The 65,758-nt window shown below is 40.6% G+C and overlaps 2 protein-coding genes across 2 annotated transcripts; both read left to right on the forward strand.

The window, feature by feature from the left end:
- Positions 1 to 14,169: 14,169 nt before the first annotated feature.
- IFNGR1 (interferon gamma receptor 1) lies at positions 14,170 to 33,693 on the forward strand. Its single transcript, XM_007452044.1, is given in 7 exon segments — positions 14,170 to 14,254; positions 23,781 to 23,901; positions 24,809 to 24,972; positions 26,159 to 26,331; positions 28,263 to 28,452; positions 31,157 to 31,284; positions 33,139 to 33,693. Coding segments are annotated over 7 exon segments (1,416 nt in total).
- Positions 33,694 to 44,885: 11,192 nt separating this feature from the next.
- IL22RA2 (interleukin 22 receptor subunit alpha 2) lies at positions 44,886 to 58,330 on the forward strand. The gene is made up of 5 exons (XM_007452048.1): positions 44,886 to 44,946; positions 48,484 to 48,619; positions 50,979 to 51,157; positions 57,028 to 57,194; positions 58,181 to 58,330. Exons 1-5 carry the CDS (start codon positions 44,886 to 44,888, stop codon positions 58,328 to 58,330), a joined length of 693 nt encoding a protein of 230 aa, XP_007452110.1.
- Positions 58,331 to 65,758: the final 7,428 nt, after the last annotated feature.

Consider the following 65,758-nt stretch of genomic DNA (forward strand, 5'->3'; position numbering starts at 1 on the left):
AACTACAATGTTGGGAAAAAAAATTAATTTTTAACAAAAAGTTGTTAGAATTAGTTATGTCTGTGGCAAGTAAGAAATGTAATAGTAAGACTGTTCATGAAAAGAGGGAAGGGAAAAGAAAAACTTGGAGGCTATTTTTCTCCTCTCTCTGATTACTTGTTTTTAAACCTCAACAGTAACCAAGCAAAAGAGGCTGAGACCAACATGGTGACCACAGGTATGTAAAGAAAATGGCAGAAATGAAGGACATCATTTTCTAGCTTGGGAGATGTTCATGCGAGCCACCTATGTGATTTGAAATTCTCTAATAGATACATTAAATAAGCATAAAAAAGTATAAAGAGACAGAGGAAATTAATTTTGATAATATATTTTATTTAACCCAATATATTCAAAATTTATGATTGCTCAACATATCATCAAAATTAAAAGAATATTAATGATATGTCCCACTTTTTTTTTTTTTTGTACGAAGTCTCCCAATCCGGTAAGCATTTTGTACATCTCTATTTGGACAAGCCACATTAAAAGTGCTCAGCGGCCACAGTAGCTTGTGGCAAGTTTAGGCTCTTCAAACATCTTTAGATGTGTTACTCTTTGTCATTTCCTAACCTCCAAACCACACTGGGTTTACAGATTTTTAAATCCAAATCTTCACCTTTTAAAAATACATTGTAGGGCTTCCCTGGTGGCGCAGTGCTTGAGAGTCCGCCTGCCGATGCAGGGGACGCGGGTTCGTGCCCCGTTTCGGGAGGATCCCACGTGCCGCGGAGCGGCTGGGCCCGTGAGCCATGGCCGCTGAGCCTGCGCGTCCGGAGCCTGTGCTCTGCAAATGGGAGAGGCCACAACAGTGAGAGGCCCGCATAACGCAAGAAAAAAAAAAAAAATGATAACATAAATTATGTGACTCTCATAGTGATCTTTGACCAAAAGCAATAAAATCTCACCTGTGTTGAGAACAAGACAACTTGAAGCTTTATTCCCAAAGGATAGGGTACAATCCTGGTTTCTTAGTATGTAGAAGAGTGGTGAATATATAAGCACTGTGGTTTCGGGAGGCCCGGAAAAGGCAAAAAAAAAAAAAAAAAAAAAAAAAAATACATTGTATGCACAGTGCTTTTTTTTTTTTGCTGTTGTTCCAAAATCTTCCATGTAAAATAGAAGTGTTCGTTCACGTAAATCTGGACTAAAGCAATGTGTACAGTGAGTGATCTAGTTAAAAACTACAGTTGTGGGGCTCAACCAAGTCCCCAGCTCCTCTTCACTGCTGACACAGTAACACACACATTTTCAACCACAGAGTTGAAAAAAAATCTTTTGAAGTGATTATGAAGTAATGATTAGAATTTAACACCTTCGAAAAAGGAACCGCCTCGCTATAGCTATGTAACCTTCTAGGCTCTAATTTTTTTTGACAGAGAAAATGACAACAATTTTTACCACCAAAAATGGTTATTTCTCTATTTTCATTTGTTTTTTACTTAAAAAAACAAAAAATAACTTAAATGTAATACAGTCATCATTACAATAATCATTTTATAATGAAACTATTACATTGCTGAAAATCTTAAGGATTGGGGGTTTTACCTGCATCCTCACCCAGTCAGAAATTCGGCCCGGGTCCTGCAAGTCAAGATCAGGATACTATTCACCTCCTTAATTTTGCCTCCATCTCAGATTCCCAATTTTCCTGAGGTACCATGCCCAGCACGTATGTGAAAACTGTAGTGGACACCAATTGTCTTCTTCCTGAAGCAGATTCTACTAATTTGCCTTTTTCTGGATGTTTTGCTTCTCACATATAGTCAGGTCCAAGTTCAACTGTGTAGCTAGGAAGTTAGGCCTTTTCTGACTCTCCCAGGGCTGCTTCTGGGAATTTGGTTTTATGCCAGTCCCTACCCTCTTCCTTAGCCAGCTTGGAGACAAAGACCCCCCAAACTGCAATAGCAACACCCAGTTCTGTCCATATCACAAACCAATACCTGCGTGAGTAGGAAAAACCTATGAGCCAGTTAATTGTATTATCCTGAGAAAGTGCTCAGAGTTTAACTTTACATTTAGTATCTATGGTTAATTTTATGTGTCAGCTTGGTTGCGTCACAGTGCTGAGAAAGTTGGTCAAACATTATTCTGGATGTTTCTGGGAGAGGGTTTTTGGATGAGATTTACATTTCAGTTGATGGACCTTGAGAAGGCAAATTGCCCTGCATAATTGAGGAGGGCCTAGAATGTACGGCTGGGGCAACTCAACCCAAAACCCATGACTGCTACGTAGCAGGGGAGGGCTGGAAGAGGTGCTGCAAGGACAACCACAGCGTTCAGAGCAGATCCCCACACTCTCCCTGACTTGGTCAGAAAGGCTATCAGCATAGTCTATAAGTAACCAACTAAACGTGTGAAACACTAAGCGTGATTGCATAAGCCAAGCGAGATGTATTTTAAGGAATTAGCTCATATTATTATGGAGGCTGGCAAATCTAAAATCTGCAGGGTGGGCTGGCAGGCTGGAGACCCAGGAGCCGATGTTGCAGTTCAAGTCTGAAGGCTGTTGCTGGCAGAATTCCAGTGGGATTCTGGAATTCAGTGGGAGTTCAGTCACTATTCTATTAAGATGTTCATCTCACTGAATGAGGCCCTCACTAATTGTCCGGACCGGTGGCCTATCATGGGTCCCCCTGCCAGCCTTCTCCTTCATGGTGATTTTCTCTCAGAGGCCTGCTTCTCACCTCTTCGGTCCTTCATATCAGGGTCTATGTTCCTGAGTCCCAGTTGCAGGCAGGGTTCAAGGTCATCTCAAGAGGTTCCCAGTCCCATTTAAATCAGAGGATACAGGGACTTCCCTGGTGGTCCAGTGGTTAAGAATCCGTCTTGCAATGCAGGGGACGCCAGTTCAATCCCTGGTCGGGGAACTAAGATCCCACATGCCGCGGGGCAACTACGCCCATGCGCCACAACTACAGATCCTGCAAGCTCTGGAGCCCACACGCCACAACTAGAGAGAAGCCCGACAACAGCAATGAAAGAATCCACGTGCCGCAGCTAAGACCTGACGCAGCCAATAAATAAATGAATGAATATAATATTGTGTTAGTTTCAGGTGTATAGCAAAGTGATTTAGTAAAACATACATATTAAAAAAAATATCAGGGCTTCCGTGGTGGCACAGTGGTTAAGAATCCACCTGCCAATGCAGTGGACACGAGTTCAAGCCCTGGTCCGGGAAGATCCCACATGCCGCGGAACAACTAAGCCCGTGGGCCACAACTACTGAGCCTGTGCTCTAGAGACCATGAGTTGCAACTACTGAGCCCATGCACCACAGCTGCTGAGCCTAGGGCCCATGCTCTGCAACAAGAGAAGCCACTGCAGTGAGAAGCCCATGCACTGCAACGAGGAGTAGCCCCCGCTCGCCACAACTAGGGCAAGCCTGCATGCAGCAATGAAGACCCAAGGTGGCCAAAAACAAATTAATTTAAAAAAAAAACAATCAGAGCGTATGGCCTAGCACCTGTTTAAGGCTCCTGAACATTTCATGACAGTCAGCAAATCCCCAATATTCCACGACCGTCCTCGGCTTGTTTGTTCCACGTGCTCTGAGGAGTTTTAGCAGGATTTCAACTGTTGACAGAAATAATAAACAAACCATAACAGGAACAGAAAAGAGTTTTATTTGAGCCAAACTGAGAACAATATAGCCTGGGAGACACAGATTCAAGAAGCACTTGAATTGTGTTCTGCTGGACCACAAAATGGGGGAGTCTTATAAAGGCAAAACCTGCAAAATTACATAAGTCGCTTGTCAAGAATTATCACTGGAGCTGGCAAGAAATAAGGGTGATTGTTATTGCAAGGATTGGTTGGGATCCGAACTGGTTGCATAGTTACCTTGAGACCATAAGGTTGCAGCTGGAAGATGCTAGCAGATATTGTTTTGAGAACGGCTGATGTTGTCATTGAGTTTGATACAGTTCAGAAAATTCAGGTTCTCAGTGATGCAGGAACATGCCTGAAACTATATTCACAATGGCCACCTTGCTGTATTTTAGATGCCTGGACCACGCTCCATTTTTTATTTTTAAATACATTCTTGTCTTTAATGGTTAATGCAGATGTATAATGCATGTTTGACAGGCCATAAGACAGGCTGCTCTAGTTAGCATAAAATTCAAGCCAAATCATGCATAAGCCAGAATGACTTCCACATACACTAGTAGGTGAAAATTTCTTCCATCACACCTAACACACTAGCCAAAGTCTCAGCTTCAGCCCCACTAAATAACCAAAGTTAATGTCAGAAATGTCCAAATGGAATGGGCTTGTATATAGAGTGTGCTGGGATTTGGGGACAGAGGAAAGATGATGAAACTGTGACCAGATGATGCTAAGAAAAGAGAAATACTAGCTATGATTTCTCAAGCACTTTCTCTGTGCCAGGCATTGCACTAACACCCTTACCCCTATTCACTGAATCCTCACATCTGCCCTACTGAGGTGAGTATCCACATCTCACAGACAAGAAAATTGAGGCACACAGAGGTATAATAACTTACTCAAATGTACAAAGTTATTAAATAATGGGGCTGGGATCTGAGCCCAGACAGTCTGGCTTCAGACACTCTTAATTAACTGCAGTATTCTCTGATAAAGGGACTACATACATGCACAATGAGGAAATGACATCTCTCTCTGGGACTCTGCTGGGGACACAATAAACAGTTTTACCTTCCGTAACTCCACTTTTCTTCTGTGTTTCCATCATAACCATTCCTCTTCTTCTGATGCAGTTTTTTTTTTAATTATGCTAATATCTTCACTTAGATCACAATTAAATTGTTCCTCCCTCTTTTGGCCTAAGAGATAAGTGTTAACTTCATTACATCTTGATTTTAATAAGCAAAAAGCTCCTTCATAGATAGAGAACAAACTGAAGGGTTGCCAGAGGTGGGAGGTGGACGTGGGTGAAATGAGTGAAGGGTGTCAAAAGGTACAAACTTCAAACTTCCAGTTATAAAATAAGTAAGTCATGAAGATGTAATGTACAGCATGGTGACTCTAGTTAATAGTACTGTATTGTAAAAAAAAAAAGTTACAAAGGGACTTTCCCTGTAGTCCAGTGGTTAAGACTCCACACTCCCAGTGCACGGGGTGCAGGTTCGATCCCTGGTGGGGGAACTAAGATTCCGTATCGCACCGTGCAGCCAAAAAAAATTAAATAATACTGTATTGTATATTTGCAAGCTGCTAAGAGAGTAGCTCTTAAAAGTTCTTATCACAAGAAAAAAATGTTGTAATTATGTGTGATGTTAGATGTTAACTAGACATTGTGGTGATCATTTCACAATGTATACAAATGTTGAATCATGTTTTACAACTGAAACTAATAAAATTATATGTCAATTGTACTTCAAAAAAACCCCAAACAAGTTCTTATGGCCTTCTACCTGACTGCCAGCGTTCTTAAATCTGACATGAATGACTAAGGAATGGAGCGTGGTAGAGGTGCAGAGTTTGTGGGTCTGTAGTTCAGGAGCTATAAAAGGCAAAAACAGGGGAAATGCAAGCAGATTTGGTACTTGTATCATCGAAATTTATGGCAGTGAGCATTTTTTTGGTCAAAGATAGTCATTTCTTAGTAGTCAATAGGAAAAAACGTACTGTTGAAATTTTCTATTTTATTTTGTCTGCCACTATTTGGTGGTTGCTAGGAGACCAAGGTAAGAGTAAAAACTGGTTTCAAGATTTAGTTCAAAGATTCCACCCTCTTGTAAAGAATTTCCTGATTATTCTCCACCACTTTGAATAGAACTGACCACTCCCTGCTGTGTTCTCCCTAGAGCTGACAGACTTCTATTACAAGACAAATAAAGCTGTGATACCATTTTTAGTTTACAACTCCCCCCCTCCTCTCCTATAAAATAAGTTCCTTTAGAAAAGGAATGATAGCTTATTCTTATCTGTATCACTGTGTTGGGGGATATTGAGCAAATAAGAATACAGCTAACATTTATCTACTTTCCTGTCAGGCCTGGGGCTAAGCAATGTTCAAAACTATCTCGTTGGGCTTCCCTGGCGGGGCAGTGGTTGACAGTCCGCCTGCCAATGCAGGGGACATGGGTTCATGCCCTGATCCGGGAGGATCCCACATGCTGCGGAGCGGCTGGGCCCGTGAGCCATGGCCGCTGAGCCTGCGCGTCCGGAGCCTATGCTCCACAATGGGAGAGGCCACAGCAGTGAGAGGCCCACGTACCGCAAAAAACAAAAAAACAAAAAACTATCTCATTTAACCTTCACAATGATCCTATGTGGTATACATTATTCTATCTCCACTTTACAGGTAATGAAACTGAGGCACAGAGAAGCTAAGTAACTTGACCAAGACCACATGGGTTATTCAATGGTGATGAACCCAGGCAGACCAGCTTTAGAGGCTTCATGCTTGACCATTGCACTGTACTGTCTCTCTCATAAAATGTCTGATGATGAACTGACTGAAGAAAAGACTGTCTTGCTCACTGCTAACCAGCAGCCTGGATTCTGTAACAAGATTAACACACTAACACATGATAAATTTCCATGTAGATAAAATTGTTCTCTACATACTTTGGAGGAATATCTTAGTCTGTTCAGGCTGCTGTAACAGAATACCATAGACTGGGTGGCTTATAAACAACAGAAATTTATTTCTCACAGTTTTGGAGGCTGGGAAGTCCAAGACCAAAGTGTCAGCAGAATTGGTGTGGGTCCTCTTCCTGGCTCATAGACTGTCATCTTCTGGGACAAGTGTGTTCTCTGGGGTTTCTCTTATAAGGGCACTAATGCCATTCATGGGGGCTCCACCTCATGACCTAATCACCCCCACATTAGGAGTTAGGATTTTTAACATATGAATTGTTGGGGTTGAGGGGGACACAGACATTCAGTCTATAGCAAGTAGTAAGAAATTATCTTCTTATTTTGGTTTGATTTCTAGTCCAAAATATCATATTATGAATTCTTCTTTCACACAAACTTAACGTATTTCAATTCTCTTTTTAGAGGTCTGGATGGTAGGTCATATACATTCTTTGATCAAAGTATTGATTGTGATAGCTTCGTGGAAAGCTTTCATTAAAGGTTAATTTAAATTAAAGAATGATATGAAGTAGAGGTCCCAAACTCAAATGCCTACAAGAACCCAGAAGGTAGCATAAATCAAGCAATGTGTGAAGTGAATGACACAGTGGGCCTGTGGTTCAACTGGGGAATGGTAGGCTGTAGAAAAAAATTCTATGTTTTATGTGTTTATGTTTCATGCTATGATTTTCTGAGCAAATTTTACTGACATTTGGGATCTGAGCTAAAAGAACAAGACTGGATGTGAATTTATGAGTGATTGCCTAATGAGAATTCCAGAGAGATTTACCTAGAGCTTTTTGCTTTCTTTAGAGTCAAAGAGCAATGAAAGCCCCTCACGCACCCACCCCACCTCATCCCACCTCATCCCCACCCCCGCAGGACCATGCAGACGTCTTCTGTGATGTAAAGCTGGAGCCTCTAGTCTTATCTTGTATGTGGATAAATTTATTCACATCCCAAAGGGTAAGAACCCAGGATCCGTCTCCTTTGTGTCCTCAAGGAGAATTTGTTCACTAGAGGGCGCAAAAGATTTCACTTTTTCTCTCAGAAAGGGATAGATATATAAATGTGTAGGCTGATTTTGGGGAGAGTGATTTGCTCACCTACAGGAGACACTGTTACAAGTAACATGACATCGTATGGCCCAGGGATAAGAATTGGGACAAAGGGGAGACGGGATGATTATTTGCTGTAAGTAAATAATAATCTGCTCTGGGGCTCCCCTGGTGGCACAGTGGTTGGGAGTCCGCCTGCTGATGTAGGGGACACGGGTTCGTGCCCCGGTCCAGGAAGATCCCACAAGCCGCAGAGCGGCTGGGCCCATGAGCCATGGCCGCTGAGCCTGCGCTCCGCCAATGGGAGAGGCCACAACAGTGAGGGGCCCGTGTACCGCAAAATAAATATATAAATAAATAAATAATAATAATCTGCTCTGCTCTAGAAATCCAGTATTGGTGTACAGGATAATATTAATAAATATAAATATCAAAAACTTAAAAGGAATCTATACTCTACCTAGAGCCAACGAAAATAAAATTATCTCCACTGACCAAACAAAACATGTCTACAGGCTGACTTTAGTCCATCAGCTGCTAGTTTGCAGTAACGAGTATTAGGTGTGCCCTGTCTTTTGGAAAGTGGGTTGTCATATAATTTTAAAGGTACCTAAAAGACCCCTCTTTCAGAGCAAAATACGTTACTCTCTTGGTTTTTGTCAAGACTTCCAATGTCACGGTTGTAAATTCACTGTTATGCTAGTTAGAAAGTTATAATGCTAAAATATATAGGAGTATTAACCCAAAAATGGCTTTCAAAATGCTGATATCTATAAATTAATCTGTTTATTCATCTTTACTCAGAGCCAGCTAAGAGCATCTGCATGCAGATTACAGAGCCTTTTATCTAAATGTTGATCAAAGATTAAGGTGGAGAGAAACCTTATGCTGCAGCTTTGTGACCCAGGGCAGTTCTAGGTATTCTCAAAGGAGGACTCCCGGTAGCTGAAAAGCAGCAAGCGGGTATTGGTGTGATGTGGGAAAGCATTCTGAGAGGAAAAAGCTCTGAAAGAGGAAGTGCGAAGCACTGAAGACAAATTGCATGTTTCTTTACATTGCTTCCTTCCTGCTCAGCAACAGTTTATCCAGCCCTGTGTTTTGTGTGATATTGAGAAATGTTTTCTAAAAGAACACGATAGCTGTCCGTTATGGAACTGACCACACGTGGCTGGAAATTACGTTAGGTGGGTTCTTTTAGTTGCAAGGGACAGAGACACTCTGATTACCTTCAGTGACAAGGAATTTTGGTGCAAATGTATGGGAAAGTCAAAAGAGGAAACAGTCACCATTGAAGCTGGTCCTTAGGGACCACACTGGGGGAGCACTCTTCAGGGTACACAGCAGTGCTATGAAGCCTCTGGCTGCTGCTGCAGCTCCAAGACTTGGGCCTCTTGTTCTCCCCTCAACAAGGGATCTTCTTTGCCTACTATTCTAGTGTTCTACTTTCTGTCCCTGAGTTTCTTGTTTCTTCTTTTTTCTTTCTTCCCTCCCCCTCCCTGCCCCCCTCAGCCAACCTTCCTTCCATTGAGGTTTACATCCCAGCTCTCTGAAAGAGAATTTGTTTAGGTTGGTCTGACATTGAGTGTGAAAAAATGTCAACTTAATTAACAGAAAACCAAACTGGCAATGGCTTGAATCAATAGGGCTTTATTTTTCCTCCTATGACAAGAGTCCAGAGGTAGGTGATTGCAGATATTGGTTCAGCTGCTCAATGCTAACATCAGTATCTCAGGTTTTCTATTTTTCTATTCTTCCATTTTTAGCTGTTGGTTTTTCATCCTTAATCGTGTTTCCTCATGGTTGCAAGATAGCAGCTGCAGATCCAGGCATCATGTGCCTACATTTAAGGCAGGAAGATTAGAGAAGGGTCAAAGCCAGCAAGCTCTCTTGTTGCATCTGTCTCTGTCTCTCTCTCTCTGTCTCTCTCTCTCTCTGTCTCTCTCTCTCTCTGTCTCTCTCTCTCTCTCTCTCTCTCTCTCTCTCACACACACACACACACACACACACACACACACACACGTGCTCACAGACTTCTGCTTACTTCCTGTTGACCAGAACTATGTCATATGACTATGCAGCTGCCATGAAGCTTGGGAAAGTGACTACTGAGCTTTTATAGACTCTATAGTGGGAAGGAAGCAAGGAGAAAGGTTATTAGCAGTCAGTCAATGAACAATGCCTGCCACAGTCATAATCTAGCATGTGGCATTGATCTTAGGCAGTGCTCCAAAACAAGCCATCTACTAGAAGACTCTGCAGTCTATGGATAACTGCCTTTGAGTCAGGGGTTTGATCTGATATGATCAGACATCAGCATGAGAGCTCTCCTCAAAAGGGGGCTGTGTGGAGGGCAAGAACAGATAGTACTCGGTTTGGTACCAGTATGATATCCAAACATGGCTGAATTCTCATCAGTGATTCAATTATAGCTTGATCGACCATAAGTTTAACTATACCTGTTACATTCCCACAAGCTTGCTTTGTCCATTCATACATTTATTCAATAAATATTAATGGAATTATAGGCACTTACCCTGGTGCAGGGGATATGGCAGTGAAGAAAATAAGGAGCTTACTTTCTAGTGGAAGAGAGACAGAATGTATGCTCCAATAATCCTGTTCTGCTCTTTGTAATAACCACCACAATTTCAGTGCTTATGTGTTTGTGGATACATAATGGCTAAAACATAGTTAAGTAAGGGGCAGTGTGGAGGCAAGGGTAGAGTGTGAGAAGGTAGGGGAGTATCGGCTTTACTTTATAGAACAATCAGAATTCAGAACTAAATGCTTTAGCCACAGGGGCTTCCCTGGTGGAGCAGTGGTTAAGAACCCGCCTGCCAGTGCAGGGGACACAGGTTCGAGCCCTGGCCCCGGAAGATCCCACATGCTGCGAAGCAACTAAGCCCATGCGCCACAACTACTGAGCCTGTGCTCTAGAGCTTGCGTGCAACAACTACGGAGCCCGAGTGCCACAACTACTGAAGCCCACGTGCCTAGAGCCTGTGCTCCACAACAAGAGAAGCCAGCGCAATGAGAAGCCCACGCACCACGACGAAGAGTAGCCCTGCTCGCCGCAACTAGAGAAAGCCCGCACACAGCAACAAAGACCCAACACAGCCAAAAATAAAAATAAAAAATAAAAAAAATTTATTTTGAAAAGAAAAAATAAATGCTTTAGCCACAAACTTTTCAATCTGTTTCCTTTACAGGGAAAGTGGCAGACATTTCTGCTCTAGAGAAAAAGGGAAGGAAGTGCACGGTGCCAGGAGCCAAAGTGTAGTTTGTGCTGTACACCCAGTCTCTGTTCTTATTACAACATAGTTTTAATTTCTTAAGTTATTTTATTTGGCCTTTATTTAACTTCCTCTAGGCCATGTTGAACGTGGCCTAAAAAATGCAGCTTTGCTCCTGAGCAGCACTTCTCTTTACAGTTGGCCCTGGATTTACCCACCTCATGGCCCACACTGGTTTTTTTTGGTTCTAAAAACTCACCAGAGGATATAGTGGGGACCAACGTATACTTGGATACTCTCTGGCCATTAGGCATTAGATGTTTACCAAGGTAACTGGCACTGTTCATTTGCCTTCTGTGTGACTATATAAGATTTATTTATTGGATTTTTAAATTATTTTACAGATCTTCCTCTTACCTCTCTGTGATTCTCCCTTCCCCCAGCTTTATTCAGGCTAATCCTCTTTCATCCTTCAGGTCCTAACATAATTATAACTGCCTAAAGAAAGAATTGCCTTAAAACTTAGACTAAGTTCCTGTTTATGCTCCTGTAAATCCATGACTCTGCTTGATAATAGTTATAAGTTCAGTACTTATAATAGCTTGATTAACACCTGCTTAATCCCTCAGTAGACTGTAAGCTCCATTAGGGCAGGGGCCATGTCTGTCTTGCTCAGGTCTACACCTCAGCGCGGAGCAGTGTTGGATACACACAGTGGCACTCAATAATATTTAGTGAATTAATAAATATCTTTAGTCTTCAAGTGACTAGCACAGTGCCGCCGATGGATGCTGATTGTGAAGCTCTGCCCAGGACTAGGAGATTTAGCTCCATCCTTGCCCTGCTGCTGGGAGTGCTACTGGCAGACACCCTAGGCTGCCAGTACTCTTTGGAGAATGCCTTACTTAAAGAAACAGGCAACACCAAATCATGTCCCCTCTCTGGGTGGTTTGTATCCAATGACTAATCAATGCTGGGAGTTGAAGGTAAAGGCACTCGTGCCAATTCAAAGATACCTCTAGAAGGCCATCCTGGCTCCAAGGGGTCAGCTGAGGCCTTTGTTAGGATGGCATTATAGATCATCTTCTGCTCAATCGTGTTCCCTCCACCTCCCTTTCACAGGAATCGATCCCAAGAGCACAGAAGGGCATGTCTTGCACATCAATCTCCCCCAAGAGTCTACTTCGTGGGTAACCCAACCTGTGATGTCTGCTACGAAGATATTTACTGAACTAAACTGAATATTATATTCAATTGATTTGATGTTATGCTCCATAAACTCCTAAACAGCAACGATCATTTCTTACTTATCCTTGTATCCTGGCAATGATTAGAAGGTGACTTTTATATAGTGAGTGCTATGATCTGAATGTTTGTGTGCCTCCAAAATTCATATGTTGAAATTCTAACTCCCAAAGGTGATGATATTAGGTGGTGTGGCCTTTGGGAGGTGCTTGAATCATGAGGGTGGAACCCTCATGAATGGGATTAGTGCTTCATAAAAGAGACATCCTTGCTTCTTCTGTCATTCCAGGAAATAACTAGAAGCTTGCTAGCCAGAAGAGTAGCCCTCACCCGACCATGCTGGCACTCTGATCTTGGACTTCTCGTCTCCAGACTGTGAGAAATACAATTCCGTTTTCTATAAGCTACTGAGTTTGTGGTATTTTGTTATAGCAACCCAAAGAGACTAAGACAGTGGACATCACAAATACATGAAACAAAATATTTCCCAAAACTTAGTCTAGTTGAGTTAAAGCCTTACTATGCAAAGTGTGCCCTTAGAGCCAGTGGCATTGGCACTCTTTGTGTATTTTGTTACAAATGCACTCTCAAGGCCCAACCTGAATCAGAACAACTAAATCCAAACTGCATTTTAACAAGAACCCAGGTGGTTCACATTGATTTTCAGAAATACTGAGCTAAGGGATTTATTCATATAAGTAAAATTAATATTTATTCATACAAATAAATGAATATTTATTCATACAAATAAATATAAAACCTCTAGTTTGTACAGCATCTTCATAAGGTTTTCCTCTAAAATTTTTACTTAATGCTAGTGTAATCATGCCTTCTTTCATCCAACAAATACTAAATGAGTGCCAAAGATTTCAGCCCTACAAAGCTTACATTCTAGAAGGGGGAGAAAAATAAAATCAATATGCATATCATAGAGTGTGAGGGAAGGTAAGTGCCACGAAATAAACAGTAGGGCAGTGTAAAGAGGACGGGAAGATGGGTTGCAATTTCAAATTTTTGCAGAAGGCCATAATAAGCAGAGACTTGAAGTAGGTTCAATAATTAGCCATGTGCACACCTGAGCACAAGCCTGGAGTGTTCTAGTAAGGGCAGAGGCCAATGCACCTCGAGTAGAATAGGTGAGATGATGCAGAGTAATAGGAGATGTGGTCAGAAAGGAAAGATCTCATGATGAGAGGCTGCTTAATAAATTGCTATTTGATATTTAATTGCTGAAAAGGTAATGCAAGTTATTTTTCTTCCAAGAATAAAGTAGTTTATGGCCGAGCCAATTCTATTTGGGCTATGCAAGTTTGCACAAACCATTTCACCCGCGAAGCTTCGGGCTCCTCAGCTACGAATGCAGGGATTAGAGAAGGAATGTAAGGGCTCTTTCTGCCCTAAAATCTAAGTTCCCAGACGCATTGATGCCGAAGTCTTATATAAGATAAAGTAAGCATTGTGGCTGGATTGTGGCCTAGGGCAAAGTTCTGCAAGTCCAGAACACTGCAAAAAGAGGAAGATGCATCACGGAAGGTCATGCAAAGCTGAAAGAACATGACTTTTGGACCCAAGTTACTCACAAACCTGCGAGCCAAAGTCGCGACCACAGACTGTCATGCCCCTAACGCCGAGCTTCCAGAGAGGCGGCCTTCCCGTTGTAGTCCTCCTCCCCTCCCAGGCCCCGCTTCCCCGGGCACCTCCGCCACTCCGCGCAACTCAGCCACCCCACGCGTCAACTACCACGCTCAGGCCTGTCTCCACGCCCGGGCCCCGCCTCCGCGCCCCGGGCCCCGCCCTCGCGCCCCGGCCCTGCCTCACCCACTCTGGCCCCGCCTCCCGTCCAGGCTGGCGTCCCTGTCCTGGTGGCGGCTTTGCTGTCCGCGACCCACATTCCCATCCACGCTCCGCCTCCCGCTGGCGAGATGGTCTGCGGTGGAGGAAATGACGCCAGGCCTAGGCCCGAGGGCCGCGCCGGGGGCCTCCCGCAGTTCTGGGCAGCTCCCGAGTCGGTCCGGAGCAGCATGGCTCTTTTCCTTTTCCTCGTCCTTATCGTGCAGGCCGGAAGCTGGGCCGAGATGGGCGCCGCGGATCAGAAGCTGTCCTCAGGTATTGTCGCTTGCGGCAGCGCCACGACCGGGTGGGGACGGGAGGGGAGGGAGGGAACCCCACCGGCCAGGAACCCTCCCCCACGCTGAGGAGCCGCGTCCGCATTTGTCCTCGACTCTCGCATTTGTCCTTGACGCCTTGGCTTCGGGTCCTAAGGGGGCGGCCGCCGGGAAGGCGACGCAGGGTTTCTGCGGTTTGCAGCCTTCCCTTCCCTTCTCCGGCCCCTTCCGTGGTTACCAAAACAATAAAACACATTCTCTTAATTAATTTTTAAATAAGTGAGTTCCCTGGTCAGCAGTTGTACACTGTGGCCGCAGCTCATGACTTAAATATTCGTAAGGTAGGCCCCGAATCCTTAGAAGTTCTTTCGCCAGCAGAGAAGTATGAAAAGGCAATAACTGCCTCTTACGTGTTAAGTCAGGAGGTGATCCAGTGGGTGCACTCATGAGCCCATTTGTCAGACAGTAGGTCTCTTCGCATGAGCCTAGTTCCTCGTTTATCTCCGCCTGCTTTTTGATGTTTCCCAGGAAACATGTTTTTTCTAAAGCTAGGTATAATGATAATTAAGAGCTCCAGTGAAATCAGTAGTTTTTCTGCAAAAGGGATAAACCTAGATTTTCAGAAAACCGGACAGTCTTGAGTGTCTCCTCTGTGCATGCAGTTAGCAGCTGCCTGGAAGGGGTCAGGGAGACCCAGCCTCCTTTACCCTTGGCAAACTCTGGGTCTGCACCTCTGTGTTATGACTTCCTCAGTGACACTTGTTAGATGTGCTCCATTCATATCTAGCTCTCCTTTGGCTTGCCGTTTAGAGCTCAAGCAAACAAATAAGTCATTCCTTGAAAAAGAAATTATGCCAGGTGTTGGGAATACAAAAATGGGAGTTACTTAGTTTCTGCCTTCAAGGATCGTGATTTTATAGCTAACAGTTATCAGGCACTGTTTTAAGATCTTATCACACCATTTGCCAGAAGTCCTATAAAGTAGGTGCTGTTGTATCTCCAAATATGGATGAGAAACTGAGGCACGGAGAGGTCTAACCAAGTTTCTGCTATTCAGTGGGGAGCTTGGCAGTTGGGTTCCAGAGTCCAAGTTCTTAACTCTGCACTCGGCCATTACCTAGGGCGTTAGTCATCCACAAGGGCAGTTGCAATCCTTTGTGTTAAGAGCTTGAATTTACACATAGGTTACTGGAAAGCAAGATATGGGCGTCTGCCTCTGAGCAGGGGAATCAGGAAAGACTTCACAAAGAAGATGACCCCAGAGTTGGAACTGGAGGTGCAGAGAGACTTGTGTGTGCAGAGGAAAGGCTGTGAAACAGCAGGTTGAACTAGTGGAATAATTTAAGCACTTTAGTGTACAGTACGTGTGTGAGGATATAAGGGGAGAAAGGATATGTGGAGAGGTAGGAACCAGTTAATGAAGTGCCTTGTCATGTGTAACAGCAAAGGACAGAAACACAGCTTTGGCTCACACAGACAAAAAAAGGAATTTATTGGCTCAGAGAATCCAGGTGAGAGTTAAACAGAAAGGTACAGATGCCAACTGGGCCTCAGGAAGTTGAACCTGGACCTCAAAAGTGCCCAGACCCTCCATTTCTTACTACTGACTCAGTGTTGGCAGTCTTCTCGACTCGGCAGGCATCATGGATGTTGACAGCTTTTGGGTTTTGACATCTTGCAGCTTTCTCCACCATAGCCAGATCCTGGAAGAAGGCTCTGATTTGCCTAGCTTGGGTCAGACGCCAGCTTGCATGGGAAGGATGTTGTTCCAGGTGGCGGCAGTAGGAGACTTCCCAGAAGAAGAGCAATAATGTTCCTGAAGGAAGTACAGGTGCTGAGCCAGCAAAATAATAGGCTCACCCTCCCTTGCTCAAGTCAGTGGACAGCCATGGGGTTATTTTAAGGAGATAAATGATTTCATGCAGGATCAGCTAGGCCATTTAGAAAGACCATTCATCTTACAGAATAGTTCGGCGGTAGACTCCAAGGAGGAAGGTCACTTAGGAGACTGCCGCTTAAGTCTGGGAGAAGAGCATGGGAAGAGGCAGTTTAAAAGAAGAAGAAATTAGAAGACAGACCCAGCCTAACTTGGTGATTCACTGGGCGTGCGGAGAGAGGAAGAGGGTGACTGAAGTTCCTGGCTAGGGCAGAGCATTAAATCAAGTGCACGGCCCTTCCTTCTGAGTACAGAGCCTTCCTGAGCATGGGGCCCCTCGTGACTACACAATCCGTATGTCCTTGAAGCCGGCCCTGGGAGTAGGATTGCTTGCCTTCCCCCGCCCCCCCACAGGAAGATCTTCTGTGGCTTCTGTACTCCAGCATTTTATAAACACAGGTGTCAGCTACCTTCTTCCGGTTTGTTCTTCCACTCTGGGTATTATCTGAAGAGCGTCCTGCTTTAGCACAGCGGTGGGGCTCTTAACTCGGCCTTACTCCACTTGCTTATCAACTCTTCATTCTCTAACTTTAGGTAATGCTCTGGGTGTGTCGAAATTTTTCGTTATTTTCTTTGGAATCTGTATGTTTTTCAGAGATTCAAAATACTTAAATCAGTGCATTTCAAGTATATTTATTGAAGAGGGTATTAATAACAGTTTTTTCATTTTATTCTGATTCATGATTTGTATGGATTTTTGAAAGATCCACCTTTTGCTTCTATATAAAAAAAACCCTAAAGAATTGAAGAGAAAAATAACCCCTTTAAAGAGCTGTCTTATACAATTTGGCAGCAATAGTGCAATTGCTGTATAAGCTAAATGGATAATTTACGGTTCCATTTTAATTGGACAAAGATTCAGAATGAAAGACATACCAGAATTAAATGAGTTCCTGACAAGAAGGAATGAGTTTACTTGTAATTTTCTTATTAAGGGAGTGTATTTTAGATTATCCCAATACTATTCAGTAGATATCCATTTCAATCATGTCCATTCTAAATAAATAATTTAATTTAATACATTGTTCAGATTTTGCAGTGCCATCGTGTGATTGTGATGGTATGATAAATCACGCAAAATTACTTGAAGCAAATGCTTGTGATGTCATCAGGAAACAGTTATCTCCAGTTCCTATTTATATATGGAGCTTATTTTCCCCATCTTTTATTAAACTATCATAGAAATGATGCTTAAGCAGCTTTTGTTAATTAAAACCAACAAAACTTTACACATTGTCAAGTCTTTAAGTAGCTTCTCTAAGCCTTTTTTCTCTTTTTGGTAAATATTACCTCCCTCCTAGGATGGTTGTTTTGGTGCTTAACTGAGATAATGCGCAGCAAAGTTGAGCTCGTAGCTTGTCATGTAGTAAATGTTCAATATATGTTGGTGACTATCATTCAATTATGTGCATCATTATTTTCACAAATATATTTTTAAATATTAAATTGTTTTAGTTATGAATGAGAAATTGTGTCAGCTTTTAAAAAAACAGACTCATCCAGATCAATATGAGAAATTTAAAGTAAGCTCAGCAGCTGACTCCTTCCACCTATTTCCTGTTCTTCATACACTGAAAAGGCCTCTTTAGTTTTTTCAGTTCCTAAACTATTTCTCAACTTAGAATGAATTAGTCCAAAAGGGAATTAGTCTTGAGAAATGACTTCTCTCAGGGACTAGGTGGATCTGGTTCAATTAGAATTTATTGGCATGCCAAGCAACCCAACTAGATGAAATTGAATAAACAGGAACAATAATAGAACCCTGCATTTCAGATCAGAAAAGTGGCTGGGGAGAAGTTTTTTGGATAAGCTCTAACTTGGTGATTTGAGTGAAAGATCTGGGGGGATTTTAGTTAATTGCGGGTTCAGTGTAAGCCACTCTTTGATATGCCCACATCTCTTTAAAAAAAAAAAAAAGGAGGAAAAGCATTTCATTCACATCAGGTGCATTACTTCTGGGCCCACATTTTAAGAAAGAGAGAGTGAATGGTAAAACGTGAAGACAGACAGGAGGAAGAGGAGACTGCAGGGATACTAGGGGTCTTGACCCGGCTAAGGAGCTATCATATGGAAAGTGAAATGGTCCTGAAATATTATAGATGTCCTCACTTGAACCCTTAGTTCTGGTACTCTTTTTCTGAAGGTACAGGGGAATAACAGAAGGAAGTAGAAAAAGGACCGTTTTTCCATTAGTTTCACAAAGTGATGGATGTGATTCATTTCAAAGCCCCCAAATATTGATATGTTTCAGTTTTAAAACTTTTATGAATGCTTGAAACACCACGTGCAAGAATTCTTAAATGTCTTTATTCATCTTAAATCTAGAGGACGCTGCTACTTGCTAAGAGAAAAAGTTGGAAAGCATTAAGAAAAAGTTATTTTATCGGCACTATAAAACCATTCAGTAGATAGATCATAATCATAAATATATCTGAAAAAGATGCCAAAGTCCGGATTTGATGTTTTTCACTTTTTCTGCCTGGATTTCTCATGCCATTTCTCATTTTGCAGTGTAAGAAGAGACCTTTGTGAAGACGTCCACGGCCCCTCATCTTTAACACGAGGAGGTTGTTAGCTCTTTTCCCTGAGAGTTGCTCATTCAGTAAAGGGTCTGGATGCTTTAATTTAGAGTGTTTGTTTTTGAGTTGTAGTGTCAGATGGCCTAGAATCCTCCAAAATGATTTAATTACTGGCCCGTGTATCCTTACTTCTTTATGCTTCTCAGTTTGTCCTTCCCATAGAGAGGTTGGTGAGCACATAGTCGCATGGTGTCTACAGAGTACAGAGCTGTTTGGCCTTAGATGTACACATCTTTTATTTAGTCTTCGAATGCTATTATGTAAAAATCGGTGAACTCCTGAGGCTGTGCCTCTTCCAGTAGAGGCACAGATACTTTTGGTGGTTATGGGATGGAGCACAGGAGGCAGCCCATGCTTCTGTCACCGTCCATGCAGAGGAAACCTGGAGATGCCTGTAGCTGTTTGCTTCCCCTTCTGCTGCCTTCCCCAGTAATTATTACAGAGCTGTTCTGGCTGCTGGTTTGGGGGCTTCCGTGACACCTCCATTGCCGCATCTAGCGGCACTGCTTCACCACTTGCTGATCTTCATATGTCTTTTCTGTTCTCTACCTTGGTCTTTTTTCATATCTATCACCAGGAAACAGTTAGTTGTAACCAGAACTCTCCTTTTTGTCTGCATTGTACTTAGAATGTTATGAAAAGTGATTCTTCTCTCCTTTGTTTGGTGGTGTTTAATCCTCAGCTGCTAGTTCCTAGAGGAGTTCTGGGAAGCAGATCTTAAAAGAGCTAAAGTTTACTCTGGATAGGATGCAGATATAATGCTCCAAATAACTCTGAACCCATTTCCGAAAACAACACGTGTTACAGAAAACTGTTGGCATTTTTAAGAGATAGGGAAATCTGCAAGATTATTCTACTTCATGAAATACTCTAGGAGGATCTTTCCTTTAACTCCACACTCTCTTGCTATTTCTACATATATTTTTATTGACATAGGGTAACTTTTTATGAATAGAAGTTTGCTGTAAGCCTCAATTTATTTATCTGAATATGTAGCCATGTAAACTTGAGGTTATACAATTCTTAAACTTAAGAAAACGAGTTACTCATGTCAATTTATCATGAGATTTTAGCAAAGATGACAAAGGCAGATGTCTAATAACCGCATGGTTTCTCTTCTGGTAGCGTTAAAACCACAGGTTACATCCTTTGGTGTCAATATTCATAAGTTTCTCCTATAATCTAGTAGTAATTTCTGTTTGCTGGTTCCATTGAAACCTCTCTACCGCCTGTCTTGATTGCTTTGGAAGCTATGGTTTAAGTCCTTATCCTAGTCTAACCATGTCAAGCTTTTACTTAAATTATGGGAAATATCACCTGACTCACGCGAAAAACTAGTCTAATGTAGCACAAGTCTATTGCTGTTTGTATTTTATAATGTATGATTCAGTAACCTCTTAAATTTAAATGCACTTTATTTGATATTCTAGAATACAGGTTGATTTCTATATGCCTTTTCCTCAAATGCAGAAATTAATCTCAGATTGAGTACATACAGTTAAAATGTCATTCCTATTGGGAATAATTTTTTTAAAGGGGGCTTAAAAGGAAGTGAAGAACTTCACTGGAAATGAGAAAGAGGATCCTTGTTACACAGTGGCAGGAAGCTTAGCAACACCATCACCTTCAGTAGCAGGGAAAGTAGGAAATGTGCCTGGCGAGCCCAGTGGCCTAGTGAAGGAGGTTTCCAAGCAGATTGCAGGTGCCATGTGGTTTCTTCTTGTTTCTTGTAAAATATAAGATTAGAGAGAGTAATCAAGGAAAGGACTGTTAAACAAAAAGAAACCAGGACCTGATGGTTTGTAAATTCTCAGCCATGAGAGAAGCAAAAGATGCTAAAATTAAGAAATGGCTTCTGAGGGAAGTTCTGATTCATTATGAGTTTGCTTAACATCAGGTACCTCTCTTTCTTATCTAGTTGCAAAATTATGTTTGTATGTGTGATTATTATTTGATATCAATGTTGAATTGAGCCTGGAGGGGGGTGCCTTAATTTCCTCCTCAACCATAGAATGTAAGCTGTTTGAGATGGTTGTTTCTGAAGTTGAGGTGTGAACACACCATAGAAAAAGGAACCCTGTTAAGGAGGCCTTAGCCTACCCTGCTGTGTATGGCCATGGGAACTCCACCAAAACCAGGGCTAAATCTGGCAAGACCAGTGCTTCCTGACTCACCTGCAAGGAAATTGCTTAGAGAACCAAAGATGATAAGTACCAGCAGCCATCAACAGTATTCCAGAAAGAAAGAGTGAGTAGAAAAATGGTAGATATCTGATCACTGGCTGCAGATCAAAGGGCATGTTGTACTTACTGAGTACTTGAATCTGAGACATCCTTCCAAGTTCATAATCTCAACCTTTAGGCACAAATTGTTTTGCTGCTTTGGTGAGTCATACGGAAGTTAGACATTTCAACAGTAACCAAAGCTATTCGCTGAGCGGGAAACATAAAATGTACTGGTTTATCAAAAAAATTCTGTTTTATTTATCTATTCATTAATTTTTTTATTGAAGTATAAGTTACAATATTATATTAGCGTCAAGTGTATAATATAGTGATTCAGTATTTTTATAGATTATACTCCATTTAAAGTTATTATAGAATATTGGCTATCTTCCTTGTGTTGTACAGTATATTCTTGTAGCTTATTTATTTTAGACATAGTTTATGCCTCTTAATCCCCTACTCCTATCTTGCCCCTCCCCCCCCCACTGGTAATCACTGGTTTGTTCTCTATATCTATGAGCCTGTTTCTGTTTTGTTACAGTCTGCCATTTGTTTTTAGATTGCACATATAAGTGATAACATACAGTATTTGTCTTTCTCTGACTCATTTCATTAAGTATAATACCGTCTAGGTCCATCCATGTTGTTGCAAATGGCAAGATTTCATTCGTTCTTTTTATGACTGAGTAGTATTCCATTGTGTATGTATACACCAGATCTTCTTTATCCATTTATCCACTGATGGACACATGAGTTACTTCCATATCTTGGCTATTGTAAATAATGATGCTATGAACATTGGGGTGCATGTATCTTTTCAAGTTAGTGTTTTCATTTTCTTCAGATATATACCAAGGAGTGGAATTGTTGGGTCATATGGTAGCTCTATTTTTAGTTTTTTGAGGAATCTTCTTACTGTTCTCCACAGTGGCTGCACCCATTTACATTCCCTCCAACAGTGCAAGAAGCTTCCACTTTCTCCACACCCTCTCCAGCATTTATTGTTTGTAGATTTTTTGATGATGGCCATTCTGACTGGTGTGAGATGATTTCTTATTGCATTCTGTTTTTAAATTAGTTTTTCCTCCTAAATAAAAAAGTTTCCTAAAATTATAATAAAGCAGGGTTTCTCAGTGTCTGCACTGGTGGCATTTTGGACTGCCAAAATGTGGAAAGCTATCCTGTGCATTATCAGATATCAACAGCATCCCTAGTCTCTATCCTTTAGATGCCAGTAGCACCCCACCACTAACACCCAGTTAGGAGAACCAAAAATGTCTCCAACAGTGCCAGATGTCCATGGGGGACAAAATCACCCCTTGTGGAAAACCACTGATATAAAGGAAAAAATCAGAAAAAAGGAAAAAAATGGCAGTAGAATCTAATTGTCCTTTAGTCCATATAACTCTTGATCCATGTTCTGCTTTGAAACGGTAATACAGGTGCTAAATAGTTGTAAATTAAGACAACGTACCAGTTCGGGTTCAAATATTGGAATTTTTGGGAAAAAATATAGTAGGTGTTTTCTTCAACAGTAAGCAAATAGCCTATGTGTGTGAAATTAACACCTCACTTGACAGGTGAGGAATTCTGAAGTAACTCTTTAGTAGTATAGCAAGGAAAGAACCCAGATTTCTTAATAGCCAACCCAGGGAATATTTTTCTTATTAGAGCAGTCTACTAGGTGTAAACATAAGTGATCATCATTATCATCTGGGATATTTTTAAAAAGTATAAACTTTTGGCTCTTTTTGAATTTTTTAGGATGGTAAGTTATGTTTGGAAGCCACTGCACCTGACCACATTGCTATTCATTTATTTATTTTATTCGTATAAGCACATCATGTTTAGTGGTGTTTTCCAGATAGATCAGATTGAATAAGCTTAAATTCCGGGTCATATTGCGAACTCTGTCTATACCTTCATGTTCATTCGTGAAGAAGGGAAGGAAAGGAGGGAAAGAAAGAGGGAGAGAGAGAGGAAGGGAGGAGATGTGTGTGTTCAATTTTTTAAGGGGTGCTGGACAATAACCTTTTACACTGAGCAGGGGAAAAAAATAGCTGCTTTTAGTAACTAGATTATGGTCATGGTAGTGTTTGATTATAAGATGGTAAAATGACTTCTGCCTATTCTCTTGTGTGACACTTTCATGTCTTCTCAACAAACATTTTCTAAATTGGTTTAAAAGAGCAAAAGCAGGAAGAAATATAGGGTATGTTTTGAAAAAAGCCCTGCACACCTCAGAGAGCAAAATGTTGATGAAACTGGAATGCTTGATGGCTCCGTCAGGCAATCGTTAGGCATCTATTCCTGTGCTAGAGAAAAGGTAGTAAAAGTGTGTAATAGTCCTGGGTGGAGGGTTGAGAGCCCAGGTAGTATTTTAGAGTGAAATTGACCATCCCTCTTGTAGCCAGTTCCTCTCTAGACATTGAATACAGTCTGTGGTATCAAAGATAGAAAATTCTAGTGATTAAATGAGTTGAGGATTATTATTGCAACAGGCGGTGCAGTTATTTATAAAAACTCCTCAGACATTCTAGGAATTTATTGCTCATACTATACTTGTGTTCCCCTTGCATTACAATGTTGTTTCAGTAATTTAAAATGAATTCAAACACTTCTCTACATTTTTTAATAAAATTAATTTTTAGAAATACCTTAATTTAAATAAATTTATTATCTATTCCGGTGAATTCTTTTCTTCAAGTACATATTTGGCTAATTTGGCTTCTTATATTGAGGTTTTCTAATGTTAATGTTAGTTTCTGATATCCATCCATCTTACAGTGCCACCACCAACCAATCTTACAATTGAGGCCTATAACTTGAATACTGTTCTATTTTGGGATTACCCAATTATGCCCCGGAGCCCTGTGTTTACCGTACAGGTGATGACCTATAGGTGAGTGTCACTCTTTTATCTTTTTCATTCTGTTTTTGCCTAGGTCCTTGCACGTTTCATGACTGTTTCCTTCCGTCATTGTTCCTTCCCATGTGGCACAACTTCCTGAACGGCTTATAGACTTCCAGAAGTAATGCAAATTAAGGATGCAAATTAGTTCTTTTCAGAATACTTCCTGCCATTTAATTCTTCTTCCTGTCAGAATTGAAGTAGAGGAGTATCACTAACTTCTGACATTTTAAGGCATGACAAATAAAGGTGACAGTTCTGTATTAAAAACAGTGAAGTCCTCTTACTTCCTATAGTGTATGTACTGTTGAATAGAAAGAAAAATTTCAAAAAATTGTTTGACAGGTGTTAGGAGTGATTGTAACATGTTGGATTCTGTAATTAAGTAATGACTCAATGAAATCGATTTGCTTAAAGAACAGATTTTTAAAAATTACATGTGGAATGTGGTTTGTACAGGTCTTATTTTGAATTAAGCCTCTTTATTGTAAATGAATTTACTATAGACCTTCTAACCAAAGAGTAAAGTTTTCCTACTTTGTCTAGCTTCTCCACCCTATTCTTACTCAACTCTTTCTACCAGCTCCATGCTATGAATGAAAAGTAAAGCACAGACAGGGATGGTTCAAGTTTATGTATGAACAATAAAAATTACCTTTGTGGGCTTCCCTGGTGGCGCAGCGGTTGGGAGTCCGCCTGCCGATGCAGGGGACACGGGTCCGTGCCCCGGTCCGGGAAGATCCCACATGCCGCGGAGCGGCTGGGCCCGTGAGCCATGGCCACTGAGCCTGCGCGTCCGGAGCCTGTGCTCCGCAACGGGAGAGGCCACGACAGTGAGAGGCCCGCGTACCGCAAAAAAAAAAAAAAAAAAAATTACCTTTGTGTTTCTTCTTCTTCATTTTAGGGACGGGCAATGGATTGATGCCTGCAATACCTCCCATCATTCTTGTAATATCTTTTCCATAATTGATGATCCATCAAGTCCTCTCTGGGCTAGAGTTAAAGCTAGGCTTGGACAAGAGGAATCAGCCTATGCACAGTCAAGAGAATTTATTTTATGCAAAGAAGGTGAGTGGAATGTATACATGTCTAAATTTTAATCTTACGCATGTCTTCTGTATATATTTGCTTTTATAAGCAGTTGCTAAAAATTATCAGAATGCCCCAGAAACATTTGGAGGAATTTAGGGAGTTCCTGTCTTCTCTTCTCCCAAGCCCCACAAAATAGGGCTAAGAGGCTCCCCTCACTTTGCCCCTTCTAAGCTGTGACACTTCCACCCCATGCAAGTGTGGGTCTGCACTCTGCACCCCTTCCTTTCTCTGTCCTCTGTCACTCCTCCCTTAGTCGCGTTCACTAGGACTGTGAGAGCTGCTCTCCGTCTTCCCCTCTACCTTAACTCCTCAAGGCCTTTGGGAATTTTAATACCAATTTAATACATTAAAAATTTTAGAGTTCCATAATCGCCTTCATCCTAGTTCAGCTTCAGCCCCCACCTCGGTTCTGCCCCTTCTTTTTGCATCGCGCCTGCTTTCTCTCCCCTACAGGCCCCTCCTCTACTTGCCCTTAAAGTAGTTTTATTCCCCAGAGTCCATGCTTTTGTCACCTGATAATTATACCATCTATATGTCAGACTTTCCCACACAGATTTTTCAAGGGCATACTATGTGCCAGAAAGTATGCTCGTTCCTGAGGATACATTGGTGAGTAAAGACAGACCTGCCTGGAGCACAGTAGGTGTGCAATAAATACGTGAAGAATAGATAAATGGTTCACCTACAAGGTTCCAGACGTCAAAGACATATAGTAAATATCTGTGGAATCAGTGAATATCTAGTTCTGATTTTCATAATAAAAATTGAATGTACTTAGCAAACTTCTATAGAGCCTCATTCCAGATATCCATAGGCATTGGAAATACAAAGAGCTTCAGTGAGGATTCAAAGATAACTAAAATGCCTTTTCTGAAACGATTTTTAGAGAACATTTTCTGTTTTCTGTTTAATGTTTTTTAATCTACAGGAGCAAAGATAAAGGAAAAATAACTTCATAGAGCTTCTATTATGTCAAGGCTTTTTACCAAGATTCACTAAGGACAGTTAAGATATCTTCTAGATATCTGTGGAATGATTTAAATGTGGTCCTGCTTTAGAACGACAAGAACAAGAGCAGGTTGATTGAGTTTTGGTGGCGATATGTCATACACTGTGAAGTGCCAAGGCTGGGACCAATTCTACTTCTTTTTTGTCCCCTCAGGGAGAATTGGGCCACCTAAACTGGTTATCACAAAGAAGGAAGACCAAATCATTGTTGATATATTTCACCCTTTAATTACTGTAAATGAAAAAGAACCAGAAGCCATATACGATGATGAAAATACTTGTTATACATTCACGTACAACGTGTTTGTGAGAATAAATGGAAGTGAGGTATGTTTCTATTTCATCTTTTTCAACATGGAAATTTTTCTGTTGCTGGCATAAGTTGTTTCTGTATGTGGTGTAATGAAAGTGGTATGTTCATGAATATTCAGGCAAGACTCATGGATCATAAGTTTTACTAAGAAAAAAGAAATATATGAATGCTGCTGAAAGGAATCAGTACTGGCATTAATCTTTAACACTGGCCGTGTGCAAACATTTTAAGTTTTTCTTCGCCTCTTTTAACAGCATGGTCCTAATCTAGGATATTAACCTGTGTTTTTCCATTTCTCCACTGATAAGATGAGGATAATTTTAATCTTTTCTTCCTCATTGGTAGTTTTGTAGTGATATGAAATAATATGAAGCTCTAATTGGAATCTTTGTTTTTGAAAGAAAACACCAACAGTACTACTGTGTGATATGATTACATTCTAGCACTGGTGTGCAGACCACACCTTGACTAGACTTTTTCTGTTCCATTCATTCTCCACAGCACTGCCATTCCTTTATTTAACAATATTTGTTAAGCACATGCCTGGTGCCTTCTAGGCACCAGGAGATAGCAGTGAACAGTACAGACAAAAAAAACTCCAGTGATAAGTACTGTGGAGAACAACAAAGCAGAGAAGCGGCTGGGCAGTAGTGATTTTCAGCAGGGTGGCCAGGCCTCACCGGGAAGTGTTAACTGGAGCCAGGGCTGGAGGAGGTTAGGAGGTGAACTCTGTGGATGTATGTGGGAAGAGTGTATCAGGCAGAGCCTGGCAATAGCACCCAGGCATGTGAAGGGAGCAGCAAGGCTGGCTAGAGCGTGGCGGCAGATGAGGTCAGAGAGTTCACTGGGGGCCACTTCTCTAAGGGCTTTGGAGGGATTTGACTCTTATTCTCAGTGAGACATTGTGCCTCTGGAAAGATTTAAGCAGAAAAATGACATCTGATTTAGGTTTTAAAGCATCACTCTGGTTGCTAGCTGAGTTGTCGTTCTAAAGTGCAGATCTGACCATATTACTTCACTGCTTAAAACTCTTTAACAAATCCCCATCAGCTACAAAATAATATCTAAATGCTCTTCCATGGCATGGCCTGCAAGGCCTTCATGATTTGGCCTCTTGCATCATTTCCAGCTACCTGTCTCCCCGTTCCTTCCAACTTCATTTTCGTTTGTGCTTTGGTGAACTGCTTACTGTTCTTAGTTGCCTGGAGGTACACTGCTCTTTCACAGAATGCCCTTCTCCACCTTTCCTACTTCGGAAAATTTCTACTCAGTATTCAGCTGGCATATCATCTCTCCTTCGAAATCTTTTCTGACAAGGTGGACTGTTTCCTCTTCTATGGTCTGGTTGTTCCTTGTTCCATAGAGTGGTCCCCTTGGAGTACTTGTTACTCTCTTACATTTCTTTCTTATCTCTCTTCCACACTCCATCATAAGTTATTTGAGGTCAGGCACCACTGCCCTACCTTTGTGTTCTCAGGCCCTAGCACAGTGATCCATGCACTGTGGCTGGTTGAATGAGTGATCAACTCCCAGAGATTGCTTCAATCCCTTCTGTGTATCACTGCCAAGAGATCCTACAGCCTTTGCATAATACCTGTGTTATTCTTACCATGAGATAGATGCTTTTCTCTCTCACCAGCTAAGTTTCTAGCACTAGAGGAATAGGACTAATGAACATTTGTTGGTTTGGCAACTAAGAGTGAACGTTACTGCTGTTTGAGTTTTAAATTCATAATCTCTATTTTAATTTTTAAATTTATTATCTCTATAAAGAACATTTTAGTGGATATATAGCACCATGCCATGTTGAAGTAGCAAATTGACTTATTGTTTGATATCAACACTATTTTCAGACATGTTCCCAACATTCATCATACTGAATGATTTTTTTCTTTTCAAATTAAAAGGAGTCATGCATTTTCATTGTTTTTTTTCCTCTTTCCAGACCACAAATAAAATGTACATAAAGAAAGAAGATGATTGTAATGAGACTCAGTGCTTCTTAAGTATTCCTGTGTCCTCGCTGAATTCTGAGTACTGTGTTTCAGCAGAAGGAGTCTCAGAAACGTGGGCTGTTAGAACTGAGAAGTCGGAAGAACTTTGTACTACCGTCTCTGATAATAACAGCGCAGAAGGTAAGTTCTTGCCACTTTTTCCTAAATGTAGGGAGTGACCACTAAAATAGGGTAATGTAAAAAGAGGCAATTTGTAATTTCAGTAAACCTCTGCTCTTTTAAAAAATACTCAGTAGTTCCATTCTTCAGAGAAGTTCAAAATTAAAAATAAGGCCATTTTTCAGGCATTAAGAGATACAAAGCAACCAATTTAGAAAGCCATGTGATGACCTTTTGACCCAGGAAAGAAAAAATATAACAAAAACATAAAACCATGTGCATAAATGCCTGCATTTCAGGATCATGCATAATGATATGTTAGTTTATTACTCCGATATAACAAGATGTTACATATCCATTAAAATGTTCTTTATGGGGACAGTAAGTTTAAAAACTAAAAGCCGCAATGTTCATTGACTAAAATTGTGTGATATGTGAACTGGACAAGCATTGGAAATTAACATCCAAAAGTAAATATAGATTGGTTTAAATGATGGATTGTACGTCAATTTTATAACACATTTTAAAATCATTATTTTTATCTTATTATTTCCTGTGTGTGTGAGGGGGATACATATGATAGAACTTCAGAACTGGCATTCTCATTTGGCAGGTACCTAACAAAAATTTAGACTTTTTTTTCATGGTATGAAATGTAAATGTTCATTATAGATAATTTATAAAATATAAAAAGCCAGAAGGAAACAAAATTATCTGTAGTTCTAAATTACAAACACTCAGTTACTCACAGTTTGGTGGTTTTTTTCCATCCTGTTTTTTCTTTTGCTCTGTAGCCTTGATCATATTATGTAGTATATGTAACTTTGTATACTGCCCTAAGCATATGCTATAAATATTTTTCCATGTTAGTTTACATACTTTATTAATATTATTTTTAATATCTCTAGAACATTTTATTATGAAGATCATATTTATTTAATGTTCCTCAATTTTTGGACTTTTGATTACTTGTAGATTTTTCTCTATGATAAATCATGCTTGGTGATTGTCTTTGGGTTTATATATAATTGTTTTGATTGTTCATATGTTTTTAGAACATATTTTCTAGGTTAAAAAAGTGTACAAAAAATAACACAGTACAAATTTCTTTTTGAAGAATGGAAATCTAGGCTGAAGAATCAGACCAAACACCTAAAATTAATACTAAAAACTTTTAGACCATTATATGAGGGTTTCAAATAGGTGACTTAAAATAATGCAGTGCATTTAATACCAGTTTGTGTTATACTATTTGGAGTAAGAAAATCCTAATTAATGCATAAAATTTGAAATAATGCAAATGCCCAAGATTTATTTAAAAAAAAAATCCTGAGTTACAAACTGGGCTGGTATTGTGTCCACATGATGGCACCATCGTGGCTCATAAGCAGCATTCCCTACCTGCCTGCTCAGTGCTTCTAAGCAATGTGCCAGTGTTTCTTATGGGGTTATTTTATGTTTTCCTATTGTAGTAATTTTTTTCACCTCCTGTAACAGGTGTGATAGAGGCATTTATTTGAGTAACTTCCAGAGTCATTATTAGAATAGAAATTAAAGGTAATAAAATGCTTATGAAGGAGGGCAAACACCACCACAATATGTAGAGTACTGTTAATTTGTTTGTTTTGTTTGTTTGTTTGTTTTTGGATTTGTTTGGGTTTTTTTTGGCTGTACCACACGGCATATGGGATCTTAGTTCCCCGACTAGGGATCGAACCCGTGCCTCACCCCTCTGCAGTGGAAGTGCAGAGTCTTAACCACTGGGCCGCCAGGGAAGTCCCGAGTACTGTTAATTTGGAAGAGAGGACTATGGGAAAAAAAATATTGAAGATTGTGCTGTGAAAATAAAAAGCAGCATTAGAGGGCTTCCCAGGTGGCGCAGTGGTTGAGAGTCCGCCTGCCGATGCAGGGGACACAGGTTCGTGCCCCGGTCCGGGAAGATCCCACATGCCGCAGAGCAGCTGGGCCCGTGGGCCATGGCCGCTGAGCCTGCGCGTCCGGAGCCTGTGCTCCGCAATGGGAGAGGCCACAACAGTGAGAGGCCTGCATACCGCAAAAAAAAAAAAAAAAAAGCAGCATTAGAGAAAAATATACAACCGTGATTATAGATGTCTGTGCTCTGAAACAGATCTTCCCAATTTTATATTATTCGTTGTATCTGGTTTTCATTCGGGGGCCTTTATTCCTGTTCAGCTTTCCTGTGTGTGTGTGTGTGTGTGTGTGTGTGTGTGTGTGTACACCTGTGTATTTTTATAAGTTTTTGTAATCTTTAAATAAATAACAATTTAAGAATTCAGAAGGGTGGGACGACATTATTTTAAGAGTTAGAGACATTGCCAGAATTTATTTCTAAAGAGATATATTTAAAATTTTTTTCTTTTGCCTCTTCAACTGAGAGAAAAGCGTAACTCTAGAAACACTCTGTATTTGGGGCTGTAAGGAAATTGTTATGAAAAAGTTATTTTAGCCACATCATATCATGATAGTGTAGTCGCAGAAAGTTTAGAATCTCAAAGCTGGGAAGAATCATGTTGATATCTAGGACAGGTACGTAATTTTTTACTCATCTCTCCTGACTTCTGTGTCAGTGTTCTTTAAAACTGTGACCATATTAATTACCTGATATGTAAATCTGTTAAAGAATAGCACTAAGACTTTATAACTATTTGATGGATATAGCAGTGTTCCATTGTAATTCCAATTTGTGATTTTTCCCTTTTCTTAGATCCTGTTTGGATTCCAATTGTTGCTGCTTTACTACTCTTTCTAGTACTTGCCCTGGTAGTTGTATGTTGTCTCGTTAAGAAGATGAATCCATTTAAGAGAGAAAACATCATGTTACCCAAATCCTTGGTAATATATTTAAATTTTTTTTTCTTTAATTGTATACAGTTGGCCCTTGAACAACACAGATTTGAACTGTGTGGGTCCACTTATACTTGAATTTTTTTCAATGAATATGCTGGAGATTTTTTGAGATTTGTGAGAATTTGAAAAAACTCTCAGACAAACCACATAGTCCAGAAATACAGAAAAAAATTAAGAAAAAGTTAGGTATGTTATGAATGTATGAAATAGATGTAGATATAAATATAATATGCAGAATATGTGTGAATTGACCATTTATGTTATTGGTAAGGCTTCTGGCCAACAGCAGGCTACTAGTAGTTAAGTTTTTGGAGAGTCAAAAGTCATATGTGGATTTTTTGACTCCAGAGGCGCTCAGTGCCCTTAACCCTTGTATTGCTCAAGGGTCAAATGTACACTAAAATGTTAATTTGAAATTTTCGATAATTCTTAAAATTTGTTTTTTAAAGTAGAATGATGTTCAGCAGCATGTCACCTATCATAAATAACTCAGTCTTCCACACATCCAAAGCCACATATTTTTTACTATGCACTATGCTTTTTTATGCATGGGGCAAAGGCACAGTGAGACAGTGCTAAGGAGCTTAAAGTCTAGTGGGAAAAAAGATAAGTATTCAGTGGTTGTCCAGTGTGATAGGTTCAAAGATAGACGTTTATATACATGCCAGTGAGGACTTCTTTTCTACTTTTGCAGGGTAGGGTTAGTCATGGCTTTTCCAGAGACAGTGATGCCTGAACAGTCTTGAGGGACAGATAGGAGTTTACCCAGGTACTAAGGGACAGTGTGTGCTAAGGCCCAGTGTCATGAAAGCGTGGCTTTTGAAAATCTGCAAATACAGAAACTCTTCATGGTGGTTAGAGGGTAGAAGGAAAGATGACCCAACAGTGATTCTAAATGAGAAGTGTGACATTTTAATGCCTAACATTTAAAAGTCTTTGTCTGATGAAAAGAACATTTAAAAGTATCAGAATGATAACTGTTTAAATCAAATATGACAGGCAAAATATCTGTGATATGCAAAGGGCATATTTAAATTTGTTATGGAAACATTATCTTGAGGTAGAGGGGTTAAAAACTATCAACAGTTAATAGACAATTCACCTATGAATTATAATATTCTTACTACTAGTAGTTAAGCACAAACCAACCTTGCAGTATGCTATTTTACACCCACTAGAGAAGGAAAAATAAACCTGAATATCCATTAGTACCTTGTAATAAAACTGGTCTACTCTGGCAAAAAGTAATTATAGCCCTGAGGGGAAGGTAAGCATACAGTGGGTGTACAGAGGAGTAGCATCCTAAACATGCCACACTCTTACATTTAGTAATTCCTCTCTTAAGAATTAATTCTTAAAAGATAATTTCATAAATAAAAAGATGTATAGAAATATTCACTTCAGCATGTTCTATAAATGGTGAAAATTGGGACACCTTAATACTTAGTATTAGAGAAATTATTTAACCATCAGTGTAAAACTACTGAGCCCATGAAGATTAGAAGTATGAAGACAAATGATGAAATACTACGTAAAATAAGTAGCTGTACTCCCATTACAAATGTAACATGCATACGTGTCGAAGGTAGTACGCAAAAAGCAACATAGGTTGGTGAGATAGTGACTTTCTAAAAATTCTAAAATATTGTTTTTAATCTTAATATATTTCCATTAAAAAGAAAGAAAAGGCAACTATCAGATTCTATTATACTGTTATCCTACATATGCCATTCAGTTGTATATTTAGTTAACCATTACCATTAGACCATTTTTCTTTTGAGGATGAGCACTTAAGTTTAATAATTTATTATTTTTAATCACTGATTTCTCTTCCCCTAGCTGTCTGTGGTAAAAAGTGCCTCTTCAGAGACAAAATCGGAATCAAAATATATATCGCCCATCACCTACCAACCAATTGCCATAGAAAATGAGCAGCTCTCTCCAGGGACAATTTCAAGCGTGCATACTGAGGACAGTCCAGGAAAAGCAGAACGCGGAGAAGATCTTTCTAGTGAAACAGAAGTGGTGATGACTGAAGAAAATATTTCTGACTTGGCCCCTGGTAGCTCTCTGACCCCAGTCAAGGGAGAAAATTCTATCCATGCAAGCAGTAACCAGTCTGAAACCTGCAGCATCACTTTAAATGTGTATCACACCAGAAATGGTTCTGATAGTGGCCTTGAGGTATCGGACAACTGCTCTGTCTCAGAATTTCCCCCAAGTAATAAAACTGAAATAAAGACAGAAGGACGAGAGTCCATAACGCTGAGAAACACTACCACCTCCTTTGGTTATGACAAACCCCACGTGTTAGTGGATCTGCTTGTAGATGAAGGTGGTAAAGAGTCCTTGATTGGTTATAGACCTACAGCAGATTCCAAAGAGTTTTCATAAGATCAACCAAGGTCACCAACTTGGAAGGATCTGCTTTTCCTGAACAGTTTTTCTGCTTTGATTTCATGAAAAGATCATGATTTCAGAAATTGTGTCTTCTTGATATTAATCAAGTGGAGTGTCATGGTTTAGATAAAAGTGTAAAGAGCCTGTTAGACACTGTCACTTTTGGTCAGAAAACTGCAGAGTCTTTAAAAAAAAAACAAAAACCACTGTCACATGTGAACCTTTCCATCTAGATTTGTGAACAGTAACAGTGAACGGTCTCTAATAACCCTGCTTCCTATAATGGTAGGTGTTATGCCCAGGGTCTTTTGTAACCACTTCGAGAGATAAAATGGATTTTTTCCTTTCTGTGCCTCAGCATGGTATTTGTTTTTGGAAGTTTATGTATATAGTCTTTTCTAATACTTTCAGAAAAAACATGAATGCTTTTCAAAATTGTACTTCAAATTGAATTGAAATCAGTAGTGTTAATAGAGTGTGTAAATAAAAACATGTATATATTTTTTATGGAACATTGCATTTAAGGATTTTTTTATAGTAAAGTAACTTCAAAGTTCATTTTTGTATTCATTTATTCAGGGTTAACTAGAATATTTTTTATTCATTTGCTTGTTTCCATCCATTAATGTTATAGAATCATTTTCTAATTATTCATCTCTAATCTTTAAAATAGTCCTAAAAATAGCCTAGTCTTTAAAAATGGTCCTTTTATATCTGTATCTTAATATTTAGCAATCAGTGTGCAGAACACACAAGCTGTGTGTCCCAAGCTGTTTGGGGGGAAAAGCAGAGATTTAGCTGTAGAGGGTGTAGAGTGGGGAGTCTCTAGCATAAAGATGGTGGTCAAAACCACAGGAGTGGGTGAGGAAGAGCCAAGTAGCATGTGGCGTGAAGAGAGAATCGCCAACCAGAGGCAAACCAAGCGTTTATATACCACAGAAAAGTTCTTGGGAATTACTAAGAGGATAGGAATTTTAAGACTCAAGTGAATTAACTGACTAAACAAAAATGTTAAATACAAATTACGTGAGTAAATTAAGCCATGGAAAAAATATTTCTCCTCATTTAAAAGTGCAAATGGAAACGCGTTGCTGGTTTATTAGTGGGAAAAAGGTACTAGTATACTCATTTGGGGGACAATGTCTTATGAATTGCTTTTTAAGCTGATATAGGAGTACACATAACATCCCATAAAAATCCATACCCTTTACAGAATCTAATCTCTATTGTAGGAAAATTATAAAAAGTAGAATTTTAAGGCAAATGAAAAATGTAGACATTAGAATGGGAAAAAGCAAAAATGTGAAAATAATGGATATAGCCAAGGATAAGGTGATAGTTACCACTCTTCGTAAGGAAGGTAACAGGTATTACCACCAAATGTAAACAGAGTACCTGTTCTTTTTACCCTAGCTAATTCTGATGATCTTTTTCATTGCTCCCAGTCTTTATAGAAAAAATACTTTAATGCCTTCATTTGCATTTCTTTCATAATTAGTAAAGTTGGGCATATTTTATATATTAGGTGTTTATACTTCTGTGACGACTAAAGTTGTCCTTTGTCCATTTCTTTCTGGGCTGTGTACGTCTTTTTTATTGACTGTATCCTTTGTCTGCCATGAGTTACACATTTATTTTATAATTTCTTGCCTTTCACCCAAGTCTTACTACATAGATGTTTAAAGTGTTTATAAAGTCAAATTCATTTTTCCTTTCATTCTTAAGAAAACTCCCTTTCCCAAGAAGATAAAAATTTTCACCCATGTTCTCTTCTACTATTTGGAAGTCATTGTTTCATTTCTACTTTTAATTCTTTTATCCATGTAGTTTCTTTTTTTTTCATATAAGGCATGAGATAGGGATTCAGCTTCATTATCTTGGTTTCTAGGGCTGCCATAATAATTACCACAAACTTGGGTGGCTTAGAACAACAGTTTATTCCCTCACATTTTGGAAACCGGGCCAAGTTCTGTCTGACAGCTCCCTGGAAAGGTCCTTTCTTGCCTCTTACCAGCTTCTGGGGGTTGCTGGCAACACTTGGCGTTCCTTGACTTGTAGATGCATTGTTCTAATCTCTGCCTCTCTTGTCACATTCTTCCCTATGTGTCTCTGTGTCCAAGTCTCTCTCTATAAAAACACTAGCCATTGGATTACGGCCCACTCTAATCCAGTAAAACCTCATTTTAATTTGATTAGACCTGCAAATAGGTTATTTCCACCTAAGATCATAATTACGAAGGGTTATGACTTAACATATCTTTTTAGGACACATAATTCAACTCATCATCTATTTTCCCCTTATAAATTACTCAGTTGTCCCAACACTAATTAAAACATCCAACTTTTCTGTGCTGACTTCAGATGTCAGATTTGTCATATGCTGATCCTCAGTATTCCTGGGACTGTTCATTGTTTTGTATCCATACCACACTGTTTTAATTCTTACAGCTTTCTACTGGGGTCGTTTTACCTTGTGAGCCCCTCCTTAATACTTTGGGTCAGTGTTCACTGCCCGTGTTTCTCACAAATGATTGTTCTTTCAGGTGAGCGGTAGAAATTTTTCCCAAGTTTTCCCCCAAATTTGGAGGTCCTTTTGGGATTTTTATTAACCTGCATTGACTTTGTACAATGTTTAGGAATAACTAGCACTTTCCAAATTTGATGTTCTGCAAGAATGGAGTATTGAATATAGTATTTCTTTATTCAAGTCTTATATCCCTCATTAGAGTTTTATGCTTCCTATAGGTGTATGGCATTTCTTACATTTAGTCCTTGATATTCTGTGTTGCTAATGGCAATATAATCTTGCATTATGACTTCTAAATGACTGTATGTAAGAAAACTATTGTTACAGATTGTTTTTAATCCAGCCAGCATCTAAACTTTTCTTTTAATGAAGTTTCAGTTGATTGGTTTTCCCAGTATACAACTGTGTCATCTATAAATAAGAATCATCTTGCCTTCTTGTTGCCAATAATGTACTTTGTATTTTATTCCCTTGTCTTCAAACTTTGATAAGTTGGAATAGTTTATTTCTCTAGAGCAACACACCTATTAAATCGGTCAAAAGCTGGTAACTGTGGGTAAATCACTTAGCCTCATGGGAGTTGGATTAAATTCTCTCTACCTTTGGCTCTAAGAATCAGTGTTTCCATTTACATTAACTAATAAGGGGATCCTCTTCCTGACACAGTTCTGATTCTTAAACTAATTTTTCCCCTAAATTATTACTGCTTTCCAAAAACTCGTGCCATTGCATCATCATTTCATGCCAAGTTAAGTTGTCTAAGATTACTGCCTGTGTCACCTTTAGGATACTGGATTTTATGCCTAAGAAGAGTATAAATGGATGACTTAGATCATAAATCCCAGCTTCGTTTTTTCGGTGACTAGTTAGCTTCATTTATGAGGTGCAGGACTTAATCTACATTCTCCCCTTCTATGCCTCTACGTTCTGGAGCTTGGACTCTTTTGGTCACTAGAGCTACCAGCTGGGAATGAATGAACAAACAAAAACAGATGTATAATTATTGAGCTGTTTTCAAAAATACCCACCTCGTCTCATCTTTACAACACCCCGTGAGGAGGAATTGCTGTCCGCATTTAAGGTGAGGAATCCATCAGATTAAGAGATTTACCCAGTAAGTGGCTGAATGGGGATTCTGCTTCCAGTGCTTTCTCCAGGAGATCTCAGCTGCCTGGCTGGTGGTTATTCAGATGTTTAGTGATAGAGAGATCTTAGAGTAGAGATGTTACCTGGGATATGTAACCTGTGTTCAGACACTCTAAAAGTAGAAATATTTTAGAAACAGTTAAAAACTAAAGGGGAGGAATTAAGCAGATAGAGGAAGGTAAATTATCTATGATAAATTTCTACGTTATCTATGCCAACAGGAGATGGAGAAAGGATTGCTGGCTTGCACTGAGATCCCCATTAAAGATTAATGTTTAGGTTTGAGGGGATACTTTGAGATTCTCTAGAAAGTTCTGTAACCTGGGAGCTGAAGAGTAAAAACTGACATTTATTGAGTCCTGACTATGCGCCAGGCACTACGCTAAGAGCTTCACACATGCTACCTCATTGCTAAAATTCCAGAGTACCTATGTTTGATAAATGAAGAAACTAAGGCTTGGAGAGGAAGAGTAACTTCCACTTGCCACATAGTGCAAAGCATTTCTTCAAAATGAGGAGAGTGATGAGGGATTGCCAGACTAGCTGCTCCAGGAAGGAGAGGGAATCTAGAGCACCACTGAGTGGAGGATGGGCTTGGCCCTTCTCTCCTGCTGGTAGGGGCTCAAAAACAGCATGTTGCATGCAAGGGGTAGGGCAAAGCCTGCGGGCCTGAGCAACAGGCGTCACTGATTCTAACCCACCCTAGGTTAGAGGTTATGGCTGGAGAAGGGGCATACTAAATATAAACTCTCAGTGATGGATCAATTTCAAATGATGATGTGGTCTAAGAAATCTCTTCTTTCAGCCAACATTTATTCAGCACCTACTAACAGCCAAGCACACACAGTGCTCCCTAGTCCCGAATATGTGTAGGGTAGTGGTTCATTAAGGGCAGGGGCTCTGAGGTCAGAGCACTTGAGTTAGAACCCCAACTTTGCTTCTCACCAAGTGATTCCTTCTCTTTGTCCCAGTTTACTATGAAGCAGGGGTAATAACAGTACTTAGCACATAGTAAGTATGGTTAGGAGATCATCTCGTAGAGCCTTTAGTGCAGAACTTGGCCCATGGCAAGCACTTCATAAAAATGAGCTACGCTAGGGGTGGGAAGGAATCACCAATTAAATCATCAAATTCTTAGTTAGAAACAAACTGACATGTAATGAAGAGTAAGCACAGGGTGCAGCCGGAGCACAACACGGAGACCAAGTTTTGAGACTGGGGATCAGGTCAGCCTCTTGAGGAGGTGGCATTGAAGCCTCAAAAGGGTGGTGGGTGCAGGGAGCGTGAATTGAGAAGAAACTTCCAAAACTAAGGGACGACACATGCGGGATCCTGAGCTGCAAACATTATTTTTTTCCTCTTTAAATGTACATGTTATTCTTTTTTTTTTTTTTTCTTGCGGTACGCGGGCCCCTCAGTGTTGTGGCCTCTCCCGTTGCGGAGCACAGGCTCCGGACGCACAGGCCCAGCGGCCATGGCTCACGGGCCCAGCCACTCCGCGGCACGTGGGATCTTCCCGGACCGGGGCACGAACCCGTGTCTCCTGCATCGGCAGGCGGACTCTCAACCACTGCGCCACAAGGGAAGCCCTGTACATGTTATTCTTAATTCAGTTCCTTTCTCTCCCATTTCAAACTGTCCTTTTGGTCTTACAGTTCAGCAGTGCTGTCAGGCAGAGTCAAGTGTGGCCACTTACAGGCAAAAGATAAATGGCTTCTGTTGGGCACTGATTTCGGATGAGAAACAAGCGAAATGTTCCCATCCCAACTGCCTTCATATTGACATTTTATTATTACAGATGTTCTCTGCTCAGAACCTTCCAGTGGCTTCCCCTTCCCTCAGAATGCATCCAAAGACCTTGCCGTGGCGTCCAGGGCCTTTGGCTCAGGCCCCTGCGTGCTCCTGGCCTCACGGCCAGTGCCCTCCCCCGACCAGCCAGAGGACTTCCTGCTCTTTCACCTGAGCTTTCTTCTCCCCTCTCTTAGGTTATGTAGGGCTCCCTGCCTCACCCAAGTCAGGCCTCTCCTCAAGTGTCACCTGCTCAGGGAGGCCTCCCCTCCCCCCATCTGCAGCAGCATCTTCCTGGAGTGCGCTCCCCTGCACCCTGCTTTGTCTCCATAGCGCTGGCCGCGGCCTAAGTAGTCACGTGTCTGTTCCTTGTCTGCCTCGTACACGCAGGTGCTAGGATGTCAGCTCCACAAGAGGAAGAACTTGTCTGATCCACTGTAATATTTCCAGAATTTAGGATGGTGCCCGTCACACAGAAAGTGCTTAGAAAACATTTGTTGACTAAGTGAATTGTCTACACAATCACTTCTATTTGGCTTATCATTATGTCCATGTCGGTTTTACTCCTCTTGCAGCAGTTAAAAGCAGAATCACGGAAGTTCTCGCAAGCCAGAACTGAGTCAATAAAATATGGCATAAATGTGTGGAAATCTGTTAGTCAGATGCTAAGAAAAGCTAGACAATTTGCAAAACTAACAAAACAACAGCTCTTTTTTTTTTAATGGATTTGTACCTGCTATTATTTTTTTGTTTAGATACCATTCGTATGCAAATGGGCATAAATCTTTTTTTTTAATTCATTAATTGATTTATTTATTTAATTTTTGGCAGCGTTGGGTCTTCGTTGCTGTGCGCAGGCTTTCTCTAGTTGCAGCGAGCGGGGGCCACTCTTTGTTGCTGTGCGCGGGCTTCTCATTGCGGTGGCTTCTCTTGTTGCTGAGCAACGGCTCTAGGCATGCGGGCTTCAGTAGTTGTGGCCCACAGCCTCAGTAGTTGTGGCCCACAGGTTTAGCTGCTCCACCAGGGATTGAACCCGTGTCCCCTGCATTGGCAGGAGGATTCTTAACCACTGCACCACCAGGGAAGTCCAAAATCATCTCTTCGGTTTTTTAAGAGTACCAATCTTCACGTTCCATAACAGGGTGCCAAACTCAGTGAACTGATTTTACCTCAACAATTCCACCTGTGTTATGCCATCTGTAGAACTGTTCTTCTGCATCATTTCCAGTGTTGTCGTGCAGGGCTGCATGGCACCGGGTATGACTCACTCTCCAGATCTGTAGGGATCCTCTGTTCCACATAGCAGGATTCCCACTTGACTACTGCTGAATGTTTGGGAAACATTACTACAGCTGTCTCCACACACCCAGCCTGCAGGTAGGACTGATGTTTATCAAGTCTCTGTTATAAGCAGATGTTTGGCAAATTTCTCTTACTGATCCCCTGGAGACCTGGTGAGGCAAGTATTACACGTTTTCTTCCAATTGGGGAAACTGGGGCACAGGAAAGCTAAAAGTTGTTAGGTAAACTAGAAATCACAGAGGTATGCCTTGGGAATATAATAGGAACTCAGAATGTAAATGAAACTTTGAGGACAGCAGGACTGAGGCCTTGTGCAGCTAGGGCATGGGGACAGGTGCAGCTCAGAGGCTAAGTCAGCCAAGCGCTGGGATAAGGGAGACAGGAGCCCAGCGTGACCTTGAGCAGGTACCTCTGCCGGAGTCTGTCGGGCTGAGGGAAGGACACATCCCTTCCCCCAGGGATTGGGGGAAGGCAGGCGGCCTCTGCAGTATGAAGGTGGAGTCCCTATTTTGGGGAATATGGGATGTTTAAAAGAGTCCAGAGACCCCAGAAATCAAAACTTAGTCAGTGTTCTGGGTTTGTCTGATCATTTGGGGGAGGGGGATAAGAAATGGCATCCTATAGGACTTTGAGCACCAGGATGGGGACCCCGCTGCAAACGAATGAATCTCAGAGAAATGTATTTTGAGAGACTCAAACTCGAGTTTCACTTGTCTCCAAAGTCCAGGCTTTATCCACTGTGGTCTGATGTCTCTAGCTTCCTATGTAAACAAAGGGACACTAAACCTTCCACTCGTCTTTGAATATACTTTATTCTTTAACTTTGACAACAGGCACCTACCTCCAGGTACAGCCTTCAGTGAAGCTGTAAATACACTGGAATAAGTTACTTACGATGGTTACTCATGATGCTATAGTAAAATAGTACATAAAGGCATTATTTTAAAACAGGAAAGGTACTTTCCTTACTCTCAGGTTCATGAGGATTTAAAAACTTTTGTTTAGAAGCTCAGTGTCCATCTTGTTGTATTGTCTGGATGTTTTACCTTTGCTCATGAAAAATAAATTAACACTAATCTGTTTCTCTGCCCTTCAACTCCCGGAAAGCAAAGCAATAGGAAAGGGGATTTCCAAATTGCAAATGGTTGCCAAAGTCAGCGTATTTTTCTTCCCTGGGAATCATGAAAAAGCAACAATGAGAATTGAAGTTAAAGAACTCCTCCACTTGGAAGGTTTGTTTTTAATTCTCTCGTGTGGGATAAGGATCCCACATGCTGCAACTAAGGATCCCGCATGCCTGGCACAGTCAAAATAAATAAATAAATTCATTCATTAACTTTAAAAAAAGATAATGTACGAAAAGAATCCACCATAGTGCCCCACAATTATTAGATATTATTATCAACACTAAAACGTCATTAAAATTACTGTAAGAAATTTTATAAAGATGAGATCTTGTAGATAAGCTTAAAATTTTTTTCTTTTGTTATGAAAATTTTCAAATATATACAAAAGTACAGAGTATAATGAACCCCCGTGCACCCGATACCCAGTTTCAATAATTATCAGCTCATGGCTGGTCATCCCCTTCCCCAAACACTTAGATTATTTTGAAGCAAATACCAGACATTATGTCATGTCATCTATCATACTTCAATATCTCTTTCTAAAACAATAATAATAACCAAAATCCCATATCACACTTAAAAATAAGTTAATAATGATTCCTTAATTAGATTAATTGTTGGTCGGCTGGAAGCCACAGGAGAAAAGAAGAGAATCGAGTCTGTCCAAGGCAGGGCTTTAGGTAAGTTCTCTCCAGATCCAACATGATAGAGGCATCCACTGTCACTGTCAAGGCGGTCTCTTTGTGCTGAGGGTCTGATGGCTGCGGGGTGGGTGGGTGGGGTGAGATAGAGGGGAGGGGAGGGAATAAGTTTGAAGCCAGCATTTCATGCCTGAAGAAAAGTAAAGCAAGGGTCTCCCATTATCTGTAATTTTCTTACTTCCCAAAGCAAATCCCATTTCATTTGAAACAATTCTGTACAAATTCCTCTGCTTCCAAATTGGTGAGATTTTAGAATTTAATTGTATCTTGTCATTACCTTGAGTCACAGTTGGTAGTGTGGCTTTTATGCAGACTCTGATATCACACAGAGAGCTCATCTAAGGGTGACAAGACTAGTTTAGTTTCTGAAATTTTTTTTTAAAGATTTTTTGATGTGGACCATTGTTTAAACTATTTATTGAATTTTGTTACAATATTGCTTCTGTTTTTTTGTTTGGTTGGTTTTTGTTTTTTTTTTTTTGCGGTACGCGGGCCCCTCAGTGTTGTGGCCTCTCCCGTTGCGGAGCACAGGCTCCCGACGCGCAGGCTCAGCGGCCATGGCTCACGGGCCCAGCCACTGCGCGGCATGTGGGATCTTCTCGGACCGGGGCACGAACCCGTGTCCCCTGCATCGGCAGGTGGACTCTCAACCACTGCGCCACCAGGGAAGCCCGCTTCTGTTTTATGTTTTGTTTCTTTGGCCCCGAGGCATGTGGGATCCTAGCTCCCTGAGCAGGGGTTGAAGCCTCACCCCGTGCACTGGAAGGTGAAGTCCTAACCACTGAATCACCAGGGAAGTCCCTGGTTTCTGAAATTTAACATAGCACAGAAGCTCACACATCTGTGAGAGAATTCAGTTCTTAGAATATTCGATGCTCTGCTCTCTTCTCCCCATTTCCCCTTATTTGTTCTACAACATCAGGAACCCAGTGGAAACCCCAATTTCCTTCTCTGCTGCTACTTATTAAACCTTAAATTAAGATATTTTCTTTTTTTTCTTAACTGGAATTTGAAGCAATTTGGTTGCTCCAAAGCATAAGCTATTGGCATTAAAGATATCGAACAGCGATAGTTCAAAGCCAGATTTCTATTCCCCATTTAAAACCAAGGTGAATGAAAAGTCTAGAGTTCAGTGGCTAACATGAGCAAGGAGGTGAAGGATGATGCTGAGGAGGCTAGGAGACAAGGAGTCCCCAGAAGGAGCAAAGGGCACCTAAGATAGGCTGCTTGTTTCTTCTTTGAAAGCCTAAGCCAGCTTAGAAGCAATGGAAACTTCACCTGGAGGAGATAAGGAGTTTGGATTCAGAAGTCTGACCCAGCACATCGGCACTGGGAAACACCCTCCATCCTGCTGGGGAAGTATGCCTACGTCCCCCTTTAGAAGTCTGGTTTGGGTAGGTAGGGCAATGTCTATTTTATTTGCTGCTGCATCCTTGCTGCTGAGAACAATGCCTAGCACATGGTAGGGCGGCAAATATATGTTCTTGGCTTAATTAATTAATTAATTAATACTTAAATAATTATTGATTAATTAGTACTGCTCAGCAGCCATCACTATTCCTTACTAAAGGGGCTATTCTACCAAGAACTTGAAAGTTTGACTGCCCAAGAGGAAAAAGAAACCAGCATATATTTTTTCTTTTGACCCGAAAAGCCTGTTTAAAAAAATCTTTATGACTTTCTTGTGCTTTAATGTATAATTCTAGTGTCTCTAAAATCATGTGGTAAAAAAATTTTTTTGGTAATAAAACTGATGTAGTGAATCATGGGCAAAGGACAGATGACCTAGTTTGATTAGATAAGAAGATAGGACAAAGATTTAATGTAGCTCAAAATGAACATTGCCCCCGCATTCACCCTTTTAAGGAATTACTTGGTTTGACAGGCTCAAAATCTTTATCAGCTAGGTTGCTGGAAACCGAGGGCAGGAATGGAAAAGGAAGAGGCATGAGCTGAGTGCGGCCCATTGACCGGGGCGGCTGTGGAGTGTGGGAGGGAGCCCTGCAAAGAGGCTGAGGGGCCAGAGGATATGAGGTCTACACCAGGGAGGTTACTCGAGGAGCTTCCATGAAGACAAGAAAAGGAAGAATCAACCGGAGACCCCACCTGCTTGAACCACTGCCAGGGGCCCTGATCATTGCAACTGCCAAGCCCTTTACTCAGAATCACCCTGGCAGCCCCTCTGCCCTCTCTGCCAGAATCCCTGAAGGCCTCCTTCACTCACCTGCAAGCATCTTGCATAATTCCTCACCCTGCCTGCCCTCCGGGCCACCAATCCTCAGTGTTTTGCCTTTTCTCAGCTAGCAAAGCTCCCAAAAAAACAAGCGTCCACATCAAAGTGACTTAACAGCAAATGTTTTTTGAAATGATTCTTAATACTTATTACCCCCAAATTATAATACAATATAATTTATGAACAAAATGAAATTGTATTTGCTTCAAGAACCATGGTTACAACCAAAAGGGGATGTTGAGTGGGACGATTCTAGTTTCCTCTCCTGTCCAGAGCTGTCCTCCCCTTGAGGGGAACGCTCGTCGCCTGCTGTCCTCCCCTTGAGGGGAACGCTGGTCACCTGACCAGTCACACTGACAACGATGACACCTAAATGTTGCTTTCTAGGCTTTCTCATCGGTGCCCTCCTGCCTGGTGTGGTAGGTAAGTGCTTCATTTCTTTTTAATTGCTCACAGCTTTGTCATCTGAGTCTGCTCAAGGGGACTGTTAGACATGGCAGTGGTGCATTTCTGGGCTTTGTAAAAATTTCAGCTTTCTCCTGTCACTAACTGGTCCGGACAGACATGGGGTCCGTTTCTCTCTGCAGCCTGAATAACTGCATGCGGACTTCACGAGTAGCTACTAAAGAGGAGGCACTCTTGTGGGTGCAAAAACTTCACACAGGACAAACATACACCCCTCTCTGTCTCCTTAGCTTTTCTTTCGCCTTCAAGGACAAGATAGCATACTGGTTACCAGCATAGCTCCTAAGCCAGACTGCCTGAATCTGGATTTCAACTCTGCCATTTTATTATCTAGAAAAACTGGGGCAACTAGCTTAAACCCCCTCTGCCTCAATTACTTCATCTGTAAGGTGGGGATTGTAGGTCACTGTGAGGATTAAATGAGTTAATACATGACAAGTGCTTAGAGCAGTGCCTAGCACAGAATAGACCATAAATTAAAAACATGTGAGAATTTGCTGCTGGTATTCATGGAGAGCTCTTCAAGAGCAGAGAGCATCTTATCATCCCAACATACCTCTGAGCAAGGTCATTAGGACCCCCAGTTAACAGATGGGTACCTCTCAGTGTAAGTGTCTCAAGTAACTCACAAGACTGTACAGTTGCCCACTGACTCATAACATAAAAACAATTCAATCCTCCATTTCCCAGAAATGTATGGATCTGAGTAGACTACGCCTTTGGTCTTTGGTCAGACCAAGAGCTCAATTAGCAGAATATGGCAGGAATTCAAGTGCTACTCAAATGACCACGGCTCTGCATCTCACCAGACCTGTAACCATATGGGCAAGATACACAACTTCTTTAGAGCTCAGTTTCCCCACGTGTAAAATGTACTAATAAGAATACCTACCTTATTGGGTGGTTGTGAGAATGAAAGAAGATGTAAAGCTTTGAGCACAGGGCCTGATATACATTTAAGGTTCAAATACGTTCAGTGATTAATGAAGGCCGGCCAGGGGGAGGAGGCGGAGGGAAAGGAGAAGGAATATCTTCAGCCTCTCGTTGCTCTGCTTCCTCCATTAGCCCCTCTCTCCTGAGGCTCTTCTGTCGGTTTACTGTGACGGGTGAGAGGCAGGCTCCAGGGCCAGACAGCCTGGGTACAAAGTCAGCCTCACCGTCTGCAGCTGCACCAGCTCTTTTACTTCTCCAAGGCTTGGATTTTGGTCTGTAAGAGGAAGACCGCAATAATATCTTTTGCACAGATGAGCTGGGCAGACTCAGTGAAGACAGGTAAAATCCCCTCTGTGTCTGGCACAGAGGGATTGCTATTTTCTTTGATGGAGGTCAGCAGTGGTGTTACAAAAATGAGAGAAGAAATCTGAAGACAGACGAGGTAAAGGACACTGGACTATCTATGTTCAGGACGGCAAATCGACTCTAGGAAGGATCTTCCAGAAATTGTGCATGCTTGTCACCTCCTGAAAACTTCTGCTAAGTACAATTTTATGTGCTAAATACGGTTGATCGGGCAGTGATCTGGGTGAACAAAACCAATGGTGGCATTTGACTCTTTCCAAGTACACATCACCACTTGATGCACTGAAGGAGGTCCAAAAATAAAAATAAAAACAAACAAAAACCAAATAACAGTAATGACACTATTTGGTTGGTAAAAATAACTACCTAAGGAAACAGCCCCATTCATTAGAAAATAACACATCTTGAATGTTCAGAGCTGAGACCATGGGCTTAGGAGAATTTGCTTCCATCTTAATGATATTTGAGCAAAGACCTAAAGGAGATGAAGAAATGAAGCATGTGGAAATCCTGGGAAGAGTATTCTAGGAAAAGGGAAGGGCCAAGGCAGAGACCTCGGATGGGGCCATTCCCAGCATGGTGGACCAGGAGAAAGGAGGACACTCTGGAGAAGCCAGGGGGCAAGGGGTAGATGAGGAAAAGACAGGGGATGTGCTTCCTCCCTTCTCCTGCCCACCACCTATCCCTTAGCAGAAACTTTGGGCCTATTGGAGAGGTAAAGCTTTACCTCTGCCCATTTTTGGTTTGCAGCTGGGACTCTTTTTTTTTTTAACTTACGCAACGTTACATGTCAAATTTGTTCAATAAAAAAGTCGGCTAGGACTCCTTAACAAAAAGGCAGATTAATAAAACAGTTTATTAATGCGTGCAGCGCACAACACCAGGGGGGATCCTGTATGAAGAGAAACTCAAAATGGCGGCTTAGAATTCCAGCTTCTGTACCATCTTCAACAAAGCACGATACACCTGTAGGAACATGACAAGACAGAGGAAAGCGGTTTTACTCTTCCAAGGGAGGAAACTGTGGGAAAGTAACTACGTGGGAGAAAACTAATGGAGTAAGTTTCATTTGTAGATTCTTCTGGTGCCTTCTTTGGGCTGATAGGAATCTGTCTCCAGTAAAGTCAAAGAAGAATTTATTGGCTTGGCCAAAAAGTTCGTTCGGGTCTTTCCGCAAGAGCCTGCCAGAAACCCGAACAAAATTTTTGGCCAGCCCTATATATCCTGCCTTCAGGTGGAAAAAGGGGGAGGTCAAGGGACCGTTTCCTGCATTTGTTGCTTCTTAATGGCCTTCAGCTCAAAATAATTTTTATGTCAAAGAGGCATATTTGGGGGTAATATATTCTGGTTTCCTTCAGACCCTAGAATAAAATTTTGTCAAAGATCTCTTGCCTCCAGTGGACTAAAGGTAGGTGAGATTGAGCTCTCATGTCACATGACTTGGCCAAGAAAGCACAAACTATGCCAGTGCGAAATTATCCCCCTTCCTGCCATGACTCCTGTCGAGACTCTTCTCAGGAATGCTGGGTTCCATGGCAAGCCCTTGGGCAGTTTCCCTCCACAGCACGGACCATTCCACCTGAGCAGTTATGCTCGGGCACTTGGAACCAGGATGCAGGCAGGTAAGAGCGTCCACTCAGGAGCGGAAGCGGCCTACATGCAATAAAGCCAGGTCAGCTGAGAGAGGTGGAGGACAATGAAGTAGGAAGAAGAGATGAAGCAAGAACCAGAGAAAGGAGGAATGAGTTCCAGGCTGAGGTCCTGGAGGCAGAATAGAATCCAGGCGAAATTTTGCCTCGGAGGAGCAGTAACGCCGGGTCTCCTAGGAAGGTGGGCAAAGTGGCCTTGGTGAGGCTTTTCATGTCAGTCATTACATTCCATCACCACCAGGGATGGAATTAAGTATAATACTATCTTCTCACTGCTGTTTCTTCCTCTCCAGCTTAGGAGTGGGGTGGGAGTTTATCACGTATGTTTTTATAGTCTGGATCACAACTGTCCTGAGACTTTAGCATGCATCAAAATCATCACATCAAAGATCAAAAATGTTGATTTCTGGGCTCCACTTCCACCATCTGCACCTATAGCAACTATTTCAAGGAATCCTGATGCAGGTATTATTACATTGAAAAGTATGGCTAATAACGATAGTGCTCATAACAATGTTCAGTGTTGCTCTGTTTCTTATTGTTTTAGAAACTCAGCCAGCCCACGAGTCTCTGAAACCTCAACAAGTACATTTTCAGTCGCAAAATTTTCACAACATTTTGCACTGGCAGCCTGGGCAGGCTTGTCCTGGCAACAGCAGTATCTATTTTGTGCAGTATAAAACGTAAGTAATCTGAGCTTCCTCCAGCTAGTAGAGATGGCCACTAAGATTCCATGTTCTAGAAGGCGATGGAGTGTTAGGATCTGAACTTTTGTCAGTTTCAGAAGGGTTGAGAAGAAGCAGAGGTGGGGGCAGGAGTGTGTCTTCCCTGAAGGTGACACAAAATGCATGATGACATGTAGTCTGTGACGGGAGGTACTCAGAGACCCAGCACTGAGACTTCACAGGGTCAGCCTTTGGCTTCACAACAGAGACTCTCAATATGCATTTGTCCACTGAATGTTAGAAGCGACTTGTTTAGCACCTAATATGTCCTCAATTAAATTGACGCTGTTGATAGTTGAAAAAGAAGTTGTGGGACACATGGATGTGAGTGTGTAAACTACATTTTCAATTTAAAGGTCATTTCTTTAGAGTGGGTTTACTCTTTAGAAAATTCCTTTCAAAAATGAACGCCTCCTGTAAGCATGAATGCAAATTGGAACACGCTGAGGCATGTCCTCCTGTGTGATCTTCAGACCAGTTCTAGCGGGTCGTTGCCAAAACTCAGATATAACCCACTCCTTTCCTGGATTGAGGCCTGGAAACAGAAGCTCCTGATTTGCAAATGGCAGGTTTTCCCCTTCACACATCTCTGTTCAGGGTGCTGGGGGTGGGAGTATGCAGAGAGGAGTTGAAGATCTTCCTTCTCTTATAGAGATTGAGATTCTGGCTGAACATGAGACAGGAGATATTATAGTTTAGCTTTTATGATTTTCTATTCAGAAATTCAGAAGATTAGATGTAGCTATGGGCCAAAGTAGCAATTTTTGTGCCATAAATTCATTCATGTCTCTCCAGCATGGGGTAGATCCAAAGTCAGATTTTTCCATTTATCAAGCTCTCACTAACTTCAGAAGGACTATTTCCAGAAGTTTCTCAGTCTTTAACTGCTGCTTTTCTCAACATATTTTGTGTAGCAACTGTAAACTTCACAAATCTTTACAATAAAGATTTCTCCACTCCAAAAACAGATTTGTGCGTTGTTGGAAATGCTTCCCTGTAGGAAGTGGGGATTGATGATCTTTTCATTTTTCCCCTGTAGGTAGTATAAACATATCCAAAGTGGGCCTATTTACAGTTCAAGATAAACAGTGGATTAGATGTTGTTTTTCCATGAAATTAATTAAGATTAAACTTTGGGGCCCCATGGAAAAATTTCATAGTTGTAATTCTTTTTCTTAAATAGAGCTCTTAAATTTGTATAAATTTCAGAATACCTGGATCCATTCCTACCTATGTGATATTTTCAATAGCACAATGCAGATTTATATTTTCAAAATCTTCCCTTTTGCGTCTATCCTGTTCTCATGGGTCTACTGACAGTTTCTGTCCCATTTAGGATAGGACAAAAAATGGAGTATTACATTAAAAAAGAAGCCAGTCATTACTGCTAAATTCAGCTAGCAAAGGCAATGTCTAATAGAGTTAGAAAACATTAAATTGTGCTTAATATATGTTGTTGGTTCTGCTCTTATGGTGTCTTCTGATATAATGAAACTGCTGTCAGCATATAGTTTAGAGTACAGACATCAGCAATGCTCTTCATTATATGGCTAAAAGGTTATATTTCAAGTCCTTCAACAAATATATTGGAAGCTTTCTCCCCAGCCTCTAATTCCTGCTCTGTTCCCACCATCATCTTATTGCATTTTCTTTGATTTGTGACTGGTAAGGAAGGGAAGCATTAATCCTCCCTTTTGCTGTTACACCATCCCACAGTCTTAAGCTGAATCAACGTATCTGGCGCTTTGCCTCATTACCTTTTCTTCCTGGGTTCTCCCCATTCTCTCCCAGCCTCTAATTACAAAACCCCTTAAAAAGCCCTTCCTACAACGCTCATTCAGTTGTCAAAAAAGAGACTGACGTTATGTGTTGGGTAAGTGTCACCTGAGATGAAAAGTGGTCGCAACTTCTCAGAATCAGCCATGTTACTCAACAGCAAGCTGATAAGAAGTGAGGAAAACCACAAAGTGTTGAAACCTCAGGAGCCTGAAGGACATGGAGAGCTCGTAGTAAAAAATGGAAGTTGGTTCAGACCCCAGAAGAAAAACTTCACTAAGTACTAAATATCCAAAAACCCTTATGCTAGTGTTACAGAAGGTATCAAGCTTGAGTTTATATTTCAACGAGATAGCACTTTGATAGCACTTTAATTAATTTAAAAACTTTAAAGATACTTAAGAACAGCTGTCAGCTTTCACAGTGGTACTGATATCGGAGGACAAATTTCAGCCAGTCTGAAAACTGAATAGACTGAAAAAACTGAAGACGCCTTCAATGGAATAAAGGAATGCAGATTTTTGTCTTTTCCCTTCTATAGTTATGGACAGAGACGATGGAAAAATAAAGAGGACTGCTGGGGTATTCGAGAATTCTTCTGTGACCTTACCAATGAAACGTCAGACATATGGGAACCTTACTACGGGAGAGTGAGGACGACCCTGGCTGGGGTCCACTCAGGCTGGACCATGACACAGCGGTTCTCTCCCTGGTGGGAAAGTGAGTTCCATGGAGTTTCTTTGCATTTGCTTTTCCTGCCCTTGAATAGCCCTCATGGAGCATGGATAGCTAGCTACCAGGCCCTGTGCTTTGGTGAGGTCCACACCATCGTCTCACTTGATGTCATTCTCAGAACAGCTCTAGCAGATGGCTTTTACTATTCTCATTTACAGCCCAGGACGTCAAGGCACAGAAACTTTAGTAGTAGCCCAGGTCTCAGAATTCAAATTTGGCTGCCTCTGATTCAGAGCTGACACTCTATCCCACTGCCAGGATGTTGCCTGCTAGAAAAAAAAAGTATTTTTAGATAGCAGAAAAGGAGCTATATGGGGTTATTCCTAAGCATGATGGTGAAGTTCTTGAAAATACACATTAGAAAAATTTTCTATTGAGGAAATTAAGACTTTTAGTCACCTGTCCAAAAGAGGAGACAAAAAGTGCTCTCTTGTATCCATTTCTCAATGATGTATATCCTTCTAATTTAGTCATAATGTCAGAATAATATACTATAATCTATGATGTAAATTATAAATGGAGCCATTGCCAGCAGACCTTATATAAAATAGTAGACAAGGGGTTTCCCTGGTGGCGCAGTGGTTGAGAGTCCGCCTGCCGATGCAGGGGACGCGGGTTCATGCCCCGGTCCAGGAAGATCCCACATGCCGCGGAGCAGCTAGGCCCGTGAGCCATGGCCGCTGAGCCTGCGCGTCCGGAGCCTATGCTCCGCAACAGGAGAGGCCGCAACAGTGAGAGGCCCGTGTACCGCAAAAAAAAAAAAAAAAAAAATTAGGCAAAAGGTATGAGAAAAAAAGTTTAATGTATATGTACAAAGATATGCATAACAAGACAGAAAATATGGGTATTTACTACAGTCCTCACAATGGCAACTAGTCATGAAGCTGTAGTTAATATTTATAACTGCTTTTCTCATGATTTAACTCAACGTTCTCTTTCTTTTCAGCCAGCATCTCAACTTTTCATTTTTGAGGAGTTTGAGTCCTCAAGCATGCTTGACCCCGTTGTATATATAATTCTATTTCCCTTTGATAATTGGAACCAGTCACCCTAGACAACAGAAGTACCGCATTTCCTCCTTGTTGGTTAAATGGCACAAAGAGATCCCAACCTTCAGGAGGCAGCCTCAACTACCAATTCTTTGAAAACATTGTTGTTATAACCCAGAAGAATTAAGGATCAAGTGTATGGGCATTGCCTCCACCTAGATTTATTAAACAGCTTTACTGAGATAAAATTCACATCCCTTATGATTACTCATATAATGTGTACAATTCAATAATTTTTTACTATATTCACAGATAAGTACAACCATCACCCATAGTCAATTTTAGAACATTTTCATCACCACAAAAAAGAAACTCCGTACTCTTTGGCTATCACCCTCCTATTCTCTCCCTCCTTTAGCCTCTCAGCCCTAAGTGACCACTAATCTACTTTCTGTCTCTAAAGAGTTCCCTCATCTTGATATTTCATATGAATAGAATCATATAACATGTGATCTTTTGTGACTGGCTCCTTTCATTTAGCATAATGTTTTCAAGGTTTGTCCATTTTGTAGCATGTATCAGAACTTTGTTCCTTCTTGTAGCTGAATAATATTGCAGTACACGGATATACTGCATCTTGTTTATCCATTCCTCAGTTGATGGATATTTGAGTTGTTTCCACATTTTAGCTCCTGTGAATAGAGCTCCTATAAACATTCATGTACAAGTTTTTGTGTAGACATGTTTTTATTTCTCTTGGGTATATACCTAGGAGTGGAATCACTTGGTCACCCTGTAACTGTATGTTTAATCATTTGAGAAACTGCCAGACTGTTTTCCAAAGCAGCTGCACCATTTTCCATTCCCATCAGCAGTGTATGAGGGTTCCTATTTCCCCACATCCTTAGCACCACTATGTCACTTTTTGATTATAACAGTCCTAGTGCATGTGAAATGGTATCTCATGTGATGATTTGCATTTTCCTGATGATTAGTGATGTTGAGCATCTTTTCATGTTTTTATTGGCCATTTGCATATTTCCCTTGGAAAATTGTCCATTCAGATACTTTGCCCATTTTTTTTTTTTTTTTTTTTGCCGTACGCGGGCTACTCACTGTTGTGGCCTCTCCCATTGCGGAGCACAGGCTCCGGACGCGCAGGCTCAGCAGCCATGGCTCACGGGCCCAGCCGCTCCGCGGCATGTGGGATCCTCCCGGACCAGGGCACGAACCCATGTCCCCTGCATTGGCAGGCGGACTCTCAACCACTGTGCCACCAGGGAAGCCCTGCCCATTTTTAAATTGAATGATTTGTCTTTTAATTACTGAGTTTTAAGTTTTTTGTATTACCTTATCAGATATATGATTTTCAAATATTTTCTCCCATTCTGTGATTTGTCTTTCCACTTTCTCAATGGTGTCATTTGAAGCCCCAAAGTATTTACTTTGGTGAAGTCCAATCTACCTATGTTTTCTCTTGCTACTCATGCTTTCAGTGTCATATCTAAGAATTCTTTGCCAAACCCAAGGCTATGAAGATTTATCCTAAGCTTTCTTCTATGAGTTTTATAGTTTTGGCTCTTACATTTAAATCTTTGATCAATTTTGAGTTCATTTTTATATATGATGTGAGGTAAGGGTCCAACTTCATTCTTTTGTATATGGCTATCCCATTAGTCCCAGCATCATTTGTTGAAAAGGTATTCTCTACCCATTGAATGATCTTGGCACCCTGTTGAAAATGCAAGCCATAGAGAGAAGATATTCACAGTGCATGTTTTGGACAGAGGACTATGTCCAGAATGTACAAAGAACTCTTACAAATCAATAATAAAAAGACAAGACAACTAATTTAAAAAATGGGCAAAGACTTGAACAGGCTTTTCACAAAAGGGAATATTCAAGTGGCCAATGAACATATGAAATTTCATTAGTCATCAGGGAAATGCAACTTAAAAACACAATAAATTGGTACTACACACTTACCAGAATGGCCAAAATTAAACTTTTTAAAAATAATAATGCCAAGTATTAGAGAGAATGTGAAAAAAATGGGAATATTCATACACTGCTGAAGGGAATGTAAATTGGTATATCTACTGTGGGGAAATGGCAGAATTTACAAAAGCTAAACATATATAAACTCTATCACCCAGAAATTCCACTCTTAGTTATATTCCCAACAAAATGCATGTTTTCCAAGTGACATATACAAGAATGTTCCTGCTACTTTACTCAGAATATCCAAAAACTAGAAACAACCTAAAAGTCTGTGAATAACACAATAGATGAATTGTGTTATTCATACAATTAAATACCACAGCAATCAAAAGAAAAAACTCTTTTTTAAAAATGTTTTTATAGCATTCTTTATATATATATATATATATATATATATATTTATTTATTTATTTTATTTTATTACTTATTTTTGGCTGCATTGGGTCTTCATTGCTGTGCACAGGCTTTCTCCAGTTGCGACGAGTGGGATTACTCTTTGTTGTGGTGTGCGGGCTTCTCATTGTGGTGGCTGCTCTTGTTGAGGAGCACAGGCTCTAGGTGCGCAGGCTTCAGTAGTTGTGGCACACGGGCTCAGTAGTTGTGGCTCACGGGCTCTAGAGCACAGGCTAAGTAGTTGTGGCACACTGGCTTAGTTGCTCCGCGTCACGTGGGATCTTCCCGGACCAGGGCTCGAAACTGTGTCTTCTGCATTGGCAGGCGGATTCTTAACCACTGAGCCACCAGGGAAGCCCCAAAAGAACAAACTCCTGATACATGCAACATGGATAGATGTATAGACTTTAGATTTCCAGGGCTACCATAGCAAAATACCACAGACTGGGTGGCTTAAACAACAGAAATTTAGTTTCCTACAGTTCTGGAGGCTGGAAGTCCAAGATCAAGCTGTCCACAGGTTTGGTTTCTTCTGAAGCCATTCTCCTTGGCCACTTTCTTGCTGTGTCCTTCCATGGTCATCCCTCTGTGCTCAATTGTATGTGTCTTCTTATAAGGACACCAGTCATATTGGATTAGGGACCACCCATACCACCCATATGACTTCATTTTCTAAAAAGCCATATGCTTTTTTAAAAAAGACCCTATCTCCAAATGCAGTCATATTCTGAGGTACTGGGTGTTAGGACTTCATCCTATGAATTTGAGGTGAGGCACAATTCAGCCCATAATTATATATATACAAATAAAAGTGAAAGAGTGAAACAAGCCAGACACACAAAAAAGTGTATATTGTATGATTCCAAAAATGAATGTACATGGCGATAAAAGTTAGGAAAATTGTGGTCATCCTCTGGGGTTATGTAATTGGAGGAAAGGTGAAGGAGGTTTCTGGGGTGTTGGTAATGTCCTGTTTTTTGTTCTGGGTGGTAGCTATACAGGAGTGTTTATTTGTAAAGATTTGTTGAGCCATATCCTCACGATTTATTTGTCTGTGTCTATCTTATAAGTTGATAAAAAGTGTATTTAAAATTTAAAAATTCTAACCAAATAACAAAAAAGAAAGCATCAACTTTCAACATGTGTTCACAATAAAAATAGAAGGAAGCAGATCAACACAAGCAAGGTTGGAAGAAACAAGTACTGGCTGGACCAGTGCTTCAAGGATTTGTAATATTGGAAGCAGATAATAAATTAAATAAGCTTAAAGAAATAACAGAGGGAATAAAAACATAATCAAAGGACAAAATATTACTCAGACCAAATAGATTGAAAAAGACCCAAATAGACCTCATTGAAATTCAAAAAGTTGATTTGGGGCTTCCCTGGTGGCGCAGTGGTTGAGAGTCTGCCTGCCGATGCAGGGGACACGGGTTCGTGCCCTGGTCCGGGAAGATCCCATATGTCACAGAGCAGCTGGGCCTGTAAGCCATGGCCTCTGAGCCTGCGCGTCTGGAGCCTGTGCTCCGCAACGGGAGAGGCCACAACAGTGAGAGGCCTGCGTACCGCAAAACAAACAAACAAACAAAAAGTTGATTTGGGGGGTTAAAGATCAGTTTAGACATGACAAAGTAGTAAACTGATGGACTGGAAAACCCTTCAGAATACTCCACTGAGAAAAAAAAGATGGAAAAAGAAAATGACATATGGAAAATCGAATGAGAAATGCTAACAGATGTTGAACTGAAATTCTAGAATAAAAGCATATATGTCTCTGTCTCTGTCTCTATCTATCTCTAAGTTGATTGATCATGGCTAGTTTTCAAGAATTATAAAAGGTATGTATCTATAAACTAAAAATACATAATGAATGCCGAACAAGAAAACAACAACAAAACCCATTAACGAATTAAATCATTTAGAATTACTATAGTTAATCTGGGGGAAATTAAAGTGACTATTAATTTATTTAGTTTTCTTTCCTAGTTAACGATCATCTGATTATTGATACCAAATGCAAGAAACAAAAATTCTCTCTTGATCCTTCTCCTGCTATTCCATAGTACATAACATAATTCTGTTGAAATAATTTTATAGCAACAAGTTTTCAAATGATTTTCAAGCTGCTTTGAAATTTTACATCTTTAAGGACCTACAAAATATTTGCCTTACACTAAGATCTTCACCCAAATAACTTTTTATATTTCGTTTTCCAAAACAATCACTGCAGGCTGTGGAAATGATTGATAAAGGTCCTCTTAAAGCTGATTCAGAATATATGTCTTTGCAAATAAAGAATCATCTGCAAAGGAACTTCTCAGATATTTGTATTTTAGGTGTTAGCAGTATCTCTTCATAATGATTTTTGCCAGATCCCTGAACTTAATAATGATTTGTTATTATGCATAATGTGTCCATATGAAATATTACATTTTTGAGTGATATTGTCAAATTTTCCTATTCTTTCCTCAGCAAAAATAGATCCTCCATTCATGAATATAACCCAAGTTAATGGATCTTTGTTGGTGAATCTCCGTGCTCCCAACTTACCATATAGGGACCAAAAAAGAAAAAATGTATCAATGGAATACTATGGGCTAGTATACCGAGTCTTTGTAATTAACAATTCACTGGAAAAGGTAAGTTCAGAATGAATAGATAAGTTTGGTATTTTTTCTTTTGTTTAAGCAACATTTTAGCCATAAAATAGGTCCTGTCTTTTGCTACTCTATCCCCTCTTATTTTTCCTTATCTTCTTTTAGTTCCTTCTCACTTTCATCCTCATTGATAAGCAATTAGTGGTTACGATCGCCATCAGAATTGTGTGTACATGTGTTTGCACCTTTTCCGTCATTCAGCTGGTTTCCTTTTGATTTTCCCTGCATATCTAAAGATTGGTATTAACAATATTTAATTCCATTTGATTGTCACAAATATTCATTTTTATGGACTTTACACACCTTATTTTAAAGTGGCTTTTGGATCAGAGCATTATATATTAGTGCCAGTTTTGCTCTGATATTATAATCCTCCATTGGTGACTTTATTTTGGTGGTGGTTAATTGAATGTTCCTTTTTTTTTGGTGTCCATCTAAGACAGGGTTCCTTTGGCTGTAGAACACAGAAACCCATTCAAACTGGTTCAAATAGAAAAGTGGAGGGGAGAGGAGGATTTTTACTCGGAGGTAATGATCAATCTTACAACAGCCAGAAGCAAGAAATAAAGTTTTGCCAGGCTTTGTAGTCACTGGGAAGGAGAAATGGAGAAGCAAGTTGTAAAGAATCTCACTCTGTTTCTCTGTGGTCACCTGCCACATGTCTACAACTGTCTCCAAATCTACTCCATTCATCTCACTGCACAGTTCAAATTCTTAAAAAAGAGACTCTGACCACTGAGTCAATCAATCAGCATCACTAGAGAGAAGTCATGTGGTTCCTCCACAGCCGTGTGACCTGTCCCTTTCTCAGTCTGTGAACTAGGACTCTGGAGAAGGAGGATGTGTCTCGGAAGAAACCCTACAGCCCATCTAAACTGGTCATGAACAACTTAGTTTTATCAAAAATAGAGCAAGTCAATGACTTACTGGAAACCATTTATCATCTCATTTTTCCCCCTTGTGTGTAGGAGCAAAAGGTATATGAAGGAGCTCACAGAGCTGTTGAAATTGAAGCTCTAACACCTCACACTGGTTACTGTATAGTGGCTGAAATGTATCAGCCCACATTAGACAGAAGAAGTCAGAGAAGCCAAGAGAGATGTGTGGAAAGTCCTTGAAGTGCTCTGCAGAGTGGCAATCCAAACTCTCTGAGAATAGGACGGCTCGTTTTGAAGAATCTCATTGAAAGTTGTTTATATATATATTTTTTTCTGAAATATAGTTGATTTACAATGTTGTGCTAGTTAGTTTTTATATATTCTTAATGCAATGTTCACCATTATACTTCACAGACCTCTTTGTTTAATCATTCTTTCTTCCTTTATATTTTATTTGTAAACTAAATTTAAGCAGTTCCCCGCCCCCCAAAAAATAAAACATTAGAATTTAAAGAAGAGGCAGAAAACAAAGGGCTCTGTGAAATATAGAACTTTATTTCTGACTGTAACATCTCTAACATAATCTCCATTCTTCTAAGTCAGCTAAGTAAAAATTAAAGAACCAAGGAGCAGTAGACATGTTTGTAAATGTTGAATGAATTTTTAAAAATAGCATCACAGTACCGGCTCGGTGCTTTGTGACCGCCTGGAGGGGTGGGATAGGGAGGGTGGGAGGGAGGGAGACGCAAGAGGGAAGAGATATGGGAACATATGTATAACTGATTCACTTTGTTATAAAGCAGAAACTAACACACCATTGTAAAGCAATTATACCGCAATAAAGATGTTAAAAAAAAAATAGCCTCACAGACAAGCAATCCTGACGCAATCCTTTTTCACTATCTATTGACAGTTAACTTGACATAGATATTTCAACTTTCACGTAAGTGGAATTTTTGTGTGAATGAGTATTTTGCCATACATTTCTATTTTATATGAATATACTTTCCATACATTCATTTTCTATTATATAATATTCTTACTTAATGAACCAATACTTTCTTTTAAATTCTATTCTATGTAAATAAGAATAATATTTGAAAAAAAGCCTCTCATGATTTCTGGATTAATATCTAGGTTAAGTCTATCAGCAATAACATCCAAATACCAAAGGATGCCTACTCAATACAATTTCCTTCATTTAACACATACTCACATTAAGGTTTTCTTTTCTGTTTTTGTTTGTTTTTTAATATTGCCTGAGAAGAATGTATCTTTATTCTCAAAGTCAGGTATAAGATTTTTCAGCAACAAAGTAAAAAAGAACGTTTAACTCTAATTTATACCACACTCATTACTCAATCCTCCTGGTGAAGGGTCCCTTGCCAGTGGCATCTTCATAATCTCTATATACAAGGATCTTTTGAATGACAGTTTGGTTGGGGACATAAGGTATGGTTGGGGACCAGGTAAAGAAGTTGACTTGCAGCTGAAAGCATAGCATGGATGGTGGGTTTATTGGGGAGAGGGGCTGGTGCTGGCGGAGATTGTTGAGACAGTTAAATAAAGCCCACCAACAATCTCCTAGCAGCTCCAGGCCACAACAAGTGAAGGTCTATGCGCTCGGGCTCTGTGTAGCAACAGAAAGCTGCCTTCCTCACCTTGGGCTCAGTGTTTGAGGCTGTCTTTTTTTGTGAAGATATATGAATTGGAGAACATTTGTATGATTCCTCATGAACATTGCTACAAAATGTGACAAAAATATATTAAGTGTTTCTGGTTATGTACAATTACACACAATAATAAACTGATTAAAAATTCAGAAATGTGCGGAGGGAGATAGTAAGAGACAAAGAGCTAGAGAATTATTTTCACCGCTTTCCCATGTGGTTAAAAAAAATGAATTTGAGCACACATCTTGAGATAAAAATTACTTTAATCTATGTTTTTGAATTACGGTTTTTTGTTTTTTGTTTTTCTGCTTGCTGTCCTTTTGAGGGGGAATTAAGAGCAATGGGATGGGTATGGAGTAAGGATTGTGAGTGGCCAACAGCATTTAAGTTTTTGAAATTCAGTAGTCCTGAAGACTGATCTAAAAACAGTTATGGCTGCCTCATGAAAGTTATTAGGTAGCATCAAATTTTATATTATGTTTGTTGTACTTTGTTTTTGCTTTCATGCTTAGGCAAGTTACTTAGGCATGCTTAGGCAAGAGTAAAATACTTTGTAAAAAATGTTAACTGTTACATTCTTCATTGTGTTAGGAATATATTGTACTATTTCAATAAATCTTTTAATTTTTTTGCTTTGTATTTTGACATATCTGTTACTTGGGTTTTTTAAAGGATAGACTTGTAAATTCTGTCAGATGAAATCTTAATTAGACTTCTTAGACCTACACTAAGTTCCAACCAGAAAAGAGCAAACAGTGTTGAGCAGGACTTCAGGCATTCCTTGATCTTGCCCTATGATCAAATGGCAATTCCACTCTTACAGGTTCTCAGGCCAAAAGCTTTGGGGCCATCTTTGTTTCCTCCCTTTCAGTCACATCCTATATTCAATCTGTCAATAAATTCTACTGGCTCTAAACTCCAAAATAGAACATTTCTCACACCTACCTTATTCCAGGACAACACCCTCTCTCATCTGGATGATTTCTAGAGCCACCTGGCTGGTCTCCCTCTCTGCTCTTGCCTCATTCTAGTCTGGTCTCAGCAGGGTAGCCGGGTGATGCTTTGAACATAAATCAGATCATGTCACTCTTCCGCTCCTAACCCTCCAATGGCTCCCCGTCTCATAAAGGTAAAAAACCAAAGTTCTTCCCATGGCCTCCAAGGCCCTGGATGATCTGATTCCTTTTCTCCTAATCTCTCAGACCTCAGTCCCTAATTCTGGCCACTCTCACTTTGTCCCAGCACACTGACCCTGCTGCTTGGCCCTCAAATGCAAATGTTCTGGCCTGAGGGCCTCTCTACCAGCTGCTTCCTGGAAAGTTGTGCCAGCAGTCCATAGGCTAGCACCCTCACCTACACTAGGTCTTTGCTGCAAGGTTGCCTTATCAGTGACGCTTCCCTCACCATTTGATTTAAAATGGTAAACTACCTGCCGTGTGACTCTCTCTACCCCTCATTCTCCCTCACAGCACTTAAACCACCTGACACACTGTCGTTCACTTGTTCATCTTGTTTATTGTTTGTCTTTCCCTCCTCCACTAGAATATAAAGGCAGATCTGTCATTTTGTTTTGCTTTGTTTTGTTCTGTTCCCACAGCTGTCTCTTCATCCTCTAGAACAGAACCAGTGCATAGCAGATGCTCAATTAATATTTGTGAGATAATTTAATGAGGCAAGAGTGGAACCACTGACATCATGGGAGAGTTGGTGAGGAGGACACGGGGAGAGGCTTTTCTTATCATTTTGTACAATCTGCTGCCTATCTTCCTCCACAGGTTAGTGTGGGAGAGTGAGCCATTCTTTACAGAGATGCAACGATGGAGATAAGCAGAGACAAGGTCTTGGGCAATTCTGAGCAGAGCTATTCTGGAGTAATTGTTTCTTCCTCCAACTGAGTGTTATTTCCTAGGCATTGTTTGCTCTCCTTAGATAGTGGTCATGTCCAGAATTCCCGCCCCAGGTTTTCTTTAAAAGGAGAGAGGGAGTGAAATTGGGAATGTGAAAAAACATACCCACTTTGATAAGAAGGAATTTTAGAGAGAGTTCTCAATATAGGGTTGAGGTAGGTGTTCATGGTGTAAATTCATTTCTAGGATGGGTTCTCACAGGACAGCAACCCAAGATCACACAGTTTGGGATTATTTATATGAGGTTTATGGCATCCTTACAAATGGCTTTTTTTGCCAGAAAAAATTATTCAGAGGATACTGGGATTGTTTTAAATTAATTCTTGATTTATGAAAACTGCAAATTCAAATCCCTTGTTATTCTTTGTTTTTAAGTTCAACTCATAAACCTTATTACTCTTATTTATATATACATCTGGCAACTTTTAGCAATCACTTTTAAGAGGGCTTTTACAATTTAATTGAATTATTTTAGATATTTATAAATTTAATATATTCCATATCCTTTTGAACACCTCAATTGTATAACACACAGGTTGTCAAGAGCTGTAAGAGGTCTGATAGCTTACCCTGCTCAGAAGCTAACAAGTTAGCCTGTCAACATTTTTTCAATGCTAGCAGCAGACATGAGACTCCTGGGTCAGAGACAAAGAGCTTTAACACTCACAGCAGTAGCCTTAGCCAGAGTATCATCATTTTGCATCAGTTCACTGTTCAGTAGGTCTGTGTTAGGGGCTTCCCTGGTGGCTCAGTGGTTAAGAATCTGCCTGCCAATGCAGGGGACATGGGTTCGAGCCCTGGTCCAGGAAGATCCCACATGCTACGGAGCAACTAAGCCCGTGCGCCACAACTACTGAGCCTGTGCTCTAGAGCCTGCGTGCCACAACTACTGAAGCCCGCGCGCCTAGAGCCTGTGCTCTGTAACTAGAGAAGCCACCACAATGAGAAGCCCGGGCACCACAACGAACAGTAGCCCCCACTCGTCGCACCTAGAGAAAGCCTGCACGCAGCAACGAAGACCCAACGCAGCCAAAAATAAATAAATAAAATAAGTTATAAAAAAGAATAGGTCTGGGTTAGGACCCAATTATAATATGGCAACTAAATTTAATGTGGTATCCTAAATGGGATCAAGAAACAGAAAAAAAAAAAAAAAGGACATTAGGTAAAAACTAAGGAAATCTGAATAAAGTATGGACTTTAGTTAATAATAATGTATCATGATTGGTTCATTAATTATGAACCAAGTATACAATATCAGTGTAAGATAATAATAAGGGAAATCAGGTGTAGGGTATATGGGAAATCTCTGCACTATCTTCATAAAATTTTTGTAAATGTAAAACTATTTTAAAAGCGTTTTTTAAAGTTGAGTAAATGAGAAATGTTAAATAAATTACAGAACATATTGTACTTGAGTATTGAAAACACTGTGAAAATTGTAATCAGTGACTGAAATCCAGGAGCACTGCTTTTGAGCTTACCAGGGATGTCATTCTTTCTCACCGGTGTGACGTGGGAAGATATGTGACCAAACCACATCAGTGTCCACCCATAAGTTACAATTTCAGATGATTCTTAGTCAGCACTAATTAGAAGTCTTTCATCAACCACCCTGAGAATAAGCAGAGACTAACCACCAAAAGCAGAGCTGAAACATCTGCAAGAGTGAAACATGTCTGTCTAGAGGGAACTGAGGCTTCTTGGTGTCCGGGTTCTCAGGGGATTTCTTAGGTGGGAAGTCACTATTAACACCAGGCTCTGGTTTACCACAGGGGCATGGCTCTTCAGAAGCTTGTGTCTTTCAGCAATCCCCTTGACAAACATGAGTGCTTCTCTACACAGGCAAGACCCCTCACTCTGGAGGTAGGGAGAGGGAATTAAGGGCCATATTCACTGATGCCCCATCCTCAATAGCTCCCTAACCATCTGTCATCCCACCCTGTTCACAATCATCTAGGGATTATAGCACTGTCCCTCCCTAAACACTCAAAGTCCCAAAGTGAGAGACGAGAGTGTCAAAATTTCTCATCTGTAAAATGGAGGACAACAGGAAAGGGTTGGTCTAAGTCAGTGGTCTGGAACTTCAGTCTATGTGAGAATCATCTGGAGGGCTTGTTACAACACAAGTTACTGCGTCCCCCTCCAGAGTTCCTACTCAACAGAGGGCCAATAATTGGCATTTCTGACAAGTCCCCAGGTGATTCTGATGCTGCTGGTTGGAAAGCCACTCTTTGAGAACCACTGGCTTAAATGATCTTGAGGATATCTTTCTACTTTCGTATTTATTAAATCCATGTATCTCAGACTCATGTGATGATAAAAATCACCTGAGAACTTGGTTAAATATACAGATCAGCAGGACCTACGCTAAACCTCCTAACTCAGAATCACCAGGAGAGCACCCCAAGTGATTCTTATGATCAGAGGAGTTTAAGAAAATTCATTGCCTAAAAACTCAGGGGACCATCAATGAAGATGGTGTTAGGTTGGAGCAGGTCATGGTGGGGAGATCACAGGCAATCAAGGACAGCATGCAGCCCCAGAAGAAATGGGTAAAGCTGAAGGAGGGGGTGAGAAGGGATCATCAGGGGCACAGTTTTGCCTTGACCCCTGCCCACTGGGTGTAAAGCACTGCAGAAATCATCTCAACCACTTGCCATGCTTCTTTACTACTCTACCAGTACTATTGGATGGGAAGGGCAGGAGGCTCCAGGGAGGACAAATGGCCAAAAGGTGATAGATACAGGGTTAAAGAGCAATATTGGAAGGTCATCAAATGCAGCATTCATTGAGTGTTTTGAATGTGCTTGGTTTTCCCTAACATATAACAACACATCAATGGAAAAGCCTTTTATTATTTATTTATTTACTTTTGTATCCTCTCTTACATGAGGGACAAAGCTGGTCTTATGAGTAATTAGAGCATATGGCTTCTAAAGCCTCTTATGGCCAGGGAGACCATATGTCCAGGTTTTCCCCGGACAATTTACTATTATCTCAGTTTCCTGTGCAGTCCTCACCCCCATTCTCTCTCAAAAGTATCCTGGCTTAATAACTTACATTACTTATATAAATTACATATAGCTCTAAAATTCCACACGTCCATAGATCTAGTCATAGTCACTTATATTTGTCTAATTCCTTACATCTTAAAAAGCATTTTTTGTAAAATGAGTTGAAGATCTTATCCCCACTGTGACATTCTGGAAACAGACTCAGAGAGCCTACGTGACATGACCAACATCACAGTGCTATTCGTGAATCAGAACTGAAGGCTCTTCTATACCCTAGACCAATGGGTTTCTTCCAAAATAGTATTATTTGAAGGTAAAGTGCTCCTTCTCTTTAAATTATATTATCCATGTATCCCAGAAAACAAAAATTCTGTCATGAAGATGTTCATTCCTTTTTTATTTATTTTTAAAATAAAAATATTCTAAGCCTCCATCAACTAATACATCTGTGGAGTTAAGTAGAGAGGCAGTAGGAAGCTGGGTCTACTATAGTAGGTAACAAAGCATATGCCACCACCGTAACTGCACCACACCCTGGCAGGAAGTAGAAAGAAAAATGGTAACAGAAGGAAAGAACAGTAAGTAGAAAGGCAAATCCCCTCAAAGGTATTTTTTGAGGGAAGGTGTAGGGCAAGGAGGGCATCACAATTCCTGCTTCCCAATTTTGCCTACATAGTCTCCAGTAATGCTAGTCAGTTCATATTAAACAGAAACTAATTCTGTCTGAAAACAATGTGAGGCTTTAATTCAGCCTAAATTCTCCTCTTATAGATTAAGCAGCAGAGAGAAATTTCTCCTTATAGAGAAAGCCTTGGCCCAATGATGGCAACCAAGATGCTCCATTTAAAAGACCATTTTCAAAATGCCACCCTCCTAGAAAGAAGTCTTATTTAGAATGAGACCAAGAATCTTCCTGGAGATATTTCTCCCTTTCTTCTCTGAAAGGCAGCTTCAGGACCCTGTTGTTTTTCCGTGTTGTGACCGCCCGCCCTCCTTTCCTGCAGCATGTTCAGGGGGGCTGCTTGATTAAACAAGAGACTCAAGGAGAAGGCCGTTAGAAAATTGGAAAGA

This window comes from Lipotes vexillifer, unplaced genomic scaffold (genome assembly GCF_000442215.2).
Source record: "Lipotes vexillifer unplaced genomic scaffold, Lipotes_vexillifer_v1.1 scaffold16, whole genome shotgun sequence".
NCBI classification, from domain to species: domain Eukaryota; kingdom Metazoa; phylum Chordata; class Mammalia; order Artiodactyla; family Lipotidae; genus Lipotes; species Lipotes vexillifer.

What these genes read in the sequence shown, in the direction of transcription:
- IL22RA2 (XM_007452048.1), top strand. Translation starts at nt 44,886, where the DNA reads ATGACACCTAAATGTTGCTTTCTAGGCTTTCTCATCGGTGCCCTCCTG. An exon ending in CCTCCTGCCTGGTGTGGTAG is followed by an intron (nt 44,947 to 48,483) that starts GTAAGTGCTTCA and finishes TTATTGTTTTAG; the next exon opens with AAACTCAGCCAGCCCACGAG. An exon ending in TATTTTGTGCAGTATAAAAC is followed by an intron (nt 48,620 to 50,978) that starts GTAAGTAATCTG and finishes TCCCTTCTATAG; the next exon opens with TTATGGACAGAGACGATGGA.